This window comes from Lethenteron reissneri, chromosome 31 (genome assembly GCF_015708825.2).
Source record: "Lethenteron reissneri isolate LAM-NWPU_2019-01 chromosome 31, ASM1570882v1, whole genome shotgun sequence".
Lineage (NCBI taxonomy): Eukaryota > Metazoa > Chordata > Hyperoartia > Petromyzontiformes > Petromyzontidae > Lethenteron > Lethenteron reissneri.
The window spans coordinates 5469181-5536069 of NC_083809.1; the positions used below are offsets into that span (position 1 = coordinate 5469181).

Below are 66889 nucleotides of genomic sequence, written 5' to 3' on the forward strand. Positions count from 1 at the left end.
ACCTATTGGTCAGATGATTGTCTGCCAGCATTAAGCAATTGGTAATTAAATATTAAAAAAATTGTTACACACAACGAGTCTGTGTGGAAAATGTCAGCTCGATTGGATCACGGGAAGTGTGTTAAAAAACGACCGAAAGATTTGCACGGTCGTAAGCAAGCAAGCAAGCACGCAAGCACGCAAGCAAGCAAGCGAACTTAATATAAAGGATTAACAAAAAACACCGCTGATTTCGCGTGAAGTGCCGTTCATGCGGCTGCATCTGCCCCGCACCCAGACCGAGGGTCGCACTTGTCCACCGTTATGATTGTGAGGGCCTAAGCCACCGCGTACCACTGGACTTTACACTGCTGGCGCACGTACCGCCACGGTGGCGAGATGTTAACTACCTTCCATAATACAGGGGGGTTTTGGGGGGAGGGGTTAGATCGCGTAAATATAGACATGTGTCGTTAAACCCACCACCACCCGACACAGCCAACTATAGTAAGGGTTGTCACGTAAATTGAACGTGCCAATTCGTTACTAGTACAGTACTAGTGTATAGTGAAGTGTATAGTAGTGGAGTGTATAGTGTAGTGTATAGTGTAGTGTATAGTAGTGCAGTGTATAGTGTAGTGTATAGTGTAGTATATTATTAGTACAGCACACCGGTGTGTTGGAGAGCCAAGCCACAACACTTACAAATCTGAGTACGACGTTTCGCCAGTAATTACAACTAGCTTCATCAGCCGACAGAGAGATATGTGGAGAAGTCAACCTGTTTCATTCCTTAAATAGAGGCGTAGATGTGGTAATTAATCAACATACATTATGCATGCGCATTTTGCGAGCACGCTGATCTTGGACTTTCTGTCCATTGTGTGTACTAAAATATCCGTGCCAGCGATAATCCCTATTGAAGTATGGTGGCCTGCATAGGCATGCATTTAAACAATGTATTATTTGATTATTAGCTTCCAAGTAGGTAGCTATCCGAACAGTTACAATTATTTTGATTTCTTTCAATTGCGATATATTCTCTAATTAGTAACCTGTTTTGCGCAGAACTTCAACATTATTAAAATCAATTGATATAACCCCAAAAAAACCCTGTATTATGGATGATATTGGTCGCGAAAGCCTAACGTGTTAAACTGTTCACTACCTTGCCTGGTATACAGGAGTTCGTTGGTTCGATCCCGACCCTGACGCCTGCTGTATATTTGGTGTCTGCTTGTCTCTCTCTCCCCGTGGTCGCGTTGATTTTTTTCTCCGGTTCCTCCGGTTTTCCCCTCCACAAAACACGCATTTAGAGTTCTAGATTTTAAGCTTTCGTGACTGCAAGGATTCATACTCTTAGGTTCTTTCCGTAAAGTTACGTAGGTAAAATAATAATAATAATAAAATAATAATAATAAATGAAAATAACTTAATTAAATCACTGTAGCTACAGTAATTTTAATGGAGCAGTTACACCTGATGACGGAGGCTTGTGTTGCTTCCGAAACGTCGTGATTTAATTTAGTTATTTTCATTTATAATTATTTAATTTTATTATTATTTTTTACCTACGTGACTTTACCGAAAGAACCTAAGAGTACGCATTTCGAGTATTTGGCTGTTATACATTTCCACACGCGATGAGCCACTTCGTTGAGCTGACATTTGTGGCCAGGTGGCTTCTGAAAAAGAGCCACATTGCTCAGTGGGCCTTACCTGGTAAAATAAAAAAAATAGTTTAAATAACTGAGTTTCAAATAGTGCATACAGAAATTCTACGCCAGTCATATTGTACAATAGCATCACGACATTTTAGGATTGTATATGTATGCTATGCGCAGACAATATATAATGAGCAGATACATATTTTTAGTTCTTTCGGTAAAGTCACGTAGAATGGAAACAATAAAATAATAAAAATAGAAAACTATACAATTCTCACGACGTTTCGACTGCAACACAAGCAATCATCATCAGGTGTGAAACCCACAGCAAGATGATGATTGCTTGTGTTGCAGTCGAAACGTCGTGATAATTTTATTGTTTATTATTTTTATTATTTTATTGTTTAATATTTTTATTATTTTATTGTTTCCCTTCTACGTGACTTTACCGAAAGAACCAAGAATATTAATCCCTGCAGTCACGACAGCTTTAAATCAGAGCAGATACATGTTTTCGCCGTGAGTTTTTTTTTGCCAGCTTGATATAAAATTAATTATTAAGTGCTTTAGATATATATCTCGGGAACAAAAGAATAATGGACCAAAGGGGCGATCTAGATTTGATTTGCAGTGTTTTTTTTTTATCAAAAAAGACACGTGTGTTTGACAATGAAATATCAGCGTACAGTCGGTATACCGTCCACTGGTGAGCACGAGGAGTGACGTTCTGAATCCTCTTCTTGTCGAACGGCTGCTGATGTCGCCGATGCTGAACTGCAATCTCACATCCAGGTGGTCAAGCCGGATAACCGCGTCGAAGCAGGAGCAGCGGGTTAGTGTCAATCGTCGCGATGTATCTGCGTCGTTATACGTCGTTACGGCCTCTGTTCTGGATGAACCACAGTCGCACACCGCCAGAGAGTTGTTCACGCGTGCATCGGGTATCGTCCGCATCTACTGCAGCCATGGGTTTGTGCAGCGGATGCGGTTAAGGAGTGGACCACGAGCTTCGTGGGAGATCAAACCCCAGGCATCTTCTACGTTGGGTCTTGCACAAAAGGTGTTGCTTGTCTGTGAGTTCTATTGAACCCCATTCAGCTCGTTTTTAATCAGTGTGCAGTGTACGGTGTGAGCCGTATACCAATAATATACGTCTTGAGGATCAGTGTACGGTGTGAGTCGTATACTACAATATACGACGCTCGGATCGGAATCCTGGATAAACCGATAAAAGAACACGGTGTAAACGCCAGCACTGGAAAGACAAAGGCGGCCTGGCGTACCTGCCGGTCACACCATTGCCTCGTGTTCCGTGACGACTTTTAATAGTCTTAGGTTTTTTCGGTAAAGTCACGTAGCTAAAAATACAAATACATAATAAAAATAATAATAGAAATAAAATAAAATGTTTATTTTATGTAAAAAAAAAAATATTAAATAATTATTTTATTTTATTTCTATTTTTTTTACCTACGTGACTTTACCGAAAAAACCTAAGAGTATGAATCCTTGCAGTCACGAAAGCTTCAAATCTAGAATTGACTTTTAATAGGTGTTCGCTAACAGCACTTTTCCCGGCAGTCTGATAAAGACTATGTGAGGGAGGGAGAAAATATATTTCTTGCATGCTACGTATATGTATAGACGGAGGCGTGTTAAATTATGTTAAATTGTTAAACTTTATATATAGTTGGAGGCATTTTAAATCGTATGTGAAATTGCTTTGATCCAGATCAGCCTATTATATTTCATATTAGAGATGTTTCGCATTGCTCGGATTTGCATGGTCGTGAATTATTGCCGAGTTATTTGTCCATCAGTTTTTTTTTAAACATATATTATGATTTCTCGGGCGATAAGCGAGGCGTCTGGTAAAGCAATCAGTCGCACGCGACTCCCTGATTGTTGCACGGCGTGTTATCCGGAGGTGGACCGGGGGGAGGGGGGGTCAAAGACACGAAATCCAAATCGGCCGTGCCGGTTGGAATGATTTTTCTGCAAAAAATATTTTTATTTGTCGGTGTTCGTATTTCTGATCCAGACTTCACGGCAGATTATACTGCACCGTGCGATGGGGGGGGGGGGGGGGGTCTCTCCTCCTTCATTAATTCCGTCACCCAACAATCCCAGCGGCCTGACGTTGCTGATGAGACATTGCCATGTCAAAACCGCTCCAGACCAGTGACTGTCTTGAGACAATTCTGTTAAAATTACACACTCCCAGAAGGCAGTGCGGCTGCTTAGTTGAGAATAGAATGTAATTTATTTAGTTTACTGTGGAGACACGGGATACGTTGCTTGTCATTATCGTGATCGATATTCTCCACAACGACGCGAGTCGTTATCTTGAGTCTTGTCACGTTCGATGAAAATGGGCAAATGAAGTGGTCAGGTTGGGTTCCTCAAATCCATGCGCAGCAGTCAGCTGACGAAGCCATCACCTCAAGAAGCTCACAGAGCGAAACGTCGTCATTCTCATGCTGGTGTTGAATTCAGTCAGAAACCGGAATCAGAATTTTTGTTTATCCGATAAGCTATCTCTTTTTTTTACAGATGTCTAGTAGGGGCGGGTCAGAACGTTAAAATACAAAGACACGGTAGGAGTGCAAAGTATAAAAGGAAGCAAATCACTTTTAAAAAGATATACAATTAAAACGAACTATTTTTACCTTACCAAGGAAAGCCCAGTGATCTATTAGGCTTCTTGGTCAGAAACGACCTGGCCGCAAATTCTAGCTCGACGAGGTGGCTTATGACGTGGAAATTGATAGCAGCAAAAGAATCTAAACTTATAGCAGCAAAATAATCTAAATTTATAGCAGCAAAATAATCTAAATTGATAGCAGCAAAATTATCTAAATTTATAGCAGCAAAATAATCTAAATTTATAGCAGCAAAATTATCTAAATTGATAGCAGCAAAATTATCTAAATTTATAGCAGCAAAATTATCTAAATTTATAGCAGCAAAATAATCTGAATTTATAGCAGCAAAAATATCTAAATTGATAGCAGCAAAATTATCTGAATTTATAGCAGCAAAATTATCTAAATTTATAGCAGCAAAATTATCTAAATAATCTCAACGTCTTCAGCTATCGCTGACATACAAAAATATTGGCGTCAAACTATTACCAACATCATCACCATCACCGCTACCACCACCATCACCGCTACCGTCACCATCACCGCTACCACCACCATCACCGCTACCGTCACCATCACCACTACCACCACCAGCGAAATACCGATACCCGCCGTTCGCCACGAAGTGACGGTGGCGTCACCACGGCGCCTGTACCAGGCCAGGTGCACATTGAGGCCACGTGAAGTGTCCAAGGCTCGCTGACAGGTCTCTGGACATACCAAGGTGCCATGGGTTGCCTGGCTGAGATGACCGGTAGATGCACCAGCTGCACCCCCTACTGTGCCAACTTGCTGCATTTTAATCCGCCCGGTGCTCCGCTCGTTGTTGTGAACGTCGCTCCTCTGCCCTCCGTTGTTGCTGGAGGGCGACTGCGTCCAACTGCCCAGTAGCGTCCTTCACGAGCCTGCTATATAGAGGCCGATATTGACACCGCTGGTACCAGTCGTTGGCAAGTCCACTCAGCTCCACATCCTCCCATATGCATCAGTCCATCTCTTCTTCAGCCCATGTCGTGCCCGCCAGCACCATTACCACCACCAGCACGTGATCGACCCCAGAAACAAATGCAGATCATTGTACTGGCCAAAAAAAACCTAATCTTTTAAAGTTAACTCAAGTTAGTATATATAAACAAGGCAAATCGAATTAATTGTCTCGTTGAATTATTTGTGTTGGTTGTACAATGTTGATTAATGACGTTGCCATTCGAAACTTGATCGTGTTAAATTGTTTGCATTGTTCATATATATTGTTTGTTTCTTTTACCGTAATCAGGTGACCATGGTGTAACCTGCAGGTTTCCGTAGACAAGTCGACAACGGGCATTCATTACTCAATGGCATCGAACCTGTGCCAAAAAATAACTCAGCTCAGCTAATAAATTGGGCCCCTCTTTCTCAGACATACCCCCGATTAACAGGTTTCCACAAAAAAAGTATTTGTTGAGTTCAAGGTCAAGACCGGTCTGTCTGTGGATAAAAAACAATACATCCGATTAGCACGGTTGGTTACGTACGGTGCGAAGGAAGTTCAACATACATACATGCATTGCTTAATGTCAAATTAAGGTAAAATGTTCCTGTGGTCTGACCTGCATGGCCGGTGGTAAATTTATTTCTCGGACGCAGGGAATGAAAACCCAGGCCAAGCCCTGACGCTGTGACCGGCCCCAGAACACACATTCTGGGATGGAGCCAACATTCTCAAGCAAATGGAGTTGACAAAAAAATAACACAGACACAGTGCAGCTGGGATGGCTACTCGCGTTTAAAGTCCGATGTGTTCAATCCGCTTTTATTATTGCATTACCAATAGTGGCATGAAAACTGGTAAGAACCGGTTACCGATTTTGCCTCACCTATAGAAATGGCAACAGCTTTGGAACATAACAATTTAAGAAGACGGCTGCTTGCGTTGTAGCCGAAACGTCGTGAGAATTGTTTTATTATGTTTTATTTTTATTATTTTATTACTTCCCTTCTACGTGACTTTACCGAAAGAACCAAGAAGGTTGATCATTGTGGTCAGACCGGGTTCTCAATGATTGACGCTGTCAGCTCCGTCAGCAATGGCTACACACACACACAAACAACCATCACATTCATTTGGGGGCGAGGGATGTTGGCCTTAGACAGTGGTTCTTAACCTGGGGTGCATCTCGCGAGATGCCCTTGGGGTGCGAGATGCCCTTTCTGGGGGTGCGAGACATGGCCAGGTCTTCTTAGAAAAAACAAATTAAGCAGGGGCAATCTAGATTAGAAGTTTTCGTGACTGCAGGGATCCATACTTCAAATCTAGAGGGATCCATACTCTTTGGTTCTTTCGGTAAAGTCACGTAGGTATAAAATAAAATAAATTAAATCACGACGTTTCGATTGCAACACAAGCGACCATCATCAGGTGGGAAACCCACAGCAAGAATTGTTTTTTTCGTGTTGCAATCGATACGTCGTGATTGAATTTATTTTATTTTATACCTACGTGACTTTACCGAAAGAACTAAAGAGCAAGCAGGGGCACGTAAGTACAAATACTTTTTTTCATCAAAACCGATGTATTTATTAACATTGTACAGTTTTTTTTACGATTAAGAACCAAAGGGGTGCAAGGCTGCTGTAAAAGTTAAGAACCACTGAGCTAAGATAATTCGATTTAGTCAGTTCTCTGTTTTGCAAGGCGTGTTTGTGGATAGAGGGAAGTAGCTCTATTGATGGCGTCTGTCTACAAGCGCAGATGTGTCGTCATTCTAAAAGGGCCGTTGTGTATGGCGTAACTATCTCCCTAACTCCATAACTCTCTCCCTAAGAGAGTTACGCAACAACGCAATGTCTGGCATGTCAATAACTGCATGGCGGTGTGAACGGTACACGATGGAATATTATCGCTAGAAACAAGCCCCATGTATTAAATAAGAATAGTAATAGGTCGAATGCAATTTTTGTGGGGACGGGGGGGAGAGGGGTGTCAAGGGTTGGATGGTTGCGTGTTAGTCATGGGGGGTGGGGGTTGACCATACTTCACCACGCTGGTCAGTGCGAATTGGAAAATAAGGTGGTCCCAGCAACCGGTACAGATATCATCATTTGGGTTGCATTGTTGTTGTTCATGCACCACTGCCAACGCAGCAGCAGCAGCAGCAGCATCGCCAAACAATTAGTGCCCGATTAGTGCGGCTGCCAGTAAGTCAAATAATCAAATTATTGTTGATAGGCAACGTTTTGGGGAATGGCCCTTATTCATGGCACGTAAAAATGTTCTTTGAAGAAGGACCGTTTGCTCAAAACGTCGTCTTTAATATATTTTTATTTCAGGCAGCACAGGCTACACAGAAAGGGTAATACTGTAGATTATTTTCGACCTGACAACGCTTCCTTTCTAATTTTAGCATGCGAGGTCGCTTCTGTCACCGCGAGTATATTCGCGGCCGCAGAATCGGTGGTCGAGGATTAGGGGATTATATTTGACCTGGCAACATCATCAGCCCCTGACTTGAGCATGCGAGGTCACGTCTGTTACCGAGAAAGGGGCCCCTTGAAGTTCGTGTGTGAACGTGCGGCTTGCGTTGATATCTGGGATTTTAAGCAGATATTTCTACGGGACGTGCACCTCGTGCTCTCTTTTAGCCCCGCCCCCCCCTCCTGATACGTTCCATTCATTGGCTACCACATTCTGATAAGCCCCCCCCACTCTCCTCCCCCTTAACTTGTATTTAAGAACTTGCATCTTGGAATCCCTGTCTCACTTGATGTAGCAAATCTGGCTGTGACGGTCCCACCTGATGACGGAGACTTGTGTTGCCTCCGAAACGTCGTGATTTTTTATTATTATATTTTTATTAATTTTAATCTCATTTTTTACCTACGTGACTTTACAGAAAAAACTAAGAGTATATATTTCTACGGGACCCCGGTTAGCCATGCGGTATTTAAGGTCTTGCACGAAGCTCATGGTCCACCCGAAAGGGCATCCCCACAGACCGTGGCTGCAGCAGATGCACAAATGGAAAATAAAGAAGTAATATTGAATTTTTTTTAAAACACGCTTTAATAAAATGTACCCTCCTCGTAATGGCAGAACTCCGTGACTCCAGACAGTGGCCGTGGACAATTAGACCCAAGCAGAAACATAACATGTAAAAATGAATGTTTAAAAATACTTTTTATATATTTTTTAATAGAATATGGTATTGTCATCAGTATGACATAAGTATACCAAGTTTGCAGTCGATACCACATTGGGAAGTGGGTGAAAATTGAGTTACAATATTTGAGGATACAACAAGAGTTCATAGAAAGCCGTGTATAAAGATAGTTTACAATTGTTTTGGTTTATTTTTTTATGATAGAATATGGTATTGTCATCAGTATGACATAAGTATACCAAGTTTGCAGTCGATATCACATTGGGAAGTGGGTTAAAATTGAGTTACAAGATTTGAGGATATGACAACGACTTAAATTTCGAATTAAAGCTTTCGTGGCTGCAGGGATTCATCTTCTTGGTTCTTTCGGTAAAGTCACGTAGAAGGGAAATAATAAAATAATAAGAGTTTTATTTTGTTATTTCCCTTCTACGTGACTTTACCGAAAGAACCAAGAATAACAACAACGACAACAGAGTTAAATATAAGTTAAATAATAAAAGCGTGTAATTGTTTTTTTAACTCTGCAGCATCCTGGAACAGAGACCTAACGAAGGCAGACATCGCAGCGACAACACTCCACTGCTCCCGATGTGGTTGTCTGACTTGTATGCAAGTTTCGCACCTCTGATTAGCACAATTGGCTACGTACGGTGCGAATGAAGTTCAACATACAGAGTGCATACACGTAAATGTAATCCCAGACTCAGCTTGCGACCCTAAGCTATTTCTTAATTCGACAAATAGTAAAAAAAAAAACTATGTAACGCATTCGTTGTCACTGTCTTGAGAGGAAACACATGCAGTATAAACTAATAAACTTTTTTAAATATATTTTACCAGATAGCTCTAATTCAGAAGCGACCTGGTCACAAATGAAATCTCAGTGAAGTGGCTTTTCACGTGGAAAATTATAGCAGCAGCCAAATATTCCAAAGCGCACGTCTCTAAATGGAGAGAGACACTCAAACGCCAAATATACAGCAGCAGGCAGTCAGGGTCGGCATCGAATCCACGACCTCCTGCATACCAGGCGAGGTAGTTAACATCTCCTAGCCACCGCGACGCCTCTGTTGTCCTTCATGTAACACTGTATCCTTGTTAAGAAATAAACAAATATATAATTGGCGACGTTTCGGACAACTATCCTTAGCGCGTAACACTGTGCTGCCCTAAAATCAAACGTCAAATAAGCGACGTTTCGGGCACTCACCCCTTTTTCACATGAATTTTTTTTTAAAGGTCATTGCCCTAAACGTCGCCTTCGGAAGAAGGGCCATTAGCCGAAACGTCGCCTATGTTACATATATTGTTTTTATTTTAAAAGGTCACGCATAGCGTCATTGACGAATGCAGCGGTGCAAATTAATTCGCTTTTTTTAAATTTCCACGTGGCTCTTCGTCTGCCTGCGTGACACACCCCTCGCGTGACGTCACCGCGGCTCTGACGTACGCACCAAATTCCACACAACTGACGCGCATCGGCATGCGATTCCGCGCCTCCCCATTGGTCCAAATCGAGCGCCGTCCCCACCAACCACCGCAACTGCCCCCCCACCGCCCTTCCCCATTGGCTGTCGCTTCAACTCACCCCGACGAATCGGCTTCGAGGACAGGAGACCTCGCCGCTTATCCGTAGTGGGATTTCAAATCTCGAGTCCGCGCCCATTCGCTTGCGTCGTTGTGTACAGTGCGGACGGTGGTAATCAAAGTTAATATCCCACCACCACCAACACCACAACCACAACCAACACCACAACCAACCACAACCTTTACGATTCGTACAACTTTTGCTTCGTTCGTGAAGCGAGCCCAGAGATCTTCGCGGGCGAATCGTCTTAGCCCCGAGAAATATCTCCTCGGCCTTGTTTCGTGTTGCCAGCGTGGTGGTGCTGGTGGTGGTGGTAGTGGTGGTGGTGGTTAGTAGTGGTGTTCGTGGTGTGGGTGTCTTTTGTTTCCACCACCATTCGCTTGTTAACAGCGGCAAGCGGCAGGCGGCGATGGGAGTCCTCGTGTCGCGCTTCCGAAGGGTGAGCCCGCAGGCTGCTGTTGCGTTCGGGAAACTTTCGGACGCGAATTGACGCTTTCAAGTTACAACGATCGGCGACGAAATAACGGCGACGTGGTGGTGGGGGGGGGGTCTTGCGATTGTGTGTGGGGGGGTGTTGTGTGTGGGGGGTGTTGTGTGTGGGGGGGTGTTGTGTGTGGGGGGGTGTTGTGTGTGTGGGGTGTTTTGTGTGTGGGGGGTGTTGTGTGTGGGGGGTGTTGTGTGTGTGGGGTGTGTTGTGTGGAGTTGTGGTTTGTGTGTGTGGGGGGGTGTTGTGTGTGTGGGGTGTTTTGTGTGTGGGGTGTGTTGTGTGTGGGGGGGTGTTGTGTGTGGGGGGGGGTTGTGTGTGGGGGGGTGTTGTGTGTGTGGGGTGTTTTGTGTGTGGGGTGTGTTGTGTGTGGGGGGGTGTTGTGTGTGTGGGGTGTTTTGTGTGTGGGGGGGTGTTTTGTGTGTGTGGGGTGTTTTGTGTGTGTGGGGTGTTTTGTGTGTGTGGGGTGTTTTGTGTGTGGGGTGTGTTGTGTGTGGGGTGTGTTGTGTGTGGGGGGGTGTGTGTGTGGGGGGGTGTTGTGTGTGGGGGGGGTGTTGTGTGTGGGGGGGTGTTGTGTGTGGGGGGGTGTTGTGTGTGGGGGGGTGTTGTGTGTGGGGGGGTGTTGTGTGTGGGGGGTGTTGTGTGTGGGGGGGTGTTGTTGTGTGTGGGGTGTGGTGTGTGTGGGGTGTGGTGTGTGTGGGGGGTGTTGTGTGTGTGGGGTGTGGTGTGTGTGGGGTGTGTTGTGTGTGGGGTGTGTTGTGTGTGGGGTGTGTTGTGTGTGGGGTGTGTTGTGTGTGGGGTGTGTGTGTGTGGGGTGTGTTGTGTGTGGGGTGTGTTGTGTGTGGGGTGTTGTGTGTGTGGGGTGTTTTGTGTGTGGGGTGTGTTGTGTGTGGGGTGTTGTGTGTGTGGTGTGTTTTGTGTGTGGGGTGTTTTGTGTGTGGGGTGTTGTGTGTGTGGGGTGTGTTGTGTGTGGGGTGTGTTGTGTGTGGGGTGTTGTGTGTGTGGGGTGTGTTGTGTGTGGGGTGTGTTGTGTGTGGGGTGTGTTGTGTGTGGGGTGTGTTGTGTGTGGGGTGTGTTGTGTGTGGGGGTGTGTTGTGTGTGGGGTGTGTTGTGTGTGGGGTGTGTTGTGTGTGGGGTGTTTTGTGTGTGGGGTGTGTTGTGTGTGGGGTGTTGTGTGTGTGGGGTGTTGCGTGTGTGGGGGGTGTTGCGTGTGTGGTGTGTGGTGTGTGTTGTGTGTGTGGGGTGTGTGTGTGGTGTGTGTGTGGGGTGTTGTGTATGTTGGTGTGTGTTGTGGGGTTTGGTGTGTGTGGGGTGTGTGTGTGTGGGAGTGTGGGGTGTGTGTGTAGGGTGTGTGGGGTGTTTTGTGGGTGTTGTGTGTGGGGTTTGTTTGTTGTGGGGTGTGGTGTGTGTGTGGGGGTGTTGTGTGTGGGGGTGTGTGTGTGGGGAGCGGTGGTGTAGCGCTTACGCTGCTGAACCCGGCGTCCCGGGTTCGCTTCACCGCTCTTGGCCACCGACGCCCGCTGACGATTCATCTGAACCGGTCCCGGGCCCTCCCCTAGGTCGACTCAGCCTCAAACGAGCACCTGGTGTGGGTGTGTAAACATCGCCACTGGGGGAGACAAAGGCGGCCGGGCGTGGTGTTGGCCACACAACCCCCTTGTGTGTTGTGCCCGTCTTAATAGGTGCTCGCTAACAGCACTTGCCACACAGTTTTGTTAAGGCTACACGGGGGATCTTTGTCTTTGCATCGAGAATGTGTTTTGAGTTTAACCCACTAGTCCACAAAGTGGTACCTTGTTTTACCGCCCAGCTGTGATTGTAATGGTGGTGATGGTTATTGTGATGTTGATGGGTGGTGGTAAATTACGATGCTGCTGATGTGTGATGATGTTTAATTGGTGATGGCACCTTGGTGTCAATAGCAACAACAGAAACTGGTGATGTTTGGCAACATTGTGATGGTAATCATTTCTGCTGCTGATGGTGTTGTGACTGGTGATGGTGGTGGTGGTGATTATGTTGGTGGTGATGGTGATGACGGTGCAAAGTGCACCTAGCCTGGCACAAACGCTGTGGTGACATCAGTGCCACTTAGTGGCGAAAGGCGGTTGTTGTTGGTACAGTATTGATGTTATCTGATAATGGTGGAGTTGATAATTATGCTGCCTACGTATGGTAATTATGTATGGTGGTGATGTTTGCTGAGGGTGGTTATGGTAATATGTTTGTTAAATGGCATAGAGATGTTCATGTGATGATGAAAGTGATGATGCCAACTAAACAAACGTGCACATTTAAGGGCGCGTAAGAGCGCGGCTCATCTGCAGCCTGGATAATCTTCCGGAGAATGGAGAGTTGTTAACTTAAATAAAAATTCTCAAAGATTAGACTATAAACTATACTATTAGACTATTTCTATTTTACATTTCAAGGCCCCCATTGAGCTACGTAGCTCTTTCAGAAGCGACGTGACCACAAATGACTGCCCACAGAATTGTCTGATCACGTGGACATGTCTAGCAGCCAAAGACTCTAAACGCGTGGTGATGTTGATTCTACTCTTAGGTTTTTTCGGTAAAGTCACGTAGGTAAAATAAATAATAAAAATAAATAATACAAATAATAATAGAAATAAAGTATTATATTATTTTATTTCTAATATAATTTTTATTATTTATTTCTACCTACGTGACTTTACCGAAAAAACCTAAGAGTATGAATAATTGCAGTCACGAAAGTTTCAAATCTAGAATGTTGATTCTAAATGTAGAGGGGAAAAACCGGAGGACCCGGAGAAAAATCCACGGGGAGAGAGAGAATATGCAAACTCCAAATATACAACAACAGGCGTCAAGGATCAAACCCACGATCTCCTTGTATATACCGGGCGAGGAAATTAACAAAACACGAGCCACCCCAGCTCCCAATCTCTCAACAATTGCCCCGTGCGACACACATCAACCAGACGGATCGTTGCTGGTTCCAGACAAACCCCGTGGCCCCCCTGCCCCTTGTAACGGAGTTGTAGAGGACCCCCACATGAGCTGGATACGTTAACGATGTGCTCGGGTCGGCGGGACATCGGGGAGACAGGTTGGCGATCGCTTTGCCCTCGGGGAAAGGCAGATTGGTCAGAGCCTAGCATCGGTGGCAGGAGCGCGCAACTGACCGTGGCGGCGTTTTGAACGCCTTCCAGCAAGCACGCGGAGTCGCGTTGTTAGACGAGCATGCGGCAGGTGGTGAGGATTTATAAATGAAAGAAGGTGGGGGGGGGGACTGTGTGCTGAGTTTGGGTTGGGTGGGTCAGTGGGTTGGTAGATAGTGGATGGGTGGGTGAGGGGAGTGAGTGGGGTTAGTGGGGTGGATGAGTGGGTGGATGTTGTTGGCACAGTAGGGTGCACAGGTGGTGCATTTGGCCAATCATTTCAGTCAGTCAACCCATGGCACCTGGGGTCTGACCCGTGACCTGCCAGCGGGCGTTCGACACTTTGCGTGGCCTTAACGTGCACGTAGCCTGGCACAGGCGCCGTGGTGACGTCACCGCCACTTAGTGGCAAATTGGCGGTTGTTGTTGTTGGTGAGTGGGTCGGGGGTGTGGGTGGGTGAGTGGTTGGGTTAGTGAGTTTGTGGGTGTGGGGCAGGCAAGGGGATTTGCAGGAAATTTGTTATAGATGCCAGGAGGTGGGGGCGGGGGGGGGCATTTGGCAAAGGGGGCAGTGGAAGATTTGGCAAGTACAGGGACACGTGTGACGAGGGTAGGGCAAGAGTGGAGAACTTCCGGCTCCGAGGCCAAATACGGCCCTCGACTTCAATCCGTACGGCCCGTGGCTATGAAAGGCCCAATCACTTTAAATTGGCCCTCAATTGATATTTACCAATCGCTGCAAGCATTTTTTAGCCACGCTGATCGGGTACGAGAAGGCAATATTTTGGACCTGGCAACAACAACACTGTGTTTACAATTCTCACTTTTGTCATTACGGCAAAGGCGGGCGCCGAAGCATTTGTATAAATTATTCGATTTCGCCAAAGGTCGTGTTGATGTTTGACCTGCCACGGTTATGCGAGAGAGTCCCATTGAGCCCTTGGGAAGGGAAACATACCCCCTCAGTGTTTGGAAAGACGACACAAGAAGGTATTATGAGGAGGATGGGCCTCGAGTGATAAGGTCAATGAATGAATATTATTTATTGATGCTTGCCATGGCTGTGAAGGATTACTATTCTTTTTTTACACGCTTTTATTTAACTCTGTTGTCGTTGTATCCTCAAATATTGTAACTCAGTTTTTACCCACTTTCCAATGTGGTATCGACTGCAAACTTGGTATACTTATGTCATACTGATGACAATACTTGATTCTATTATAAAAAATAAAAAACATATTAAAACATTATTTTTTATATGTTATGTTTCGGCTTGGCTCCAATTGTCCACGGTCAACTGACGTTAGCTGTAAATCACCACGGCCCCTTACGTTATGGCAAGCTTTGGGGCCACTTCCTGGAGTCGTGGAGTTTTTCAATTACTAGTATGGTACATTTCATTAAAGCGTGTTTTTATAAAGTTTTTTAAAATATTACTTATTACTATTCCCGTCTTGCCAGGTAAGGCCTACCGAGCTACATAGCTCTTTTTCAGAAGCGACCTGACCACAATTGACAGCTCAACGAAGTGGCTGATCTGCTGGACATTTATAGCAGCCAAATACTCCAAACGGACGTTGTTTATAAATGTGGAAGGAAAAAAACCAGAGGATCCGGAGAAAAATCCACGCGACCACGGGGAGAACACGCAAACTCCAAATATACAGGCGTCAGGGTCGGGATCGAACCCATGATCTCCTGTATGCCAAGCGAGGAAGTTAAACATCTTGCCCCAGTGCCATTGAAACTAGTGATCTGGGTTTCATTCCCGGTGACGGCTAACACCATTGGCGAAGTGATATCCGAACCCGGGTCCAGCCCCGACCTAGGATCCTGGTTGATATCTATGGTGTACCTTTCTAATCCGAGTTCCTTCTTGTCAATGTCAAAATGCCTTCTCGTTCTCCCGGTTAATCCCACAGTCTCTCTGCTTTGCTGTAATGCAACAAATGCACTTGCCAGCAAACCTGCTCTTAGCCGTGGGGCTGATGTGCCGAACAGGTTTGCATAGCTGCTGTTTTTGCGGTTGATATTTTGGGCCGTTTGCGATATCTGTGAATTGTAAAGTACTTTAAATTAACGCAAAACGTAAAGGAGGATGATTGGTAAAACGTTATTTAGGCGTCATGTATCACCAGTGAAAGTTTGTAGAAGTCTAGCTAAGAATATATAAATTGTAAAACACTTGAATTGATATGAACACAGTACATTAAAACTTCTCTTGTTGTTCCAGGCCAAGCCTTCTACCATACAACAGTTAGAAACACTGGAAAAGGTAAGCCAGTTCATTGAACTTACCACAAACTATCTTCATCATCATCATCTTCATTGCCTATACATGGCATCACCACATCCCCACCATGGTCCTGTGATGCCACAATCCATATCGCTCCTGCACATTAACTCATCTCATCGCTCCATCTCCGTGGAGGTCACTGTATTGGTTGTGTTATCTCCCTTAGTTACTGCTCCCATCACCAGCCTTGCACCCACACATCATCTCGTTTAGTGGCATGTGCTACCAATGCCCATTTAACTTTTGTGAAGTAATTGTGATGATGTCCTGATCCACGGTCTCTTACTGCTGTGATTCCAAACATACTAAACTAAACGATTTTATTTACCGGGTAAAGCCCAACTGAGCGATTAGCTCTTTTACGGAGGTGACCTAGCCACACGTGATAGCTTGTCGAAGTTTGCTTCTATCATCACATGTTGGAGTTTATAGCAGCAGCCAAATAATATAAACGCAACTTTCTAAAAGTGGAAGACGTAACCGGCGAACCTGGAGAAAAATACACAGGGAGAGCGAACACGCCGGACTCCAAATATATACAGGTATCGCCAGGGTCGGGATCGAACCCATGTCTTCCTGCTTAGCAGGCGAGGGAGATAACATCTCGCCACCGCGGCGCCCGAAGATCTCTTTGCGTAAACTTTATTCGGAGCTTTCGTGACTGCAGGAATTACTTATTGGTTCTTTCGGTAAAGTCGCGTAGAAAGAAAATGTATTTAATCATATAATACGACGTTTCGATTGCAACAAAAGCAATCATCATCAGGTACGAATGAATGAGAAAAAAAACCTAGTAAACTTAGAAATATAATGCAAAACAACACAGAGTCGGCTAACATAAGTCAACACCCTTACCTGGTAGATTACGTTCTTCCAAAGAGTGCTTAATTTGAGAGAGAGACAAAACACAGACACGGAGACACATAGACAGACACAAGCAGAGAGAGACAACACAGAGACACAGAGAGAGACACACATAGGCACACAGAGAAACAACGTCTCTGTGTCGAGGCCTTTGCACACGTTTGTGCTTTTGTTCCATATTATCTGTCAATGTAATTATTTCTGAGCCATATACCTATAGCAGGTAAAACATATACACTGATGAAAACGTCATTCTTTTGGGCACATCAGTTGTGTTTCCTTTGTCAGTGTCCGCGCGTCTGGCACGCTTGCACCTATGACGTACGGAACGGACCAAATCAGATTCCACCCGACCACGCTGAGATTATTGAGCGGTTGCACAGCCTCTCGGCTCAACTGGCACGAGTCCACGTTGCAAGTCATTGCCTGTTTGGATTCCCACCCTCTGCTCATTCATGCTGCGACACAGCGTGGCATTTTGCTGTAAAGCATACACTTAATTAGACTCTGTAGTATCTTTTACGAGGTTCAGATTGTTCATTGCGGCATCACGTCCCGAGCTGCCAAACATGAAGGCCGTTTGCATTAACTAAGTTGCATGAAGTAATAACAACAAATTATATGTTAAAAGGGATCGCTGCCGTGCGGGGCGTGGTGGTTTTCACACCGCACTTGCAATGCAGAGGTCGCCGGTTTGATTCCATATCCCGAGGTGGGGGGGCAAAATTTTTACATCCCCCCCCTCCTCCTCTGTCCATCCAGCAGTAGAAATATGTGCCCAGCAGTTAACCCTTTCCCGTTTCGATGACGTACGTTTACATCAACGAAAAACGAAACTGGAGAAAAAACTAAAATAAAATAACCTTATCGGTACCGAGAGGCTCCCACAAGGCCATGCGGGAGGGCCTGTGGCACACTTTTGGCCTTAGCAGTCTTGGAGTGTGGTCGTGTCGCTACGGTTCTCTGCCTCTCTAAATAAAATGAACGCTGAGCCGTTCGCACGTTCCGAGATTGAGAGGTGAACGGGACACCCGCCCTGCAACTTGCAGACGTCTCTGAACGGGAAAACGTTGATAGACTTTCGGATGAAGGCTCATCCACACTGTGTCGGTTACGAGGTGTTGCTTGACCATACTTCACCACGCTGGCCAGGACAGGTTTGTGAAAGGATGTTCCAGCACCAGTTCGATTATCACTCACCACTGATATCAACTGTGGCCTGGAATCAAACTCAGATCACCGAGCTCATCTGACAATGCAATAACCTCCGCACCACCATTCCCACTGTGGTTAAAATACGACAAAATGTTAATAATACACTGAGAGCCTATGAAACCACACTTTTATTCCTAACTGCTAATGACATTATAACTGAAATTCACAAGCCTATCTTCTCCCTTTAGGATTTTAATAAACATTTATATTTAATTCCAAGACTATTACGTATTAATCCCTAGATTAAGTTCTATGTTGGGAGGGGGGGGGCATAGCCGATGCAATCACACGTCAAATAATGCATCATTATCAGCCATGATCACTCTACTGCTGGACGAAGGCTTCCCCAAGCCTCTGCCGCCAGCTGTAACGATCCACGCAGCAACCAATTTCGTCGCTCCATCTCCGCAGAGCGTGCCGCCTTTAGACGCCTTCAATTTTTTCTGCAGACTCTCCTTTTTTGGGTACATAGGTGTGCCGAACTTTTTTTCGAAACCGTACGTAGCCAAAAATAACAACAATCGTTTAAGTTTTAGTTTAACATCAACACCAAGGTGCTGCGACCGGTCGCTATGAAAGCCAGCTCAACCTTCACGCTTTGCTGTGAATAACGCGATACGAATAAGTCGACGGGTCGCGTAACCCACTGCGTACCATCGGGGAAAGGAGGCGGGGTCGGCCTTTGGCTCAAAAAACGCGGCGGTGCGCTTGCTTGCCCCCTGTTTTGTTTTTTTACGCGGTTGGCGCTCAGGACATGACCGACTTGGAGGAGCGCAGCGAGAGGACGCAGCGCCTCCAGCGCCTGTGGATCGGCCGTCTCATCTTCTACTCGTCGGCCGCCTACATCGTGGCGGCCGCCTTCCTTTGGTTTTGGAGTTTCCCCAAGGAGTGGATGGACTGGATCTTCGCTGCACTGCCCTTGCTCCTGTTTCCTGTCTTGTGAGTGTCACGTGCGGTGGTCGAGATGTTAACTACTCGCTCGCCCAATTATGTTAGCCGTGACCGGGACTGAAACCCAGGTCACCGGTTTCAATGGCACGGTGGCGGGATGTTAGCTACCTCGCCTGGTATACGGGAGGTCGTAGGTTTGATCCCGACCCTGACGCCTGCTGTGTATTTGGAGTTTGCGTGTCTCTTCCCCCCGTGGCCACATGGATTTATCTACGGGTCCTCCGGCTTTTACCCGCCACATTTAGAATCGACATCGCGCGTTTAGAGTATTTGGCTGCAATACATTTACACACGATAAGCCACTTAATTGGGCTATCTTTTGTGGCCAGGTCGCTTCTGAAAAGGAACTATATGGCTCAGTGGGCCTTATCTGGTTAAAATACAAATTGTTGTAATTTCATAGTTTTGTTAATTAATGCAAAAAATAATAATAACCCCCACCCCAAGAAAGTGAATGATTTCCTGCTTCACTATAACGTGGCTTGATCACGAGAAATACGACCCCAGATTCGAACCCAGCACCTCGGCGGAACCGACTCAGCGCTGGCTCGCAGCTTTTCGAGCGTCCATCTTGCATCACGCGTGACGTTGCACACGTCAGCTTTCGTCATCATAGGCATCATCGGCAGTCGTGGGCAATCCACTGCTGGAGGAAGGCCTCTGCAAGCCATCGCCGCTACACCATCTCTCGCTATTCTGCGATGTACCTATCCGCCGAGCTAGGTTCATAAACAAAACAAAACTTATTTTTGGTTCTTTCGGTAAAGTCACGTAGAAGGGAAATAATAAAGTAATAAAAATAAAACATAATAAAATAATTCTCAGTCAGAATTATTTTATAATTCTCAGTCAGAATTATTTTATTATGTTTTATTTTTATTATTTTATTATTTCCCTTCTACGTGACTTTACCGAAAGAACCAAAAAGATTAATCCCTGCAGTCACGAAAGCTTTAAATCGAAAAAAAAAACTTTTTTATTTTACCAGGTAAGACCCACTGAGCTATGGAGCTCTTTTTCAGAAGTGACCTGGCCACAGATGATAGTCAACGAAGTGGCTCATCATCACGTGAAAATTTATAGCAGGAACCAAATTCTCAAAATGAGTGTTCATGAAAAGTGTGGAGGGAAAAAGCGGAGGACCCGGAGAAAAATCCACACAACCAAGGGGAGAACATGCAAACTCAAAACATACAGCAGGCGTCAGGGTTGGGATCAAACCCACAAGCTCCTATATACCAGGAGAGGCAGTTTACATTTCGCCACCGTTAACATAATAGCGCAGGGCCACGGGCATTTCTGCGTCGTACTTTTGTAAAAAAAAAATCTAAATATAAGTTGCTTGACAAACGTGCCTTTTAAACTTTTGTCCCATGGAACCGAGTTTCAAATCGCTGAACCTGAAAGCACAGCCTTGGAGTGAGTGGCCTTGTGCACTTGGGGCTTTAGATGTAATCTCAGGTATTTGCTTTTACGAGGGGTGATGTAAAGGTCTGTAGCCTGACACAGAAGGAGCGTAGGGGCGTCGCAGCGAAGAGTTGAACCTTCAGCCAGAAGTGCATTACACTCGAGATAAGCAAAACGTCTTGGCTTTTGATTGATTTCGACACGTTTACAGGCGTTTTGAGATCTTCTCGTTCGTGTGCCGAGTGAAGAAATGGAGACATCTGAGAAGTGTAGCAAAATCTGGAGAGAGAGAGAGAGATAAAAATGGATGTGTTAAAAAAAAAACTAAATAATTCGTAGAGACTATCAAAATATTTGCCGTCTAAATAATGCCTCGGATTCATTGGTTGAAGTCGATTCCTCCGCTCAATATACAATAATATTGCGTGTAAAAAGATATAATGTGATTAATACAAATTGTATGCAAATGGTACGCTTGTATGCTAGCGGTGTACGTTTATGTAAAACACAAACAAAGAGAAATAATAACAAACTAGGTGCTAAATAATCTTTGGTTCTTTCGGTCAAGTCACGTAGGTGAAAATAAACATAATAATACAAATAATAAAAGAATAATAATACAAATAAAATAAAAATAACTAAATTAAATCACGACGTTTCGGAAGCAACACAAGCCTCCGTCATGTTTGTGTTGCTTCCGAAACGTCGTGATTTCATTTCGTTTATTTTATTTGTATTATTTTATTTTATTATTTTTATTGTTATCTTTATTTTCACCTACGTGACTTTACCGAAAGAACCAAAGAGTGTATGGATCCTTGCAGTCACGAAAACTTCAGGTCTACAATTAAGGTGCTAAATAATAACAGGCCTGGCTCCCAGTGCCCTCCGAGTGATTCCACGGTTAACGAACTGCTCGCGCGTTCCTCCGCCGGCGATGAAGTGAGATGCGCGCGCGGTTTGAAGGGAGGGGTGAGGACCAAGAGTTCCTTTGTTGGCGGTGATTTAGGCCTTTGGGGCATCCACGGAGATGATTGACGACGACGACGATGGAGCAAAGTGCGTTCCACATCAACCACCGGAATTCGATTTTCAGCCACGGCTAGCATCAATGGCGAGCGATATTTGAACTGGTCCTGCCCCCTCCCCCTCCCCGCACCACTTTACCAACAACCTGCACTAACCAGCGTGAAGTACGGACAAACAACCCCCATGACCAAGATGGCGTGAGAAGGCCTTCATCCATTGGTGGATTGACACGAGGTCGCCGTAACACTATTGCATTAATTGCATTGAATATAGATTTGCGTGGTCTGAGAGTCGATGGATATTGTCATGCTCGTCTCTGCAGCGTGCATGCATAGTGACCAACACGGTGTGGTGGGAGGCCTCCGTTCCGCGTTAACATTGTCAAGGACCAGGACACGTGTATATTTTAATGTTTCACCGGGGTTTTTTTGACGTTAATCATTTGCTGTCGTAAACATTTCCCTTTGATGTTATTTCCTCTGGCTCTGTTACAACGCTTCCGGTAGAAATTATGGCAATTAACTTTTTGTTACCGTCCAACTGTCGCACTTCGCCGTCTGCCACGGGTCGTAATTAGCCCTTTTATTTGACAGGCATCGCCAGTGTAATGGATGTATCATTAGTAAATAATTATCTTGTTTTCCCATTGATAACGACATCTGCCCAATGGTAATCGTCTTGTATAATATTTTAATCTAATACATAGAGACCACTGCGACTGATTCCACCGATTGATGTGAATTCTAACCAGTGTTCTATAAGAGCTGTAAAGCTGGAGTTTGTGCACAATTATAGTCAAGTTGATGCTTATGGCGACAGCAAAAACGATTGGAATGTTTGGTCCACAAAAAAGGAGGGCACAGAGGTCACCGATTGGTTTCACTCACGGGGCAGCCTCGGCCTGGACCTCCCCATCGCTGCTCCGAGTCTCGCGCTCAGCACTCGCATGGAGCTCCGTGATCATCGTCATCATCAGCAGCCGTAGTGATGGACCAAGTAAATCGCCCCCCCTCGGAGTGTGACGCGAAAGCCGTTAGAAAGCCGCGGGCAACATGCTGACGTTTACGAGTATAGATTATATATTGTACTGGTTTATAATATAACAATAGTGCTGGCGGTGTCGTTTGGAGGATGACGTTTCGCCAGTAATTACAACGAGCTTCAGGCGATAGTCTGATGAAGCTAGTTGTAATTATTGGCGAAACGTCGTACTCGGATTGCTAATGTGGCTTGGCTGTCCAACACACCGGTGTGCTGTACTGGTGACGAATTGGCACGTTCTGTTTATGTAACAACCCTTACTAGTTGGCTGTGTCGGGTGGTGGCGGGTTTTAACGACACATTTATATATTTACGCGATCTAACTCAAAACAACCTCTATTATGGGTGATATTGGTCGCAAAAGCCGACATTTTAATTTTGCATCAGGTCATTGGCACCTGCAGCAATGGTTTGTGCAGTGGATGCGGTTTCGGGTGAGCTGACGTTAGCCGTCGATTCATCGAACCGCACAGCGTAGGTTTTTTCTCGGTTTGTGCCGCATCACGTCTCTCCGATTGCGTCTGCGCGTTGCGCCGCGCGCGCCGTTCGGCACGATGTCCGACGCTCCGCTCCACGTGCCGAACGACGCGTGGCACATTCCGAAAGAACGTCGGAGAGCGCCGTACATCGGACGTTCGTTGGTAGTGATGGCGATTCCCTTGCACGCTTCCTGCCTGTACCATGGGCGTGCATCGTTCTCTTGCAGAGTGTGGCTACTCAAGAGGTTTATGAGCTGGTGGTTCGTGAGAAGGACGCAGAGCAACTGTGAGTGTGCAGTTTAACCGCGGTTTTCATTCAGTTAAGTCGGTGGGCTGGTCGCGTTTGGTGGCGTTAAGTGTGGGTACAATATGTGTGGCCAATATGACTGGCCAGCGTAGAAGGCTAGGTCATGTATGTATCTTGAACTTCTTTTGCACCGTACGTAGTCAACCGCGCTAATCGGGAGGTGCGGGGAAAGGACTGCAAGATCAACTCAGCCCTCCAGGGGGGCTATCTTGTTGTTGAAGGCCTTTCAATCAGCAGTGGCACGAGCAAGAAATTGCAGGGTTGTGCCTTTACCTACAGTATAATTCCCTACACTTGTCAGATGGAGATATATCAGTGGTTTGTAAATTCAGCATGGGGTTTTTATAACTATTATTGTGCTTTGTTAACAGCCTTTTTCAATGCCTGTTGCAGTTGGTATGCTACTTGATGATCCATCTCTATCCATTGGTTCTGTACTGTGTTGAAGTTCAAAGCTCCGATGCTTGCTCAGTGGACAGGCTTCTAAGTTAGTCGTTAATATGGCACCGCAAACCACCACGAGATCTCTTTTTTCAAACGTACGATTCGATTTTTTGTTTTGTGTGTTGAGATTCAAACTAAAATGATGATGGTAATGACTTTGATTTTAACCATAAAGGTGCCTTAATATAGTCCTGCAGTGATGACTCATGTTCACATTCTTGTTTGCTTATGAGTTATAAATGAGACCACTATGACAGAAATGCAATGATGGTGATAATAATAATATCTGCCGGACATTGTAACCGTCACCAAGAACAACGGTTTTATACAATAGCTTACCATGGATTCTAAGCGTCACGTGGATTACAAGCTGTGAGAAAAGCCCGCCTCGTTACGCGAGCTCCGGACCATTGCACTTCCCAACGGAGTGTGGTAGTGCAAACAAAAAGATTTTGCTTCGTGATGGATTTGAAGTGCCCGTCGTCCGCTTCGCCAACCATGCTCTGTCTCCTTTCACAGACACCGCTCTAGAAGGGCTCAAGGAGAAAAAGCGGAAAATCGTGAGTGTGCGCCGCCATTGCGATTTACGGCTTTTGGAATGGGAGAGGGATGATGCGTCGTATTGATACGGACTAATGGAAGGGCATTACAAACGGACCCGCGGTCCGGCCGTAAATCACCAGCGCAGGGTAACGAAGGCACGGCCAATGCGAATTGTTTCTGTACATCGCGGGCGGGGGAGGCAGGCGGGTGGGGGGGGGGGTGCTTTTCCTTAACCACGGCCAGAGTAGGATGCTTAATAACATTTGGCAGGCAACAAAGACAAAGATCCCCCGTGTATTGCCCCTTAACCGACTTTTGGGGCAAGTGCTGTTTGCGAGCACCGATGAAGGTCGGCACGGCACACGAGGTGGGTGTGTGGCCAACCCCACGCCCGACCGCCTTTGTCTCTCCGGTGACAATGTTTACACGCCGCACAAAGTACGCATTTGAGGCTGAGTCGACCTCAGGGAAGCCCACGACCAGTTGAGACAATCGTGACTTTGTGGCCATGAGCAGGAATCAAACTCGGGTCGCCCGCCGGGTTGGTAGCGCTGCTGACTACTGGCCCCACCACTCCCCGCGCCCTCACATGCCCCCCACTCACTCTCCCCCCATCGTCGCACTCCCTTTCCACAAATCGCTGTATCTTCGCTCTCGCGTCAACCGTGGGAATCAAACGGAGGTTGCCGTGGTCCGTGACGGGTGCGCTAACCAAGGCGCCACCACTCCCGGCTGAACCCATATTAGAGGTTTTTTTGGGTTGGATCACGTAAATAAAAATGTCTTCTTGGTTCTTTCGGTAAAGTCACGTAGAACGCAAGCAGCCGTCCTCAGGTGAGGACGGCTGCTTGCGTTGTGACCGAAACGTCGTGAGAATTATTTTATTATGTTTTATTTTTATTATTGTATTACTTCCCTTCTACGTGACTTTACCGAAAGAACCAAGAAGATGAATCCCTGCAGTCACAAAAGCTTTAAATCGAAATTTAAAAATATGTCGTTAAACCCGCCACCACCCGACACAGCCAATTAGTAAGGTTTGTCACCTAACCAAAACATGACAATTCGTTGAACTAGTAACTAATTGGCATATTTTATATTTAAGAAATATAACCCATAAAAAACTATTGTAGATAATATTGGTCGCGAAAGCCTACATGTTAAACTGAGCCCGTATTTAATACGAAAACACGATTTTCGACCAGGCTCAATACGCACCCGGCGGGTTAAACGTTTTTTTTGCAGCAGCAGCAGCAAATTCAAATTTCACCGGGTAAATTTTTTTTTTCCCTTAAATGTTTTGATCAACTCTAATAAAGAAGTGTCTTCACTGGAGACGGGGAGTCGCGGCTCCAACGGCGGTGGCGGTGCTGATCCCTCCCTCCCCTCCCTCCCCTCCCTCCCTCCCTCCCTCCTCCCTCCCCCTCCCTCCCCTCCCTCCCTCCCCCTCCCTCCCCCTCCCTCCCCCTCCCTCCCTCCCCTCCCTCCCCCTCCCTCCCCCTCCCTCCCCCTCCCTCCCTCCCCCTCCCTCCCCTCCCCTCCCCCTCCCCCTCCCTCCCTCCCCTCCCTCCCTCCCCCTCCCTCCCTCCCCCTCCCTCCCTCCCCCTCCCCTCCCTCCCTCCCTCCCCCTCCCCTCCCTCCCTCCCCCTCCCCCTCCCTCCCTCCCCCTCCCCCTCCCTCCCCCTCCCTCCTCCCCCTCCCTCCTCCCTCCCTCCCCCTCCCTCCCCCTCCTCCCTCCCCCTCCCTCCCCCCTCCCCTCCTCCCCCTCCTCCCTCCCCCTCCCTCCCCCTCCCTCCCCCTCCCTCCCCCTCCCTCCCTTGGCACAGCTCGAGGAGGTGATGGAGAAGGAGACCTACAAGACGGCGAAGGAAATCCTCGAGAGATTCGATTCGGAGGCGAAGAAGGCAAAGGTTTCTCAAACCATTCCCGTTACACGGCGCACATTCCGATGGCTGTGCCCGTAAAAGTGGGGGGGGGGGGGCCCTCTCTTAAAGCAAAATACTATATTCTCGTTAAATATATTATATATTGCGAATCCCACATACAACACCTATACTAAGCCGATTGTACGAAACGTTCAAATGCTACGTTCTGTGAAAAAAAAAATGGCTCTCTTTAAAATGAAAAGACTATACTCCCGTTAAAATATATATGTGATTTACGCAAACAGCGCCAATGCTAAGCCAATTGTGGGCAGTGTTCTCCGGATGCCATGGGCTTAATGGCAGGGCCCCATGTTCTATTTGTTTTACTGTATCCCCGTCGCATTAGGAATCGGTAATAACTCATGACTTGATGTCGTTTTAGGAGCTGGAGCAAGCTGCCATCGCCGCAGCGTCAGTCGGGCAAGGTGTGTGTTGTGCGAGAGTCTTAAAATGTGCTTGTTTATCGGGGAGCATGTGGATTTTGTGGGGGGTGTTGTTATTGTCTATCAAGCCAGCAACTGCTGAGACCCCAGGTTCAAACACTGGACGGGAGTTGAATTCGTACTGGCAGGTTTGTCGTGCGCCGTGTTAGCCCCTGTGCCACGACTCCACCCCGGGTTGCATATGAGTGGGGGTTGTGGGTGGGGTTCATATTGTTTGTGCAAGGGATGATTAACGCTGTTGAGATCCCGCGTCTAAATCCGGGTTTCGGCTGCCCACGGTTAAACTGGGTTGATGATCGTCTGTAACTTGGTCACTAATGACTGCAAAAAAAAAAAGACGGGGCGTTAACGTTTTTTCGAGTCGAAGGTTCCGAACCTCTATGACGCTATCTCGTCTCCGCGTGTCCAGAGCTGCGTCAGCGCACGCCGTCGCAGCGGGGCGTCAACGACCCCCCCGCGGTATCGTCTCCGCTCGGACCTCACTCCGGCCCCCCAATGCAGACCCCCGGCAGAGGCCCCCCGGGACCCCCACCGGCGGGCAGAGGGGGGAGCCCCAGCGTGCCGAGCACTCCCGGGGGTCCTGGGACTGCCCCCGGGGGCCCCCCGGAAAAGGGGTTGCTGGCGGGGGTGGGGGGCGCGTCGGGGACTCTTGCGCGAAGACCCAGCGGCCATGTTGCCGCCACCACTGCTGCCGCACACGCGGGTTTCTTTCCGCCCCCCCACCTTGGTAAGGCTCGGGTTTGATGCCCCGTTGGTTCGCATGATGCTCTGCTTGGTTTGAACGCCACCAAGTCCTCACTCAATGCGTCGGCGTTTGCACTGCGACGCTTTTTCCGCGACGAGGCCAGTGCTTCCGTTGGGGAACACTTTTCCGCAGAACGCACGCACTGTTATCACGCGGTTTCTGAGCGGTGGACAGCGAGCTACAGTTGATCACCGATTATCCGGCGCCGCACGATTATTCGGCTTCCAACATCCGGCAGTCTCCTGCTGATCCGGCAAAACCGCTCCAAAGGCTGTACCAGTCCGGCGATGAACAGGAGTGTAGTTGTACCTCCATCACCCCATGCAGACTCTTTGCGATTTAAGTGGTAGGCACAGTGAATACAGTAACTTTTTACAGTATCATTTATTTTTGTCTATTTGTATGTTGATACCAATTTGCTATAGTAAACTAATCTTAAACACTCAAAAACATACACAACACCTAAAACATGCAAGAATGTGCAAAAATGAGCTATTTTTAATAGTTTATGTGATTATCCGACGTTTTGGAAAATCCGGCGCCCCCTTCCCCCCCGAACCTGCCGGATAACCGATGAGCTACTGTACTTCCTTGAGCTGCGCGGTTGAGCGTTACAGTGATGCAGCAACGCGGCGACGTACCGATGGTTATTTCTGCTGCCATCTTCCTGTGTGTAACGACATTGTAACTCACAAAACGTAATCGTTGCTCCATTAGTTATGGGGAAATTGTTTTCGCTGAACGCGTGTACGTGCGCGCGTGTGTGTGGGTGTGTGGGCGTGCGGACGTGTAGGTATGCACCCGCCCGGGCCTCCCCTCCCCAGGCCCGTGCTGCCGCGGGAGCGCGGCGTTGCCGACCGCGTTATCGAGTACCTGGTGGGCGATGGCCCTCAGAACCGGTGAGGGCTCGTCGTACTCTCCCACAGAGGCCCAACGTCTTCATGCATTACCCGTGTCCCTCTGTCTGTCCCTCTGTCTTTCCCTCTCACCGTCCCGCTGTGTGCACGCCTGTTTATCTGTTTGTCCATTCGTCTGTTTGTCTTTCTGCCTGTGCCCCGTTTCTCTGTCGGTATGTCTGGCTGTTTGTCTGCCCATCCGTCTCCCTGTCTGATTATATCTGCCTTTTATTTCTGTCAGTTATTTTTTCGGTGCGTATTTCGATCTGTCCGTCTGCCCATCCGTCTGCCTGTCTGACTATCTGCATTGCCCCTCTATCTGTATGTATGGCTGTTCATCTGTCTGTGTCTTGTCTCCCCCTCTTGAGACTCGGTGAGGATTTCCTGGACGGATATAGGACATCGATATTATTACTGCAGTGGTATTGTTGCAGAGTATTATAGTGCTGCGTGTACACTCCAGTCCATGATAATACTTCAGGCTGTTTGCGCAGGACAACCCTTCATGAAAATGAGGAACTGACACAGCCCTAAAAGCCTTCATAAAACAATTGGGGTCATAAACCGTGTTTAAAGAAGTCCCCAACAGCTGACGAAAACACATCGCAGTTAACATTGTGGCATTCCCTCCCCCAATAACACTGCGTGGCCGGAATGCGTGTGTCATATTGTAAGCACGTGGTGTGTTTACCATTTACCTGCCACCCCCCTCGCCCGCTTCCCCACACCCCATGCAACACGGCGAAAGGCCCCGATTTACGTCGTTTTGCAAATACGTCGTTAATTTATGAATACCGCTACCCTATGTTCCGTCGGCTCGACCCACGCACGTTTACGTCGCTGACAGCGTCGTCCGTCCTTTCCCGTATCCGTAGCCTCTCCACCTTCGCCTCCACCACCTATCCTGTAGGGCGCCACGGTGGCGAGATGTTAGCTTCCTCGTCTCGTATCCAGGAGGTCATGGGTCGTGAATTCGATCCGTACCCTGACGCCTGTATATTTGGAGTTTGCATGTTTGTCTCTCCCGCTCTCTCCCTGTGGTCACGTGGATTTTTGTCCGCGTCCTCCGTTTTTTCCCCTCCACATTTAGAAACATGCGCTTAAAGTATTTGGCTACTGCTAAAAATGTCCATGTGGTCAGGGTAGCTTCTGAAAAGAGCTGTGTAGCTCAGTGGGCCTTACCTGGTAAAATAAAATAAAAGTTTCTCAATTATTTTGTTACATTTCGATATTCGTCCTCGCATCTTTGAGGAACGCATCCCCCCCCCTGACGTAAACGGCGGTATCGCTGTACAACTCAACATGTGACTAGTTCTGGTCTCATTGGAAGTCCCGAGTGTAACATTAGCGTGAGATTTCTAGGCATTGCAAGTCGTTGACTCTAACGTATGCGGAGCGGCAGTTCTATGTCCTGTATCGTCGGCGTGTGCATCACATTTAAAATTTTCTTTAGGGGTATTTGTCATTAAAAAGCAATCGTTTCAATAAATGAATGGATCGTTAACGACGTGCCCGGTTATATGAACGGCAGATATTGAACGTTTCTAACATTGATTCCATTCACTGTTTAGTTTGAATCGCCGTGTGTGTGTGTGTGTTTACTGTCTGGTACCCCAGGTATGCTCTCATCTGCCAGCAGTGCTTTTCCCACAACGGGATGGCGTTGCGAGAAGAATTCGAATACATAGGTGGGTTTCCCCAACAGGTGCCCCTCGAATTACCAATAGTATTGTTTATGCTTGCCTTCTGTGTGGGCCTCCTGTGTGGCCTCATCGTCAGCCCATGTGTGTCTGTGTGACGTGGGGAGTGGGGGCGCAGAGGTTAGCGCGCCGGGAATACGAACCTGGCTTGCCGAGTTCAATTACCGCTCACAGCCAACATCGGTGCCGAATATCTGAGCTACTCATTTTAAGCCGAGTCAAGCTAGGGGAGAAGGCCCAGGACCGGTTCAGATAATCGTCACTCGTGTTGGTGGTGGCCATGAGCGGGAATCGACCTCGGGTCGCTGGGTTCGTGGCGCCAGTGCGCTAACTCCTGCACTACCGCCCCCCACCATTGACACATGCACACACTGACACACACTGACACACAACAACAACACCCGCTATTCACCACTAAGTGACGGTGACATCACCACGCGCTTTGAGGCCACATGAAATATCGAAGATTTTCTGACAGAAGGGCACGGGACAGACACACACACTCGCATACAAAGACAAAGATCCCCCATATAGCCTTTAACAGACTGTTGGGGAAAGTGTCGTTAGCGAGCACCTATGAAGGCCGGCATGGCACACGAGGGGGGGAGGCCCAGGACCGGTTCAGATAATCGTCACTGGTGTTGGTGGCTGTGAGCGGTAATCGAACTCGGGTCGCTTGGTTACACACTGACATGTGCTCGTCTGGCTGTCGATCGACCAAGTTGACCAATCGTCCCAGCTGTAGGCGATGACACACAGGCGCGTGTCTCGTCCCCAGCAGCATACCGCTGCGCCTACTGCTTCTCGCTGAACCCCGCGCGGCGAACGCGGCCCATCGCCCCACGCTTCGGGGACTCAGGGGCCCAGGCCCAGCCACAATCTCGCCCCGGCTTCAACACCGCCGCCGCCACCGCCGCAGGGCCTGCCCCAACCGCGGCCGGAGCAGACGGCGATAAGGCGGCCCCAGCAGTGGGCGATGCAGCGTCCGGTGAGTTAGTGAGCGCGTGCGCTGGTTGTCGTTGTCGTGGTGTGTCCATGTGGGTGTGTGGGTGCATCTGCGTGGGTCTATCCTGTGACCTGCCAGCGAGCCTTCGACACTTTAATGTGGCCTCAAAGTGCACCTGGCCTGGCACTGGCGCCGTGGTGACGTCGGCGGGTATTGGTATCGGCTGATGTGGTATGGGAGGATGTGGAGCTGAGTGCACCCATTCCCAGCGATGTCAAGATCGACCTCTCTGGAGGAGGCTCGTGAAGGGACCCGACTGGGCAGTTTGAGGCAGTCGCCCTCCAACATCAGTGACGGGCGGCGGAGCGATGCCCACAACAACGAGCAGCGCGCCGGGCTGCTAAATGTTGACACCGTGTCGAGCGCTGGTGGTGCATGTGCCAGCCATCTCAAGTCCTGTAACCTCCTGCCGGTGTGACTTGCATGAAGTGGCCTCGCGATGTAGTGATGCCATTGCCACTTTTTGGTGAACGGCTGCTGGTGTGTGTCTGTACGTGTCTGCGCGAGTATGTCTTCCTGTGTGCAAGTCTGTGTGTATATGTGAGTGAGTATACGGGCGTGGTGCTGGCCACCCACTCCCTCGTGTGCTGTGTCAGCCTTCACAGGTGCTACTCGCGAATAGCACTTGCCCCAAAAGTCTGTTAAGGCTATACGGGGCGGGATCTTTGTCTTTGTGTGTGCAATCTCGTGACCCTCCTACCGGCGAGTCTTCCACAACTTCACTTAATTTCGATTTAAAGCTTTCGTGACTGCAGGGATTCATCTTCTTGGTTCTTTCGGTAAAGTCACGTAGAAGGGAAATAATAAAATAATAAAAATAAAACATAATAAAATAATTCTCACGACGTTTCGGCCATAACGCAAGCAGCCGTCCTCAGGTGAAGAACACGTCTGTCGGAAAGAGTCTGAATGAACACCACCACGCTTGGCAGCGTATATTTAAGCTGGGTTGGTGGGGGAAGAGCGCCTTGGCAAAGGAATTTGCATATCAAGAGGAATTTAGCATATTTATGGGAAATGCAGGTATGGGATTAGTCACTTCTTGTGGAAAACTTCACATAAACCTCACAGATGCACCTAGCCTGATGCAATCCGAAGCATAAGGGAAATCCGCAGCAACATTTCAATCCATCCCTCCTGTTTGCTTGTGCAGACGTGGAGGTCGCTGAAGAGGAGCTACCACATGTTGCTGCCACCACCGCCGCTGATGATGCTACTGCTGATGATGATCATCCTGCCTCCGAGGAGGCGAGTCCTGGATTCGTCTCCCTTCCGGAGGGAGATCCGGTGGTTCCGCAGGAAGGGACGGACAGAGATGGAGCGAGCACAGCTGAGAGCGTCTCACCCGCGAGTCTCAGCGACGTGGAGACTCTGGAAGCGGAGCCCCCAGCAACCGGGCAGGCTGATAAATCGGCTGACGAGAGCATGGACGTCTCCTAATACTTCCTCCCTGGCGGTCAATTTTGTTTGTTTTGTTTTTCGTTCTCTGAATATTTATTTCATTTCCGTGGTACGAGCGGTTGGCGTTTAACGATTGCATGTTCGTCGGTTGAAAGGTATTCCAACGCAATCAGATTTAACAACGCACGAAGAGAGGGCTGCTCTTCCAAACAGCCCTAAGCCACGGGTCTTATTTGTTTTCAAACCGGTTTACTCGATTCCCCAGTTGTGAAAGGGTTTTCCGTCATCCATTTCCACAAAAAAAGCTCTGCTGGATTTAGAAATAATTTCTTGCAATCACCATTTCGCGTGTCTGGTCGTCGTGAGCTTGAGATTGAATTCCGGGACGTCCTCGTTTTAACGCGGTGGTAGATGCGTTTCTGATAAGTACCGCGTTAAGCGAAAACAATTTCCCCGTAAATAATGCGACGACAGAGTTTGGCGAGCTACGACGTACGCACACCATGCAGTGAGGTTTGCGAAACAAATCACTGAGGGTGCGCATCACTCCACCTACTGTATCGCACTGCTCAGCCGCGCAGCTCGTGAAAGTAGTTCGTCGTCAACCGCTCCGAAATCGCGTTATAACGGTGTCCGTTACGCGCTATAACGGTGCGCCTTCCGCGTTATAACGGCGCGCATTTTGTGCTATAACGGCGCACGTTTTGCGTTATAATGGCGCGCTCGTTAGGCGTTCTAACAGCGCGCGCGTTCCGCTTTCTAATGGCGTACGTGGAGGGGGGGGGGGGGACACGTCGATGAACGACGATACAAAATGAGGCGCCAAAAATTAAGGAAAAAAAACAAGAATCGAGTATTGATTCGAATGACCGCTCTCAATCACCAGAGTTGGTTCGAACCCACCAACTGGCGGTGGAGAATCGTTACGTGCTTACCAATCGCCCGTTGTTGCAGTGTTTTGCTTTGGCTCGCCGGGTGTGCGCTCCGCGGTTCGCTAAGCGTGTTGTTTTGGAGACGACGTCCCGACGATCCGCTTCTTCCCGGAAGACCGAAACGCATGCGAGTTGGTTCGCCTCCTCCCGCTGTTTCTAAACGACGTCGAGCGAAAACGTCGGATTCTGGCGAAACAACGCGTTGGCATATGCAACCGACGAAACGTGCGGGAGATCTGCGCAACACAACCGCGAAATCCTTCGCAGTACAAACCCTGTGGTTTTTGGTTGGTGTTTTTTTTCAAATGCTACTACTGCCAAGTCGCGACAGCCACCGGTGAATGCACTGTAAGTCACGCGGAAAAACGAGAAAATCAAACAAAAGACCTTTGGCATTGTTCGCTAGAGTAGGTAGTTACGTACCAGTGCCAAATTCGACAAAAATTCGTAACTAGTCCACACTGTAGAATTTAGGTGAACTGTCTCGATACGCTAAGGCTTGAGAGTTCTGTGAATGAGATACGTGTTTATTTCATTGAGTTTAAGTAGCATCATTTGGAAAAGTCGCTGTTGGCGCTTATGTCTGTGGCTGTGTGTCCATTGAAAGTGTTTAGCCCCGTGAATCTATATCTGGTTGAACAGAAATAGATGCGCCAAGCAGAAATACCTTAGACGAGTGGTGGAGAGAACCTTTTCCTTACCTAGGGCCGGATAGGAAATTTCACTTATTTTTGGCGAGCAAACTGTACATTTTCACACACACGCACACACACACACACGTTGAGCACACCTCATTCACAACCGGTGCTGCAAGAGGGCGCACCATTGCAGTGATCGATGATTGTGGATAACAGGAAGGATAGGATCCCGCAGAGAATAGGAGGGTTTTTTTGCGGGTCCCACAGCTCCCGCGGATAACGGGAGTTTGGGGGGCAATCGGCGGGTCGCGGTTGAGAGAGAGGAGTTCTGCTGCAATTCGCCAACGGGTTTTGCGTTGGAAACGTCGCCTCGGCGTTGGGACACCTCTGAGTCCGGCACCGGCCTGAGTACCTTGGATTTGAGACCTCGGCGACCCGCCTTGGTCGAACAGCCGAGTGGGTCGCGTTGTCGGTTTTATTGAGTGAACGTTTCAGCTCGCGTCCCCCCACGAACAGTAAAAGCCATAGGATTCCAGGTGGTGAATGCACTTAAGATGAATGCGCGATAGAAAGAAGAAAAATAAAATAGTTCTCGTGGTGTGTGTGTCCCCCCCCCTCCCATCCGGGTGCGGTTCCTACGTGAATTTTTTGAGGGTTCGTAAATTGGAAAGGTAAAATAAGGTGGCCGGATGACTCGGTTGGTCAGAGAGACTGAGCCGCTACTGCTGGGAAGCTGGGTTCGAATCCAGGCTCTCAAGCGTAGCGGGGTCGATGGTCTCAGTCGCCGTTGGCTGCACAATGAACCCCCATTGCATTAAGTTTTTTTTAAATGTATTTTTACACGCTTCATTTGTCTCCGTTCCAAGATACAAGAAATGTTGATTTGACACTCGATGAGCACTCTTTGTGGGGCACGTATTAAAGTTGTGCGGCTGGGGGAGGTCTGGATAAAGCGGTTTGTTGAAGCGTGGTCATCAGTAATTCCGAGGTCGTCTTAACGAGGTGGTCCTCCACTGCTCGCCGCGTGAGTTCCGAGTGGGGAACATCTTTTGTTCCAGGACCGCAACGTCGATGGAGGAACAATTGGAAGGCGCACTAGGGGAGAGGGGGGGGGAAGACAACATTTAATTTTTGAAATGTTGACAGCGTTGAGTGAACCCTGATTGTATATTGATTGTAGATTCATGACAGGTCAATCCCGAGTCATTTGCGTAAATTGTGCTTCAGTTACAGAAGGACCCAGAATTGGATCAAGGTGCTTCTCTGTTACCCAGTTACTGTTAGCCCCCCACTTGGGGCATTATTAAATATAAGTTTGATGTGAATCCATGACATTTCATAGTGTCCACACGCCTTCATTGTGGGCAGGCGTTTTGAGTTATCTTGAGATGCGTTTTACGGGTTCTACCGCTGTGCATGTCGGTGGACTTTTGGTGCCGAGAGCTTCTTCCCGGGAGCTGATGCATTAAAAAAAAGCTGCATAAGCCGTTTGGAGCGAAACGTCGGACAGCACGCGGCACGACTCGAAACAAACAAACTCGTCTGACAGTCGTATACAAGCTCGACCGTGAAAACAAAAAACTTGCGCAGTTGCAAGTCCGTTATTTAAGTGTTATTGTTGTTTTGCCGTTATTCTTTCCGTGACACCGTCTCTAAATACAGGGTGACCCAAAATAAACGGGCCCCAACTCTAATAGGCCCCGTGTGCACGGGGCCCGTTTTTTTTGGGTCACCCTGTATATGCGTTTCACCAAAGTAATTGCCTTGACTGACGTCTCGGCTTGCTCGTGTGCTGTCGACCACGCGGAAGCTCTGCTTCGATGTCACGGCGGGTCCACTCGTCAATCTGCCGCCTGGACGACGAGGTGCCCCTTGGCGCGACGTGGGGGGAGGGGGGTCGTTTTGGGTTCGTTGATTCGCCATATCATGGCCACTCTCGCTGAGATTGGGAAAGGCAGGGAGCATAGACGTACGGGCATAAGTGTACAGTCCAACATGTCCCATCGTAAAGCAACAGCGGCAAGGCTGATCGTTCACCGTGCTTGTTCGGTCCAAGCAGACACGCCGTTCAAGGGCTGCACATTCGTATTAGTTGAGAAATATTGGTGTTAGCTGCAAACGTAATCTATCTTAACATTATTTATTCGAACACGATTAAACCCTAGAGGTGATTTGTCGCTTAATCCGAAAAAAATCCCCAAATTTGACCCCGATGTGCGAAGTTTTGCATGATCCAAATTGTTTTGCTGTCTTATCATATTTGTCTGAAAGTGTGACGTCACAATAAGTGACGTCACAACGCGTGGCGTCACTTGTGTGACGTCACCGTGTTTTCCCCATTAAAGGTACAGTCATGCTTCACTTGTGCTTTACAATATAAATATTAAAATGTTTACGTTGACATTTTTTTTGCACTCGAGCAACTGATGATAGCATTCTACGATTAACATTGAAAGTGATTCGAATGGTTGTGTTTGGTGTATAAATAATGAACATTTTAGAAAAACGTGACCTTTAAAATGAAAAAGATGTATAAAAATTGGCCCTAAAAATAAATCCGTATATGCACAAATAAATGTAATCCATAGCTCATCCCCTTATCCCTCGTCACAAGAGGTCCACGTGCAATGGGATTGTCCACGAGCCCAGACCAGATGCTTCGTTCGTAGGCACCGCTGCCTCTGACTTTAGTCACGCCAGTGCGCTTTCACGCGACCAGTAACGGCGACTTGTGCGTTCGAAACGAGTGGAGTTGTCAAGCAGTTCGCTCGTGTTGGCCGTTTCTTTTTTAACAAATCTGTACGAACAGAGCCGTCCCCTGGGGTAACACAGCGAATCGGGGCGACCGCCCCGGGCCCCGCGCTTTGGCGGGGGGTGGGGGGCGGCCCGCCCCGCCCTTCGACGTCACGGTGTCAGATGTCATAATATTCGGTTTGGTTTGAAGGCGTCGGGTGTGGGGGGGGGGGCACGATGTGATTTTTTTTCCCCCCTGGGCTTCGCAACCCCCCCCCCCCCCCCAGTGCCGGATTAAGCTAGTACGCGGGGCCTGTTGCATATCTTATAAAGGGGCCTAAAACAAATGTTAAAACACAAATGTTTAACTTGCACGGTGAAGTAATTAATTTGCTATACAGCCGGATGGATAATACGACAAATCACCAACCTTAAACAACCAGTCGTTCTTAAAAGTTGAAGGCGGTACAGTGCTATAGTAATAGAGCAAGTGCAGAATCACTGAACCGGAATTGATGGCTTGAAAGCATTTAGCGCGGGGCCCGTAGCATATGTTACTTTTGCTACTCGGATAATCCGGCCCTGGTTACTAATCAGGTGGTTGGTTACCAGTAGCCTCTCGATCAAAAGGACGACGCCATCCGTTCACGTCCACCTCCATCCGTTCACGTCCACCTCCATCATGGTCGGTGGCTGAGCGAGTGGTGGTCTTACTTTTGATCTTGCCTGTGGGGTGGGAGGGGGCTGGCTCTCTGTGGGCCGTGGGTTCCACAGCGCAGGTGCACCGCCTGCACACTCGATAGCTACGCCACTGGCGGGGGGTGTGGGGGGGGCCTTTAGGCCCACGTGGCAATCGAAGTGTGAGCTGGGCATCGTATGTATATGTGTGTATGTTTAACTTCTTTCGCACCGTACGTAGCCAACTGCGATCATTCGAGGTGGGGGAGCGGGGAACGAACAACAATCTAGACAGCAGTTCGAAGGCGATGAGTTTTTCAATCTTGTCTGGGGGTCGTTGCGAGTCTGGACGTGCGAAACGCGAGGCTCGCTTTGAAGAGTGCAACACCGCGTGGAACGTGCACGAATTGAGTGGAGAGTTGGGGGTGTGGGTAAGGAAAACTGTGTAGCGTGCGATTGTGAAACTCAAAAATGCGATTAGAAATTCGCGTTCAATGTCGTCTTTTGGAATGGGAAATCGACTCAAACGAAGCAAGGTTACATTTTGAAAGAAATTTTTTTTTCTGAAAAAACGCGAACCGATACTTAGATATACATACACACACAGCAGCACCGGTGGACAATGACAGCATGCTAATGCAGGGAGCATGGGTTGACTTAACGTCACGTTCACGGTTAGCGCGTACAACATTTACTGAAGCCACCACGTGTGCAGCACGCGAACGTAGGCAAACTGCGTCTCGTGTGCAGAATTGTGCCCAAAACAATTGCCGATGTCGCAGCTCTGCAATGTTTTTTCTGGCTGTTACCACCTGCGGAAGGCTGCAGCACGCCCAGTGAAACGTCGGTACATCGCGCGGTGCAGCCGGAGAGAATCGCATCGGAGATAGCCGTGCGTCACCACAGTTGTACGGTGGCGTCATCTCGATATGCAAAGCATGCTGGGTGTTCCTCCTATTGCTTTGCTATTTTGGAAGTCTTTGCGGGGCGCGTGTTTTGTGTTCATATATAATTTGTTTGTGGCCTGCATGCAATTTTTCTTCCGGCTTTTTCAAATACCTCCGCAGCTGGAGGAAGTGTTCAAACGCGTGTTTACGCACGCGCGCATGGTATTATTACGTTTATCAATGACCCTTAACCTCATTTGCAAACCGTGTAAGTGTTGCGAGCATGTTGGTTTTTAAATTACACGCGTATTTTTTTACGTATTGTGGTGTTGTTAATTTATATGCGTATTACAAACAAACAAAAACGTTGCATGATGCTTTCCACATAATTTATTTGACCTTACCCGTTCAAGATGTTTGTTTTCCATCTGTCGTTAACTTTAGAATAAGCATGCCGGTTGAAGTGTGTATACTTTGAAGTCCGTTCGTGGTTTGGCGTTTAAAAGGCTTTGGTGCTGATGGTAGCGCAATGGAAGTAACCCGAAACCAATCGCCAGGGTTTTTTTTTTGTTCAAGAAATACGATTCAATCACACGACGAGACAATTAATTTCTGATTGGCATGCTGCTTGTGGAGATGTTAATGGGGTCAGCACACTGGAATTGAAATCCCAGAGGGTCCCACCGGCTTGATTCATCCTCCTGGCGTTGCAGTTGAAGACGTTCGCGCGAGTTTCTTCAATCCCACCTCCGCCTCTGCCCACGCAGCGGTGTCCGATGGGTAACGCCGCAGCAATGCAATCGGCAGGTTCGCTCGTGGTGTGGTGGGGTCAAATTTGGGTAACTCCTACCTCATCGAAGATGTCTTGCAAATGTGGAAGAGTAAGCCAAATCGCCCCCACCCCTCCCTCGGATATCTCGAGTTGATGCTCTTCTACCAGCAGTGGCTTGCGTATGACATTGCAGGGCCTGCACCTTTCCCTTGTCGCTTGCGGTGGTGGGGGGGAAAGAACAAAAACATGAGCAGAGTGAATCACAACCAATGTCCACCTCCCAGTGCGGGGGGGAGGGGGGGTGTCGTAACGAAGGCAGGATTCCCCCCTATCGCCACCATCGCACATTGGCAAATGGAATTTTATTGAAACGAAGAAGCGACACAAATATGAATCGTTTGTGTCGCAGAGTGGCCGGGGAGTCTGGCTGGCCCGTTGTTGTGTTTGGCAGACGCGGGCCACTTTGGAAAGACAGGTGGGGAAAATAGCTTAACGGCCATAATCACCGGTCACATCCCGTCCCAACTTCCCCCCCCCCCCCCCCAAAGCTGTTTGTCTTAGCATCGCTGCCAAGTTTCTCATCGTGCGATTTTTGTGTCTCCAAGTAAGAATTTTCCTTTTTTTTTAAAGCAAAGGCTCAGCCCCCGCAATTGCTTGCTCACGCCTCTGCTGGCAGAAGGGTCTCCGCTATTAACGAGAGAGAGAGAGAGCTCCCTCCGTACAAGGCTATTTGGGCCTACTCGTCCACACTGGCAGGACGTTTCCAGAAGGGGTGACATTACCCACACGCTTTACCGCACCTCACGCGACCTGCCGATCAACAGTTGCTGCTGGGTGAGCAAAGGTTGGAGTGGGTGGATGGGTTAGTAGTTGAGTGGGTGGGGGGTGGGTGGTTTGGTTGGTGGTGGGTTGGTTGGTGGTGGGTTGGATGGTGGTTGGTGGTGGGTTGGATGGTAGTTGGGTGGTTGGTTGGTGGTGGGTTGGATGGTGGTCGGTGGGTGGGTTGGATGGTAGTTGGGTGGTTGGTTGGTGGGTGGGTTGGATGGTAGTTGGGTGGGTGGGTGGTGGGTGGGTTGGATGGTAGTTGGGTGGGTGGTTGGTGGTGGGGTGGTTGGTGAGTGTGTGGGTTTAAGAAACAAGTTGTGTGGGTTTAAGAAACCCACACAACTCGTTTCACACTGCCGCATCGGGAAATCAAACCCGCCACCTTTGGATTCATTCACACGCGTTTTGTACAACCCGCTGTTTCTGTTTTATCTGAGCCACTCCACGTCCTCATCACCCTACATAGTGTTGAGTTGATTGTATTCCCTGTATGTGACAACACTGCCCAGCCACATTGTAATAAAACCCAAACCTCAACACCGTCGTCAATAACACCGTGGCCTTAAATAGACAAAAATATTTATAACAGGTGATGTTTTGGGCAAGGGCCATTCAATTTTGCCTGTAAATATTTTTTTCCCTATTGAAGCCACGGTGTTATCGACGAACGCGTGGAGACATTTTGTTGTTTGTTGTGCTTGTGCGCCACTGCAAACGCGGCATCGCCAAATAATTAACTTTAAATAAATAAAAGTCCAAGTTTGGAAAAGAAAAATGTTCTTTTGCTCGCAAATCTGCCCGTTATGTTTTGGCGCGAGGTTCCAAAACTGAGATTTGAAATACAAAGTAAATAATGACACGCTCCACTTGCCCGATGATTACTCAACACGCTGCATGTGGTGCGTACAGAGAGAGGGGGGCTGATTTCTAATTATCGCCTGTGTTTAGCAAGCATCAGGCGCGTGTAGCATGCGCAAAGTTGGTAAGCTCGCAGAGGCGAACCTTGGTGGGTAGGGGGGGGTCGCAAGGCCTGGAGTTCTTATAAACGTGTTGCATCATGAGTATTCGTAAGTACTGCGCGTATGCCCGTACGCGTTGTTGCGTGAGAGTGAGTGCATCAAAAGTAAGGGGGGGTCACTGTGGACCGAGTTCACCTTGAAGAGTCACGTTGACGGGTGCACAGTGAAGGGGGACAAACAGGAGTGGGGTTGTAAACGAATAATTGTTGAAAAGTGAAAGTAAATTGTATCGGTGCGACGGTCGTGTTGGACGATTTAAGCGCGCGTGTGTGGGTACGTGCGTTGAACTTCTTTCGCGACGTACGTAGCCAACCGTGCTATGAAGAGCGCCGACTTGGTTATACACCCCGTGAGCTCCGGCTTGTATCATCCTCTCGCAATGTAAACCATCCACGTGGGCAAATCCGTGCATCGCTCCCATCTCCTTAACAATGGGCGTACTCTCTCTCTATCGGGCCTTTATCATCCCTCCTTTAGCTGCCATTCCGTTGGAGCTGTCGCGTTCACCGCCGGCCGTCGTCGTCGTCGTCGTCATCATCCGCTCGTGCCCACGGCGCGTTCCTGCCCGAACGTGTGTGCGATGTCCCCGCTAACTCCGCCGCTGTCTCTCGGCGTGACTCCAAGCGAGCGTCTCTCCATTGAACGTGATGCTCCGTGCAAGTTTGGTCGTCCTTGTGTGTGTGTGTGTGTGTATTCATAGGTGCTCGCTAACAGCGCTTGCCCCAACAGTCTGTTAAGGCTATACGGGGGATCTTTATCTTTTGTGGACACGTATGTGTGGCATAGTGCGATGGTGGAGCGGTTAGCGCACTGCGCTACGAACCTGGCGACCCGGGTTCGATTCTCGCTCACGGCCAACACCGAGTGACGATTATCTGAACCGGTCCTGGGCCTCCCCTAGGTCGACTCAGCCTAAAATGAGTACCTGATGCGGTGTTTGAGCTTCGCCACTGGTGAGGCAAAGGCGGCCGGGCGTGGTGCTGGCCCACCCACCCCCTCGTGTACCTGTGCCGGCTTTCATAGTCACTCGCTGACAGCACTTGCCCCAACTAGCCTGTTACAGGCTATACGGGGGACCTTTGTGTAGGGGGCAGCACGGGAACAGGCTCAGATGCTACGTGCCACTGACGATGAGCACTATTGGTAATTGAATCCAGGTAGTTTCAGTCAAGTGAAGAAGAAGAAAGCATCGGATTGCTCCGAGTGGATGGAGGTTGATCCAGAGATCTGTCGTTGGACAAATCATTAAAAAGGAGAAGATGCAATTGTTGCACTGTTGCGGCTACACGGGGGGGGGGGGGATCTTTGTCTCTCTGTGTTGTAATATTACATTTCCTTGCGTTTACCGTGGCAATTGCGTGCCCGAGTGAGTTTTCTCGGCGGTCACGCACAGCTGGCTATGACCACGAACTCGTGTGTACAAAGACTCCCCGTCCGAACCCTCATCTCCCCCTCGGGCGTTGAGAGATGTGCCTTTGCGGAGTTGTTTATCGGATCGCGAGAAAACGACGAGACGAGACGAAGCGGAGCTGTTGACGTCTATTGTTTTTCTTAGACGGCGGTACAGCTCGACGTTTAGAGGACCGCAGAGCTTGGCCAGTTGTTGTTTCCACCGGCTCGCCGCGTGCGTGTCTGCTTCTGTTGCCTTTTCCCACTCGTCCGTGATTCCTTCCCCGCTCCTCTTGAATCGTCCCCCCATCGCTGTGAGAGTGAGCGGGGCGTTACGACGATGACATTATCATCATCATCATTATTAGTATTCTCACAGTAAGCATGTACGGCTCAGCAGTATAACAAGTGAGGATTTCTGGAAAGGCTTGATAACCCGCAAATATAAATATTTTGAAAGATCACCCCCCCCCCCTCGCCCCGTTTTTGCCGGCTATCTTCATTGGTAAACTTTACAATCCATTTGCCATAGATTGTTATGGTATCATACGAAGCCACAGATGGCCACACAATAAACTTCGAATTATAATGCCCCCGCCACCTGCCCCTGTATGTGAAAGTAAAAACAATTGTGGGGGGGGGGGGGCTGCGTCTTATAATCCGGGAAGTTGTGTGCGTGTGGCCACGTTTGTTCGTTGAACTTCTTTCGCACCGTACGTAGCCAACCGTGCGTAATCGGAGGTGCGGGGGAAGGACAACTGGACTTGACACTGGGCTTTGTATATAGTATGTGTAATCTTCTTGGTTCTTTCGGTAAAGTCACGTAGAATGGAAATAATAAAATAATAAAAATAAAACATAATAAAATAATTCTCACGACGTTTCGGCCACAACAGCAAGCAGCCGTGGCCGAAACGTCGTGAGAATTATTTTTTTATTTTATTTATTTTATTATTTCCATTCTACGTGACTTTAGCGAAAGAACCAAGAAGATGAATCCCTGCAGTCACGAAAGCTTTAAATCGAAATTTAATTTGTATAACTTCATTGACACGGGGGGGGGGGGGGGGGGGCACAACAGTTGTGGCATTCTTAATTTCCGCTGCAGTCTCGTTAGCGGTGATGACGGTCGTGAGTTTGTTTTCAGTCACGATCCAGAGACTCGCAACCAAACCCACAACTTATTTCTGGCCCCCCCGTGGGTATTTGTGGGTTATCGAGTTTTTATTTCGTGTGTTATGTTTCCAAGGGGGAACAACCCTCAGATATTTCACGCTTAGGCGGTGCAACTGACAGTACCTTGTACCCCATCGGCTGCTGGATGAGAGCCTCTCCGCAAAGTCATGTGGGTTATTTGCGCCATACTTCACCACGCTGGTCAGTGTGGGTTCGTGAATGCGGGCGGGGAGCAGAGACGTGGGTTGTTGCTGTACTGCCAACTGCTGCCCACAACGAGGCTTCGTGGGAGCCTATAGCAGCTGGTATGCATGGCGGTCGCCCCCATCAAAGCGAAGTCGTCCGGGCTCAACTCTTGCTTCGCTTCTGAGATCTGGTGAACTTGTACTGTACTTCTATGCGTCAACATCTTCCTCCCCCCCCCTCCCCCTATTAACCAGCGTGGTGAAGTATGATTAACTCCCCCCCACCTCTGCTCCACAACCCAACACGGCTTGAGGAGGGCACTCATCCAGCAGTGGATTGGTATAGATGGCCGTTCACGGACGTGTACTCTGTACAACACTGGCATTAGAAATGTTGGAAAAAAATGCGCTGCGTTTGTTTTGTTTTAAATAAATAATTGAACGCAACATTGCTTTTTTTCCCGACCCGTTTTACCCGCAACAATGACGTGACCTTTAAACTGGGAATAAACCTTAATAATAATAACAATAGACATTGACAGAAAATATTTCAAATCGCCGCTGTCGTTTCCATGCATGTCAAGTTACTCGGTGTATCCACAAGCTTCAGTGTGAGCGGAGTTACAACAGCATAAAAGTTACCGTTTTTGCCTGCACAGATAATAATTCGTGTTTGTTTTGTATTCGTCTCAAAGAGTGATAATATATCCATGCATCTGATGTACAGATGTAATATATTTGAATCCGAATCTTTATTTAGACTGCAAGAATCCGATGAGCTATGAAGCTCTTCATCACAGATGTCCAGCGGTCCATCTGGAAGATGCCGTCGCAGCGGTGTTAATGGTCAGCACCCTGAACTTGTAGCCCAGAGGTCACCGGTTCGATGTCACCAATGACAAGTTTCTGACAAGTGCCCACCTCTGTCCACTCAGCAGTGTGAATGGGGGGGGGGGGGGTGGTGGGACGTGCACCAAAGTAATTTCATCGGCAGGTCTTCCAACGACGTCGAGTCAACGCGGACGAGTCGACCAAATGCCCTCTGGGTCTAGGGTTCGATGGAGGGGAGACCGTTTCCGCCAGCGGTGACCATTAATACGCAATTGCAGGGCTGCACCTGTAACTAAAATGGGTACAACCGCAGTTAATATATTGGTTGAGAATGTGGGTACTCCCACGTCTTCCAAGACATCTGGTAAGTGTGGAAGAGTAGGCCAAATACCATATGGGGGGGGGGGGCTCACTTGCTGCATCTATTGGAGACCCTGCCACCAGCAGTGGGCTGAATAAGCCATTGCAGAGCTGCACCTCTAACTAAAATGGGTACATTTCGATTTAAAGCTTTCGTGACTGCAGGGATTCATCTTCTTGGTTCTTTCGGTAAAGTCACGTAGAATGGAAATAATAAAAATAAAACATAAAATAATTCTCACAACCACAGCGTGTGGTGGATTAAAATTGAAGCACTTCCACATCGTCCAAGACATCTGTCCAGAGTGGAAGAGTAGGCCAAATATCATAGGGGTGAGGAGGGGCTCGCTATAGCCGCATCTATTGGAGACCCACTAGCAGTGTCTTGAGCAAAACATTGCAGGGCTGGTCCTGAATCTAAACTTGTTTGAGGAGTAATCGACCAAACCGGCTCTTCTGTGATCTTGTACCGAGACTTCCCCCTTGCCGGCTGTTGTTTAATAATGTGTACGTACAAAGAACACTCTCTCGTGCTCAATAAACGTGTCCCCTTTATCTCGGACCTTGTTAGCCACATGCAGCAGAGTTATTTGCCAAGACGTTAAAGTCACCCAACCAAAAAGAGAGCCACTTTTGCAAAAACAGTTAAAATATGTACTGACATTTTTGGGGCGAAATTAAACATTGTATACGCCACTTAGATTGATTTTTTTTGTTGTTGCAAACACATACATCAGGTATACTGCACCTATATATATTCATGTGTTGTTTTTATTATGGTACGTGTTCAAATAAATATAATTCCTTATGGCGTTTATATATAAAACAAAAGTTAAAGGTGCAGCCCGAGTGGCGTTTGGACTACGCTTGCGAGTTGGCCAGATGTCGTGGTAAGAGGAGGGAATACCCACGCTTTACACCACCCCACCACCACCACCCCACCACCACCCCACCACCACCACTCCACCACCACTCCACCACCACCAAACCACCACCCCACCACCACCACTCCACCACCACCACCCCACCACCACCACCACACCAACACCACCACCACCCCACCACCCCACCACCACCACACCACCTCCCCACCACCACGACCCACCGATTGTTCGACTTAACTGTGGTGCCCCCCCCCCCCTGTTGTATACAGTAAGTGTGTTGAACTTCTTTTGCACCGTACGTAGCCAACCGTGCTAATCGGAGTTGCAGTGTTGAGTATGGGTAGTGTTGAGTCTATGGGCAGTGTGCATGTTGAACTTCTTTCGCACCGTACGTAGCCAACCGTGCGAGTCGGAGGTGCAGGGTGGGGAAGGACAACAAACGAAACACAAAAAGCAGTTCTAAAGAAATTAGTTTTCAATTTAATATTTAAAAGTGCAGAGCTCCCAGTGGCTATTAATACCTGCTGGGGTGGAAAGGCCGGCCAGGTGAAATAAAAAACTAAAATGTGCCATTTTTAATTCAACTGCCATGACGAGTTGATAGGAATGGAACCGGGAGGGTCTGTGGCAGGATTGCAAGTCCAGTGTGACGATTATCTGAACCGGTCATGGACCTCCAGTAGATCGACTCAACCTCAAATGGGTACCTGGTAGGGGAGACAAAGGCGGCCGCGCGTGTGCCGTACCGCTTTCATAGGTGCTCGCTCACAGCACTTGCCCCAACAGTTCGTGAAGACTCAACGGGGGACCTTTAAATTTCGATTTAAAGCTTTCGTGACTGCAGGGATTCATCTTCTTGGTTCTTTCGGTAAAGTCACGTAGAAGGGTAAGTAATAAAATAATAAAAATAAAACATAATAAAATAATTCTCACGACGTTTCGGCCACTAACGCAAGCAGCCGTCATCAGGTGAAGACCAGGTCTGTCGGGGAGACAGCGTGGTGGTGTTTCATTCAGACGTTGTCTCCCCGACGGACCTGGTCTTCACCTGAGGACGGCTGCTTGCGTTGTGGCCGAAACGTCGTGAGAATTATTGTATTATGTTTTATTTTTATGATTGTATTACTTCCCTTCTACGTGACTTTACCGAAAGAACCTTTATTTTGTTTTGTTAAGTCTAGCACTTTTTTTTCAATTAAAGTACTGTCTACATGAAGTGAGATTAAATCTTAAGTTTACACATATATCAGATGTTATATATACACATACGCGTTTGGCGTATGTATATTTCCCCCTTTTTTATTTACGATGCACATTGAGACCCTTTTCCAGTCATGTTAATACACCATGCTACCTATTTAATAATACAGCGAACTCTTTTTATTTTTCGATTTAAAGTTTTCGTGACTGCAGGGATTCATCTTCTTGGTTCTTTCGGTAAAGTCACGTAGAAGGGAAGTAATAAAATAATAAAAATAAAACAATAAAACAATAAAATACAATTTTCACGACGTTTCGACCACAACACAGGACGGCTGCTTGTGTTGTGGCCGAAACGTCGTGAGAATTTTATTTTATTATGTTTTATTTTTATTTTAGCAGGTCAGGCCCCACTGAGCTATACAGCTCTTTTTCAGAAGCGACCTGGCAACAAATGATGGCTCAACGAAGCGGCTTATCGCGTGGAAATTTATATTCGCCAAAAATTCTAAACGCGTGTTTGATTATAAATGTTGATTGAGCAACTGGAGGATCCAGATTTTTTTTAAAAACCCACAGGGAGAGAGACACGCAAACTCCAGTTATACAACAGGCGTCAGGGTTGCGATCTAACCCACGACCTCCTGTATACCAGGCGACGTAGTTAACATCTCATAGCCACCGTGATGATGATGAGAGAGAGACACACAAACTCCAGTTTTTCAACAGGCGTCAGGGTTGCGATCGAACCCACGACCTCCTGTAGACCAGGCGACGTAGTTAACATCTCATAGCACCACTCGCAAATGTTGTTTTACATTTACGCGTACAGCAAGAGCGAGAGAGGAGAGCGATATGGAACGACTCTGCTTTGCCTCCGCTTGATATATGACGGGCTTGAAACGCACAAGTGCTGAGAGAAGGCCTGCCCTGTAAAGATGCCACAAAGGGGCGTGATTGTCGGACGATGTTTTCCAATTTAGGGAGGCAGACAGAAACGGCATTTTGCGAGACCACTTTTCGCTTGGGTTCGTATAGCAATCTGTGGGTAGAGAGAGAGAGACACTGTTTATATTCCCTGTATGGAGCCTGTAAGCCACAAGCCTTGCCCTGGCTGTCTCAATTCATCAGAGCTGTAATAGGGAGGGAGAATAATAAAATAATACGCAGCATTTTCAGTTAATGATAGTCTGCGTACAGCAATGTTCTTTCGCCGTGTATCTCATTGTGGCATCTAGCCCGCGTGGATAACACAGGAATCATGCTCATTGCGTTTTATTATCTGTACCAAAATCCACCGTTAAGTGTTTTTGTTTATATATATAAGTTGTGTTTTTTTTTCTTTTCCCTTCAGTTTCTTTTGTGGAGGTACTTTTAAGTTTGCTGGATATTTCCCTTGCACGTAGCGTATTTATTTAAGTATCTCATCACTTTAAATTTCGATTTAAAGCTTTCGTGACTGCAGGGATTCATCTTCTTGGTTCTTCCGGTAAAGTCACGTAGAAGGGAAATAATAATAAAATAATAAAAATAAAACATAATAAAATAATAAAATAAAATTATTATAATTTTATATTATAATATTATAATTTTATTATGTTTACATTTTTTTATTTCCCTTCTACGTGACTTTACCGAAAGAACCAAGAAGATATTTCATCACTTTTACTTTGCGTTCACGTTTGTCGTTAAATGTTCTCAACTTTCGCGCGTTGGGGTCAATCGACATCGGTCAGGGGGCCAAGTGTGGACTACCCCTCCTCCCAGCTCTTCACAAGGACGTCTGGCCGACGTGGGAAGAGTAGGCCAAATAACCCAACCACTAGAGGGGGGCCCTATCCAGAGCCGCATCTATTCGAGGTCCCTTCCGCCGGCAGTGGCGTGCGCCTGTCAATTGCAGGGGCAGCGCCTTTACATTTCTTTATTTCAAATCCCTTCAGCAACACGCAACAGAGAGCGCGATTGCATTTTTTGACTCGGAATTAGAAATTTAAAGTGAGATGCATTTTTTGTAAAGTTCACGTGTTGAAATGCTGTAAATACAGGGGGATAATTCCGCACATTCCGAATTTCCATTAAATTCCTGTTTTTATTTTATGTTACTGCTTTTGCCTTGGATGATGAACGCAGACAGAGAGGGGGGGCAGGTGTTCAGATTATTCTAAAAAAAATACCGTGATCAGCAATCGTTTTAAAAGGTCATCTCAGTCAGCAAATGCAGTGTTTGCAATTATATTCTGTGTATGAGTGTGTGTGTATGTGTATGGATCTTACTTTTGGGTGAGCGGTCGTGTAGTGACCCGAGTTTGATTCCCGCTCACGGCCAACAACACCAGTGGCGATTATCTGAACCGGTCCTGGGCCTCCCTTGGGTCGACTCAGCCTCAGAATGAGTACCTGGTGCGGTGTGTAAACATCGCCACTAGGGAGACAAAGGCGGTCGGGCGTGGTGCTGGCCACCCACCCCCTCGTGTGCCGTGACGGCCTTCATAGGTGCTCGCTAACAGCAATTGTCTCAAAAGTCTGTTAAGGCTTCATGGGCAACATTTGTATTTGTGTTTTATTTTCTGGAGGGTCTTATAATCCGGAACAAATGGTCAAATTTTTTTTTTGGGTCCTAATAATTACATGGTCACATTTTTGTTGTCAGTGGACACTAAAGTTATACAAATTTGCAGAATATTCATATTTTTTGGGTCTTTCGGTAAAGCCACGTAGATAGAAAAATGATGGAGAAAATAAAAAATATTACGACGTTTCGATCGCAACACGGCAGCTCTCCCGCTATATGTGTTCACCTGATGACGATTGCTCGTGTTGCGATCGAAACGTCGTGATGTTTATTTTTATTTTTCTAGCTACGTGGCTTCACCGAAAGACCCAAAGAGTATGAATTCCTGCGGTCACGAAAGCTTGAAGTCGGGACATTTGCAGAACTTTGGTGGCACCGGGCACACGTTTTTTGAGGGCGAGTCTTATAATCCAGAAAATAAGGTTGGAGTTTTTATTTATTTTACTTTTTACAGTCGCCTATAGAACTGTCTTCTCGCATCCCTCCCGCATTTGACGGTTAACACCCAGTCGCTTATTAAATAATCGGCTCACTATTAATCTTGATTTGAGGCTTTCGTGACTGCAGGCATTCATACTCTTTGGTTCTTTCGGTAAAGTCACGTAGGTAGAAAATAAAAGTAATAAAATAAAAGTAATAGATCACGACGTTTCGATCGCAACAACAAGCGATCGTCTTCAGGTGAAAGAAACAGACTGCTGTGGGTGAGGCATGATACGGGTAGGAACCTCCTGGTTACACCAGCCCACAGGGGATTATTGTGTCCGTCGTGCAGGGAGGGGCTGGGTGCAGAGGGGAGGGTGGGGAGGGGCTGGGTCGGAAGGGTGGGGCTGGGTGGGGAGGGGCTGGGTGGGGAGGGTGGGGCTGGGTGGGGAGGGGCTGGGTGGGGCTGGGTGGGGAGGGTGGGGCTGGGAGGGGTAGGGCTGGTCACCCCGTGGTGCCCTTATAAAACTCAACGTTTAACCTACTCACGCCGTCTTGTGCCCGCCCTCACAGTCGGGCATATTTGCGGAATACACCACGCCGCCGTTGACATTGGCCATTGACCGAGCAACCCAACGTTCCTACCAGCTCCCTCCGCAGGAATGTGTTATAGACCAAGAGAGAGGGGGGGGGGTCATTATATAATGCCTCTTCCACAACAGTCTGTTTCTTTAACCTGAAGACGACCGCTCGTTGTTGCGGTCGAAACATCGGCTCACGTTTGGTTGATGAAAAATAAAATAGAATGACTAAAACCTTCTCACCTTCTGACAATGACGGACGTATATTGACAGCCTTGTTGACGTCGAGTTAGCGGTCAGGAGTTTACATAAATGAGCACGCCTTCGTTAATTGTCCCGAATGTCGGGCCGGTGTCATTAGTAAGGTGTCACGCGCTGGGCAAAGTTGCTATTAAATCAGAGACCCGTGGTTGGAGAACAGTCAAGGTTAGCAAATTAATCGTGAAATTAGCTCTCGATAAAAAATGTTTTCCCTTAATTCCTCATAACCTTGCATCAGTCCTCCTCCCCGTTGAAGTCGTATAAAGACGATCCAGTTCGCCTCGACACGATCACAGATGAGACACGATCACAGATGAGACACGATCACAGATGAGACACGATCACAGATGAGACACGATCACAGATGAGACACGATCACAGATGAGACACGATCACAGATGAGACACGATCACAGATGAGACACGATCACAGATAGACACGATCACAGATGAGGCTGAGTTATTCGCCGATCAGTAAAACAAAAACAAAAATTTGCGTGACAATTTTTTTTATTCCATCGTATTTTTTTCTGATTTTTATACAAACTGCACGTATAAATACTAAACAAAGTATAGATTTGGGTGAGGGTGGGGGCGGGGTGGGGGTGAGGGTGGGGGCGGGGTGGGGGTGAGGGTGGGGTGAGGGTGGGGCGGGGTGGGGTGGGGGCGGGGTGGGGGCGAGGGTGGGGGCGGGGTGGGGGTGAGGGTGGGTGCGGGGTGGGGGTGAGGGTGGGTGCGGGGTGGGGGTGAGGGTGGGTGCGGGGTGGGGGCGGGGAGGGGTGAGGGTGGGGGCGGTGAGGGTGGGGGGCGGGTTGGGGCGGGGTGGGGGCGAGGGTGGGGGCGGGGTGGGGGCGAGGATCGGGGCGGGGTGGGGGTGAGGGTGGGGGCGGGGTGGGGGCGAGGATCGGGGCGGAGTGGGGGTGAGGGTGGGGTGACTCTTCCCTCCCCCCTCGGGGCGCCCCCTCCCCCGCGTGTTGGTGGGGCGGTGCCGGCGCCGCGGTTGCCGGGTATGAGCTTGTTGTTGTTGTTGTTGTGATGGTGGTGATGGTGGGGGTGGTGGGGGTGGTGATGGTGGTGGTGATGGGGATGGTGATGGGGATGGTGGTGGGGATGGTGGTGGGGATGATGGGAATGGTGATGTGGATGGTGGTGGGGATGGTGGTGGTGATGGTGGTGGGGATGGTGATGTGGTGGTGATGGTGGTGGTGATGATGGTGGTGGTGATGGTGGTGGTGATGGTGGTGATGGTGATGATGGTGATGGTGGTGGTGATGGTGGTGGTGGTGATGATGGTGGTGATGGTGGTGGTGGTGATGGTGGTGATGGTGGTGGGGATGGTGATGTGGTGGTGGTTATGGTGATGATGATGGTGGTGGTGATGGTGGTGGTGATGATGATGGTGGTGATGGTGGTGGGCATGGCGATGGTGATGATGGTGGTGGTGGTGGTGATGGTGGTGGGGATGGTGATGTGGTGGTGATGGTGGTGGTGGTGGTGATGGTGGTGGGGATGGTGATGTGGTGGTGATGGTGGTGGTGATGATGGTGGTGGTGATGGTGGTGATGGTGATGATGGTGGTGGTGATGGTGGTGGAGATGGCGATGTGGTGGTGGTGATGGTGGTGGTGATGGTGATGGTGGTGGTGATGATGATGATGATGGTGGTGATGATGATGGTGATGATGGTGGTGATGATGATGGTGGTGGGGATGGTGGTGGTGATGGTGGTGGGGATGGCGATGTGGTGGTGGAGGGGGACACCACTGCACCTTGCCCTGGCGCCTTCACGTCTGGCCTCGCCTGGGATGTTCGGGATGAGGTTGAAGGGAGGCGCGAGGGAGGGCCGCTCAGGAATCTCGCTATAAAATTTCGTCTCGCGTCTCCGCCTCTCGCGAGCGTCTCTTGTTTGTTCCCAACTAAACACGTCGTCCGCGATTTTAATTGCGACCTTCTTATTTTGTTCCCACGCTCATCGTCAACAGCAGCCACGACCGCTCCACCGCTGGATGAAAGCCTCTCTCATCAAGAATCTTTATTTATCTTCAAGCATTGACGTGATGCTATATACGTGCCCGCAGTGATGAGTCGCTGTGTCCACTGCACGCGAAGTGCTTGCCACGAGTTCATACCCCAAGGAGTATGAACTGTCGAGCGAACTGCGGCCACCCTCGCACCGCCTTTTTGGCTGACCATCGAACGACAACGGCCACTGCATCGCGCGCTTGCAGATGCGCTGCTGCGGCTGTCTTGAAAGCTCTTCCTTCCGATCTTCGGAAGCCCAATGGAGCTATGTACTTTAAAGCTGGGTTAAAAAAAAAACTAATTTTTTTCGGAACAACTGTTTGTGTGTTCGTTGCTTGTCCTTCCCCCGCACCTACGATTAGCGCGGTTGGCTACGTACGGTGCGAAAGAAGTTCAACGTACAAACCTTTACAAAAAAAAGATAATTATATGGCTGACGACTTGGGGGGCCTGGACAGTTCACGACGCGAGAAGAGGTCGATGGTCGACGGACGAGACTGGTGACGGCATCGCAGCCAAAGGAGGGGAGAGTAAGTTTCGACTCCCGCGGAGATGGAGCGACGCAGAACCGCGAGAGACGGCGACGACTACGGAGCGGGCCTTCATCCAGCAGTGGATCGACCAACGGCTGAGGGTGAACGACGTCGCTGGTAGCGCAGTGGTTGGAGAAGCGTCGCGGGTGGCAATGCTCTGATACCCTAGCAGCCGCTTTTGCCAAGTCACCCCATGGAAAGTCTCCTTATTATCTCAGTGGCCCTCTGTCAAACGATTTATATTTTACCAGGTAAGGCCCCGCTGAGCTGCATAGCTTTTCTTTCACAAGCGACCTGGCCACCACATATGGTAGCTCAACGAAGTGGCGGCTAAATTTCGATGTAAAGCTTTCGTGACTGCAGGGATTCATCTTCTTGGTTCTTTCGGTAAAGTCACGTAGAAGGGAAGTAATAAAATAATAAAAATAAAAAATTTTAGGTTTCGATTTAAAGCTTTCGTGACTGCAGGGATTCATCTTCTTGGTTCTTTCGGTAAAGTCACGTAGAAGGGAACGCAAGCAGCCGTCTTCAGGTGAAGAATGATCATTCTTCACCTGAAGACGGCTGCTTGCGTTGTAGCCGAAACGTCGTGAGAATGATCATTCTTCACCTGAAGACGGCTGCTTGCGTTGTAGCCGAAACGTCGTGAGAATTATTTTATTTTATTATGTTTTATTTTTATTATTTTATTACTTCCCTTCTACGTGACTTTACCGAAATAACCAAGAAGATGAAGTGGCGGCTGATCATCGTGTGGACATTTAAAGGAGTCATATATTCTTAACGCGTGATGTTGTTTCTAAATGTGTAGGGAAAACCCCGAGGACCCGGAGAAAAATCCACGCAACCACGGGGAGAGAGATGCAACATCCAAATATACAACAGGCGTGAGGGTCGGGATCGAACCCACAACCTCCTGTATACCTGGCGAGGTAGTAAACATCTTCTGGCCACCGCGGCATCAGAAGTCAACTGACCGACTGGCTGGCTGGGTTGCAAGTTCACATCTCGCCCACGTGCTCGACTCGGCCCCATCAGCCATTCCGTGAGACCCGACAAAAAGAAAACAAGCGTCGCGTTTTGCAGGTTCGTCCTGTGGATGGACCAGGCCCGTGCCATAGTAATGTGGACGTCTATTACCGGCGCACCGTTGTGAACGGGAGATAAACATCACCGCTCACGTCAAGTGAAAGCAAAGCTTCGAGGTGAGGAGGAGGAGTTGTGTGCTTGTTACGCGCTGTCGTTGATAACGCGCGCCGCGTGGGGTTACACGGAGCGAGCGAGCAAAAAGCGCACGCCGAGAATGACGGCGCAACAACCCCGAGCCCCGGGGATGTCTGCGAGCGATTTCACAACACGCGGGGGGGATGGGGGGGCTACAAACCCCCGCCGGTGACGTCTGAGCGGTGAGCCGGACGATTTTCGCATCCGCCGCCGTCTCCGCCATCCGCGACCTCCAATCGGACTCTAGTGACATCCTCCTTTCCCGCCTGCATGCCAGCCAGCCAGCCAGCAAAACTTCTTTAAAATATATATACTCTTTGATTCTTTCGGTAAAGTCACGGAGGTAGAAAAATTAAATGAAACAAAAAATAATCTATCACGACGTTTCGATCGCAACACAAGCGGTCGTCCTCAAGCGGAAACAATAATCCAGCAGTGGAACTGCTGAACCGGCGAGAGAGCTGTTACAACAAGAGGTTATTTGAGGCTATAAAATATATGTATACCTTAAATATAGTACCGTATGTGATTCGTGCGCATTATAAATTGTATTAATGAATGAACGGTTTGCGCAACTTGGATAATAACCCAGGGGCGGGGGGGGGGGGGCTAAATACGGGGTTCACAAACAACGGTGGACGTGAAACTTACGAATCTGTTGACTTCCGAAGGTCCCGAAATGTCAATAGGTCAATTGTATCATTGTACATTGTATTGAATGAGGTAACATTGTATTTAATACGGGGTTAAATTGTATCGCAAAGGGTTACATTGTGCATAATAACATGTTAAATGTATCACAAAGGGTTACATTGTGTATAATAACGTGTTAAATTGTATCACAAAGTGTTACATTGTACATAATAACATGTTAAATTGTATCACAAAGTGTTACATTGTGCATAATAACATGTTAAATTGTATCACAAGGGGTTACATTGTGTATAATAACGTGTTAAATGTATCACAAAAGGTTACATTGTACATAATAACATGTTAAATTGTATCACAAAGTGTTACATTGTGCATAATAACGTGTTAAATGTATCACAAAGTGTTACATTGTGTATAATAACGTGTTAAATGTATCACAAAGTGTTACATTGTACATAATAACATGTTAAATTGTATCGCAAAGGGTTACATTGTGCATAATAACGTGTTAAATTGTATCGCAAAGGGTTACATTGTGCATAATAACGTGTTAAATGTATCACAAAGGGTTACATTGTGTATAATAAGGGGTTACATTGCATCGGGGCTAGCCACGGGACTTTGATTGATCGAGAGTCGCTTTGCGATGTGCAATGCAAAGGGCTTTTCCATTACCGCCCAGTTGGCCCGCTCACTCGGTCACGAGATCGCCCGTAATTTACGGCGGCGTGAGTTATTTTCTTTCTCCCACCGGTTTTACTCTTTTCATTTTTTGACCGTTCCAATTTTATCGCAAATTGCGCAAGTCACGTGTTGACAAGACGGGATTCCATCCTGGAGTTCCATCGCCCGCGGTAATGTTACCCCCCCTCCCCTACCTCTCCCCGCCAACACCACCACCACCACCACCGCCGCCGCCGCCGCCACTGGGAATTGTGGCAAACGGTATACAGAAAGTGGATATCACAGAAGTACTTCTGAGTTGAGATGCATTCAAAAGGGGCCTATCTGCCCCAAGTCACTGGCAAAGACAAAGATCCCCCGTATAGCCTTAACAGACTGTAGGGGCAAGTGCTGTTAGCGAGCACCTATGAAGGCCGAAACGGTACACGAGGGGGTGGGTGGCCAGCACCACGCCCGACCGCCTTTGTCTCCCCAGTGGCGATGTTTACACACCGCACAAGGTACCCATTTGAGGCTGAGTCGACTTCGGGGAGGCCCAAGACCGGTTCAGATAATCATCACTGGTGTTGGCCGTGAGCGGGGGTATACATAAAGTGGATATCACAGAAGTACTTCTGAGTTGAAATGCATTCAAAAGTGGCCTATCTGCCACAAGCCCCTGGCGCACACACACACACATTTAACTTGGTGGCTTTGCGCGCGCGCGCGTGCGTATGCGTGTGTGGTCATTTATGGCAGCTTTAATGGACCAGTGGTCTCTGTTCTTTGAACGAGACCATTTAAGCAAAAAAAATACCGCAGAGGTTACGCGTGGCACGAAACATTGACTGCAAAATGACGAATTACAATTCTCAGGTTTTTTTTTTCTTTTGTTCAAAGGATTTTCGGTTCGTGTTTAGCTCAAACTCATATTCTTGCATCGCTACGCCCGCCCGCCGTGCCGTCCATAATTTAGCCAGCCTCAAAGACCGCGATTCCAATAAGATTCCGGCTGAATTAATTTACCGCACATATATTTTTTTGCACCTTTTTTATTATGGAATTTCTGCTCTTGCGCGCGCGTGTGCGTGCGTGTACGGACGCGCGCGCGTGTGTGTGTGTAATGCATTATTTAAAGGTGTAGGTATAAACTAATATTAAATGTACACTTAGAATAGAGATTGAAATTTGTTTGACAAGCAATGTATCAACATAGCCCCCCCTCCCCCCTTCTGGCTGTCTCTCTGTGCGCGAGAAAATTAAACGACAACATTTAAAAAACACAGAATCACTCCGCGGCATTGTAAATAACGTGGATGTGAAAATAAATGGAAAGATAAAAAAAACTCCAACCGAGCAAAATTGTTTCCTGAAAAGTCATCGCTAGGTTTTTTTCCAATGACAACTGGGAGGTAGGGGCCGTCCATGGGGGGTTCGGGGCCCCAGGCATACCCCCACCGTGTGCCCCCCCCCCCACCGCCCCCCACGAAGCCTTCAAACTCATATTCTTAGGTTTTTTCGGTAAAGTCACGTAGGTAAAAAATTTAAAATTAATAAAAGTAAAAGGAAAATGAAATAAAAATCACGACGTTTCGGAGGCAACACAAGCTTCCGTCTTCAGGTGGAACCGTCACAGCACGATTGCTGTATCAAGTGAGAGGTTTGGGGAAGCATTCATCCACTTGATACAGCTATCGTGCTGTGACGGTTCCACCTGAAGACGGAAGCTTGTGTTGCCTCCGAAACGTCGTGATTTTTATTTTATTTTACTTTTATTAACAAAAAATTTTTACCTTCGAACTCAACCACAAGTTACGACATTTGACACCGTGACGTCGAAGTTGGGGGGGGGGGAGCAAGCGCGGGGCCCGGGGCGGTCGCCACCCCCCCCCCCCCCCCGGTTCGCCGTCCTTATCCCCCCCACCCCAAACCCACCACGCCCTTGCTAAGTCGATGTAGCCTCATCGACTTGGGAGAGGCTTTCATCCAGCAGTGGGTCGATCATGGCTGCTGCTGCTGATGATGTTGCTGATGATTATTTCAACGTTTTGTATCGTCTGTGTTTTTGTTTGAGGGCTCCGCAATCATTGAGCAATTTTAAGTAACATTTTAAAACATACTTTTTGAAAATTGCTTTAACTTTTATTTATTTTTTAATATGCCTTTGCTAGAAATTTATGATAATGCGATGTTGTTCTATCTGGAAGTAAATTTGTATTATTCTTGCATTTTAGCCTTTTAACAATATTTAGCTTTACCTGTCCAGCACTTTTAAATGCATCTTTTGCACGAAAAAGTGCTATATAAATAAAGACTTGATTCTTCTTCTTCTTCCTAGCGTTGTTCCCGCTGTGGCGCAGGGTCCGCTTTTCGGCATTGTCTTATCCATTTGGCTCGGTCCAGGGCATCTTCAGGGGATGCGTTGGCCGTCTTCACGTCTTCCTTTATTCGGTCCATCCATCGCTTCTTCGGACGTCCGCGTGGACGGCGGCCCTCTGGCTCAATACGAATGATTGTATCCGGGCTACACTCTCTGCCTCCGCCCCCTTTGCCCCCATTACCCCCATATAATCAAGAACTGGGTCACAGCTGCATGAACCTGCACCCGTAAATGTTAGGCCATCATCCCTCCGAAAGGAAGTGTAAAGGAGAGCCGACACAAGGTTGCAGGGGTTTCGTCTTTTAATCCTTTTCTCCCATCCACACTTGTCCCCAGCCGTCCCAATCTCGTTCCCGCCAAAGGCCCCCCTTTCCCGCCCGTTCTCCCCTTATGTCTACTCGATCACCCCTCCCACTAACCCTCCTATTGGTGGAAATCCTTCCCCTGGCACCCCTACAGAAGTAAGGAAAACACCCAGGGAGGACCTCCATCGTGGAGATGGAGCGATGGGATGTGAAGGTGGCCTCCGTGTAACTCGCCAAACAAGCACAGCGCCCGCGACAGGTGCCGGTGGCTGCGGCGGCTTGGAGAAGCATTCATCCAGCAGTGGATTGACCACGGCAGGCGGATGAATATGATCACGATAACGATCTCAACTTGCTTCCCGACGGTGGAGTCTTGAGCGGGCTGTTGGGGCAAACTGCTGTCAGCGAGCACCTATTACTGGTAGGAACCACCTGGTTCCTACCAGTAATAGGGTGGAGAGGGGAGGGTGGGGAGGGGCTGGGTGGGGAGGGGAGGGTGGGGAGGGGCTGGGTGGGGAGGGTGGGGCTGGGTGGGGGGTGGCAGGGGTGGGGCTGGGTGGGGAGGGGCTAGTAACCCCGTGGTGCCCTTATAAAACTCAACGTTTAACCTACTCACGCCGGCTTGTGCCCGCCCTCACAGTCGGCCATATTTGCGGAATGCACCACGCCGCCGTTGACCCTGGCCATTGACCGAGCAACCCAACGTTCCTACCAGCTCCCTCCGCAGGAATGTGTTTAATGCCGTAACGGCACAACTTGTTTTTCTTGTCGTGTTGCTGACGATGAAGATGCAGATCAGCAACCGGCAATGTCGCTTTCACGTGGTCAAGGCTGATACGCGCGTCGGGAGCAGCGGGAGTAGTGGCGTGTCGCTGCGGTGTCTCCTTCGTGTCTGTGGATCGGGTCTTGCGTCGTCATCTGTCGCGTGGTCCGTCACGGATGACCACAGTCGCATACTCCTGGGGCGTGTTTTGTTTAAAATTAATTTCCCACTTGGGAATCAGGTGTCCGCACCTGCCGCTGTTTGTGCGGATGTGACGAACCGTGGCAGCCGTCGTCTCCCCCAGTGCCCACGTTCTCACAACTCGTTTAAGGCCGAGTCGACCTAGGGGTAGCCCCACGACCAGTTCAGATATTCGCCGCTTGCTGTTGGCTGTGGCCGGGAAATTGAACTCGGCTGACCGGGTTTGGAGTGCGGTGGTTCCGCTCCACGCACGTAATTCTGATGTCTTTACATTTGAATTTTATCTTCTGATACATCCATTCCTCAAGATGAGTTCCCATCGATTACATGTTTTAGGTTTGCCAATTAATCTTGATTCGAAGCTTTCGTGACTGCAGGAATCCACATTCTTTGGTTCTGCGTTATGACGTCATACACAACCCGCAGTCTTGACCCAGTTGGGTTCTTACGCGCTGACGTCATCGCGTCCCCCCCCGGTGTTGTATCCCACGTAAAAGCGCTGGCAGTGCTAGTTTATAATAATAACAACAATCAATTAATTTGGTGGCGTTCGTGCCGTTCTTATACAGAATCATCATATTTTTACAATGAACTCTATAGATCTTCATCAGAAGCATGTTGATTATAAACCCGGAGGACCCTGAGAAAAATCCACGCGACCACGGGGAGAGAGAGACACACAAACTCCAAACATACAACAGGTTGGGATCGAACCCACGACCTCCTGTGTACCAGGTGAGGTAGTTAACATCTCGCCAAATTACAGGCATTGTGAGGATCCAGTGATCGAACCCACGACCTCCTGTGTACCAGGCGAGGTAGTTAACATCTCGCCACCCTGTGGTGTTACCAAATTGAAGTGAGTCGGAATTTTTGTTTTCATTATTGAGCAAATTTGTACCGTGACCGCCGGCAAAACACAACGCCCTAAACTCTTCTTCGAATAACATCACGGGGGTATTTAACGTCGCCCACCCCCACCCCGCTCCCCCCCACTCTGTGATGCCAGACGCGGCATAGTGTACGTATATGCACTGAATAAACACTGCAGTATTAACTAGGGTGCCCGCGTGGGCTTGAACCGCGAACCTCATCAAAACGAGCGCTCAGCCTCATCGTCGCCAATAACTTGTTTTTTTGGAGCAGCATTTTGCTCAACAACTGAGATTTTTTAAAGAAAAAAAAATCGTAACAACAACGGTAATAATGCCACCGAGATGAGATGGAGGACGAGAGAGAGAGAGAGATGAGAGAAATATGTAGGCCGGAGCGAGAGAGCCATTTAAGATCTTTAAAACGGAACACACACGCGCGCGCACAAAGACTCCCACGACGATCTTCAACAAACACTCGAGATTACGATCGTGGTTCGCGGAGCAGACACGGGGGCGGCTCCGTGACGAAGACGTAGACAGCGAGGGGCCCAATTTAATTGTTTAAACTGAGAGAGAGATAGAGGCAAAGGTCCCCTCCCCACCCCACCCCCGTATAGCCTTAACAGACTGTTGGGGCAAGTGCTGTGAGCGAGCACCCATGAAGGCCGGCACGGCACACGAGGGGGGTGGGTGGCCAGCACCACGCCCGACCGCCTTTGTCTCCCCAGTGGGCGATGTTTACACACCGCACCAGGTACTCATTTAAGGCTGAGCCTACCTAGGGGAGGCCCAGGACCGGTTCAGATAATCGTCACTGGTGTTAGCCGTGAGCGGGAATCGAACCCGGGTCGCCAGGTTCATAGCGCAGCGCGCTAACCGCTACACTACCGCTCCCCTTAACACACAACCACACACACACAATCACACACAACCACACACACAACTTGGTCGCGGTGAAGCATCGTTTGAGCAAAGCACGTGTGGGAGAGTTCAGGGCTTGGCCATGCCTGATGAGGGAGAGGAGGGGAGGAGTTTGGAGGGGGGGGGGCTTTACGGAATCCCTGCACTTCGCCGTGACTCTGGGGCATAACAGGAAAGCAAGGCGCGTGTTATTCGCGGTCGTCACCCAGTGCGGCCTGGCACAAGGTCAAATGGTAAAAGTTCCAGCCCTGCAAGTGCCACTGCTCGCGGAAAGGGATGATTTTGGTCTAATCTCGATGAACGAGTCAGTGAGGAGAGGGGTGAGTGGGTGGAAGGGTGAGTGAGTGGGTGGGTGGGCGCTTTGGTGAGTGAATGTGTGGATGAGTGAGTGAGTGGGGTGGGTGAGTGAGTGGGTGGGTTGGTGAGTGAGTAAGTGGATGAGTGAGTGGGTGGGTGGGCGAGCGAGTGGACGGATGGGTACGTGGATGAGTAAGTGAGTGGGGTGGTTGGGGTAGTGAGAGAGTAAGTGGATGAGTGAGTGGGTGGGCGAGCGAGTGGGTGGGTGAGTGAGTGAGCGAGTGAGTGGGTGGGTGAGTGGGTGGGTGGGTGGGTGAGTGGGTGGGTGGGTGAGTGAGTGAGTGAGTGGGTGAGTGGGGGTGGGTGGGTGAGTGGGTGGGTGGGTGAGTGAGTGAGTGAGTGGGTGGGTGAGTGGGTGGGTGGGCGAACGAGTGGGTGGGTGGGTGAGTGGGCGGGTGAGCGAGTGGGTGGGTGAGTGGGTGGGTGAGCGAGTGGGTGGGTGAGCGGGTGGGTGGGTGAGTGGGTGAGTGAGTGAGTGGGTGGGTGAGTGGGTGGGTGGGTGAGTGAGTGGGTGGGTGAGTGAGTGGGTGGGTGGGCGAACGAGTGGGTGGGTGGGTGAGTGGGCGGGTGAGCGAGTGGGTGGGTGAGTGGGTGGGTGAGCGAGTGGTTGGGTGAGTGGGTGGGTGAGTGGGTGGGTGAGTGGGTGAGTGGGTGGGTGAGTGGGTGAGTGGGCGAGCGAGTGGGTGAGTGGGTGGGTGAGTGGTTGGGTGAGTGGTTGGGTGAGTGGGTGGGTGAGTGGGTGGGTGGGTGAGTGGGTGAGTGGGTGGGTGAGTGGTTGGGTGAGTGGGTGGGTGGGTGAGTGGGTGAGTGAGTGAGTGAGTGAGTGAGTGAGTGGGTGGGTGAGTGGGTGGGTGGGTGAGTGGGTGGGTGGGTGGGTGGGTGAGTGGGTGGGTGGGGTGAGTGGGTGGTGAGTGGGTGGGTGAGTGGGTGGGTGAGTGGGTGGGTGAGTGAGTGGGTGGGTGGGTGAGTGAGTGGGTGGGTGAGTGGGTGAGTGGGTGAGTGGGTGAGTGGGTGAGTGGGTGAGTGAGTGAGTGGGTGAGTGGGTGGGTGGGTGAGTGGGTGGGTGAGTGGTTGGGTGAGTGGTTGGGTGAGTGAGTGGGTGGGTGAGTGAGTGGGTGGGTGAGTGGGTGAGTGGGTGGGTGAGTGGGTGGGTGAGTGGGTGAGTGAGTGGGTGAGTGGGTGGGCGAGCGAGTGGGCGGGTGAGTGGGTGGGCGAGCGAGTGGGTGGGTGAGTGAGTGGGTGAGTGGGTGGGTGAGTGGGTGAGTGGGTGGGTGAGTGGGTGAGTGGGTGGGTGAGTGGGTGAGTGGGTGGGTGAGTGGGTGAGTGGGTGGGTGAGTGGTTGGGTGAGTATAGTTAACATCGTAAAGATGTGCTGCTCACAAGCAGCGGGAAGACACCACTCCCAACCATATGCCTTGAACGCGTGTCATGTGACCACAGCATTGCACGCACAATGCTCTCCAGCGCCACATTCCACCCAAGCTCTGCAGCCCTCTATCTATTAAGGCAGGGGTCGGCAACCAAACAACAACAAGAATATATTTTTTTGTTTCGAATTCGGTAAAACAATGAATATTTCAAGAGACGCAATGCACTGCGTGGTGAATACGAGACGGTGATGGTCATTAATAAATAACGTCAGTCCTTGAAGAGCCGACTCCCGCCCATGGTAAACTGGACTTCCATAGTAACATGACCACCCATGGTAAACTGCACTTCCATAAGAAAATGGACACCCATGGTAAACTGGATTTACATAGTAAAATGGACACCCATGGTAAACTGCACTTCCATAGTAAACTCGACACCCATGGTAAACTGGACTGCCATGCTTAGAGGACTTTTTTTGGAATACGGTAAAAAAAAACCTCTCAATATTTTCAGATCCGCGCTGCAGTCGTTAAAGAGCCACCGCATGCGGCTCTGGAGCCGCAGGTTTCCGACCCACGGTCGGATGGAGATGACTTCGTTTAATTTGCGTGCGTTTGGGTGATTTGTTCATCATTCTTGTACTTTGCACTACGATCGTGTTTGTGCTGCTGTTTGCTGTTGTTACGTTCTTACCCGCCTCAACTGGACATCTGTAAAAAAGAACTTCATAGCTCATCGCATTCCTCCAGTATGAATAAATAATCAGATTCGAATAATATGGGAAGGAAGAGCGTTCCAGACGGCCGCCGAATATGGTTGTGGATTTGACTAGGGACATTTGAAGATGTTAGCGGTCAACTAATGTGTATTTCCATGCGGGATGAAACCAGATTACCCGATGATAACAAAATACCCTAAGCGTGCGAGGGAACAACGCTCTATCCCATACAGATGGAGCAGGTGCAATCCGCACATTTGTTTTGCCTGTGCCACCTTTTTTTCCCCGGCGAGCCACGGAACGTTTCCTCCTCGACGTTCCATGGGGAAGGAAGGTTTCACGACGACATCTGCGTGTGTGTGTGAGCCACCAACACCTGGCCACCCGAGTTCAAATCCCGCTCACGGCCAACACCGGTGATGATCGTCTGAACTGGTTCTGAGCCTCCCCTGGGTCGACTGAGTACCTGGTGCAGTGTGTAAACATCGCCACGAGGGAGACAAAGGCGGCCAGGGGGGGTGTTGGCCACCCACTCCTTCGTGTGCTGTGCCGGTCTTCATAGGTGCTCGCTAACAGCGCTTGCCCCTACAGTCTGTTGCACGCTACACGGGGGATCTTTGTCCACCAACCCTCTCTGCTGTTTCTACAGTGCGGTGTTGCAGACCACATCGGTAGCCATCATCGTCCCGGCAAATAGTTATGATGGCATTGGCGAGGTTGGCATGAGATATGATGAAATAATTAATGAAAACTAGTTATTTAATTTTGATTTAAAGCTTTCGTAACTGCAGGGATTCATCTTCTTAGTTCTTTAGGTAAAGTCACGTAGAAGGGAAATAATAAAATAAAATAAAATAGAAAACAATTATTCAAATGCATGTTGTGTTTGTCTATAGTGGTGTTATCGTTATAATGTTGCTGTGATTGCTTGCGTATTTGTTTACGCATACATATTTACATATGATTGTGTTGGCAATAACTGTACTGTGTTAATGATTGTCAAATTATCTGATTGAGTTGGTATAATGGGCACGAAATGAATGATTCAATGTGTTATTGTTATTCCTACGGTAGGGTAATAAATATATGCAGGGTGCTTCAAAAAATGTGAACACTTCTTAGAATTTACAACAACAGCACAAGCATTGTGCTGCCTCCTTGCTCCGGAGATCACTTGGAGAAGATTCCAGGCACGCGTTGACAACGATGGCGAACAAGTAGAGACTCTTTGACTTTTTGCAGCTATTAACATCACATTTGTTAACATGTTATTGTGTATTAGCCGTTCTTTTCACATTAAAAACGATAGTTCCATATAAGTGGTAAAACAAATTTAAGAACCCTGTACCATAGCTTTTTTTATGGAAATATATATAGGGTTTTCACAAAGCGGTACGTATTTTAGACAACCCAGGAGTGATGATGGGCCGAGCCGACCCAACATAGGGACATTTCACGTGCGCGAGTCGAATACCGCACAGACATAATGAACCAAATAATCATCATCATCATCAAAACAATGATTATTCTTACGGTTCGTAACATTATCCATGTTGTCATCATTAATTCTAGATTTGAAGCTTTCGTGACTGCAAGGATTCATATTCTTAGGTTTTTTCGGTAAAGTCACGTAGGTAAAACATTAAAAATAATAAACGTAAAATAAAAATAAAATAAAAATCACGACGTTTCGGAGGCAACACAAGCTTCCGTCTTCAGGTGGAACCGTCACAGCACGATAGCTGTATCAAGTGAGCTTGTGTTGCCTCCGAAACGTCGTGATTTTAATTTTTATTTTACTTTTATTAATTTTTTACCTACATGACTTTACCGAAAAAACCTAAGAATATGAATCATTGCATTCACGAAAGCTTCAAATCTAGAATGATTGATCGTCGTTTGCCTGGTTTGGCGCGTTGGTAATCGTCGCGCCTGTGGGTAGGGGGAAAATACAAATACATATCTGAATAAGTATAGACGTGTATTTATTTATATATATCAGGCCCGCTATATAAATAACGCTTTTATTTAGAGGTGCGCGCCAATGGAAGTGGTTCGGCCGTGACTCATGCCGTGAGTGAGAGAGGGGATGGGACCCCCCCTCCTCCTCCTCCACCCCCTCCTCCACCCCCTCCTCCTCCTCCTCCACCCCCTCCTCCTCCACCTCCACCCCCCTCTTCCTCCACCCCTTCCTCCTCCCCCTCCACCTCCTCCTCTACCCCCTCCTCCTCCACCCCCTCCTCCTCCACCCCCTCCTCCTCCACCTCCACCCCCTCCTCCTCCACCCCTTCCTCCTCCCCCTCCACCTCCTCCTCCACCTCCACCCCCTCCTCCTCCACCCCCTACTCCTCCACCCCCTCCTCCTCCCTCCTCCACCCCCTCCTCCTCCTCCCCCTCCACCTCCTCCACCCCTCCTCCTCCACTTTCTCCACCCCCTCCTCCTCCTCCACCCCCTCCTCCTCCACCCTCCTTCACCTCCTCACCCTCCTCCCCCTCCTTCCCCTCCTCCTCCCCCTCCTCCTCCTCCACCTCCTCTCCCCCTCCACCCCCTCCTCCACCCCTCCTCCTCCACCTCCTCACCCTCTCTCGCTCTGACACACCGCGCCGTGGGTTTACGACGCGCGCCATAAACACGGCGAGTTCTTAATTCAGAATTCAAGATCGACAAATAAAGACAAAGATCCCCTTCTCCCTATCCCTTTAGTATAGCCTTGACATGCGTTTGGGGCAAGTGCTGTTAGCGAGCACCTATGAAGGCCGGCGCGGCACACGAGGGGGTGGGTGACCGGCACCACGCCCGGCCGCCTTTGTCTCCCTCGCGGCAATGTTTATTACACCGCACCAGAATGAGATTATGACATTTTTTTTATTCTTTAAACGGGACGAATCCAATGAGATACGCAGCTCTTTACCACAGACGTCCAGTGTGGGCAGGTCAGCAACCGGTAATAATTTGAGGCTGAGTCGACCTAGCGGAGTCCGAGGACCCGTTCAGATAATCGTCGCCGGGTTCGTAGCGCAGCGCTAACTGCTGCACCACCGCTCCCCAGTCACACGCGTATTTGGAGTCACATTGTGACCGATTAAAAACAAACCATCACCTTGCCGAGCACAGCAATGAAATATGCCGGTGGTGCTGCTCCTGCCTTGGCAGCGATGCCCCAGCCGTGTCAGTAACATCACTGCTTGGCCTTGAAAGGAAAATAAATAAAT

At 48.6% G+C, this 66889-nt stretch overlaps 1 protein-coding gene across 1 annotated transcript; it reads left to right on the forward strand.

The window, feature by feature from the left end:
* The first annotated feature begins 10100 nt into the window (after nt 1-10100).
* LNPK (lunapark, ER junction formation factor) lies at nt 10101-39857 on the forward strand. Its single transcript, XM_061563382.1, has 12 exons — nt 10101-10463; nt 15887-15928; nt 18780-18967; nt 23163-23221; nt 24206-24246; nt 26056-26139; nt 26537-26579; nt 27007-27324; nt 28136-28241; nt 29856-29926; nt 30720-30926; nt 32098-39857. Exons 1-12 carry the CDS (start codon nt 10434-10436, stop codon nt 32382-32384), a joined length of 1476 nt encoding a protein of 491 aa, XP_061419366.1. The 5' UTR covers nt 10101-10433; the 3' UTR covers nt 32385-39857.
* The last annotated feature ends 27032 nt before the right edge of the window (nt 39858-66889 follow it).

Bases quoted from the DNA above. Each gene is read 5' to 3' on its own strand.
- LNPK (XM_061563382.1), top strand. From the start codon at position 10,434: ATGGGAGTCCTCGTGTCGCGCTTCCGAAGG. The intron at 26,580-27,006 runs GTGTGTGTTGTG...CCGCGTGTCCAG, and splicing joins CGCAGCGTCAGTCGGGCAAG to AGCTGCGTCAGCGCACGCCG. The intron at 28,242-29,855 runs GTGAGGGCTCGT...CTGGTACCCCAG, and splicing joins GGCGATGGCCCTCAGAACCG to GTATGCTCTCATCTGCCAGC.